The sequence below is a fragment of the Ascidia mentula genome, chromosome 8 (genome assembly GCF_947561715.1).
Source record: "Ascidia mentula chromosome 8, kaAscMent1.1, whole genome shotgun sequence".
Classification (NCBI taxonomy): Eukaryota; Metazoa; Chordata; class Ascidiacea; order Phlebobranchia; family Ascidiidae; genus Ascidia; species Ascidia mentula.
Window position 1 is genome coordinate 10,808,769 of NC_138573.1, and position 72,089 is coordinate 10,880,857.

The following is a 72,089-nucleotide window of genomic DNA, read 5'->3' on the forward strand; positions in this document are numbered from 1 at the left end:
TGACTTTGGTTTAAAGCGAGTCTTGCGCTGGACGTTTTTGGTTTGCGATATTGAGAAGACAATTCTTGGAGCTGATTTTCTTGATCACTTTGATATACTTGTTGACACGTCCCAAGTTTGCGTTGTCCAAAGCAAACAAATGCTTGATCTAATTTTCAATGCCATTGTTCCCGGTGATAAAATATCAACGGACGAGTCATGCGGTAATAACGCTAGCAATGATTGTAATCAACAAACAACAAATTTGAAGTTGTTTTGAAGGAATTTCCTCTTGTCACGGCTTCGATGTCTCCGGAGGTTGCAACGAAACACGACGAAACGCGGAATCGGAATTACAAGTCCAGACGAACGGGTGGTTTTACCAACCGACCGGAACACGTACCTAGTTCACGTTGTTCTGGAATCGGTCGTTTGTGTCGACGTTCCGTCGCAATGACCGGTTTGGGGTATCGACAATGTAAGAGCGTGGAAGTGAGGTTTGAGAACGTACAATGCCTTCCTCTCCACCGATCCAAGCATACGTTTCTGGGGAAAGTTCAGGTAGAGGCCGTACCCGATGTCGCTTGTCGTAATTTTGCTTTCGATTTTCTTAATTTCGAGATCTTTAGCTCCGAAACTCGATAAATAAGACCAATTAGGGACAAGGGACGACGACCAACACGGATTTGTCGTCTTCAACCGTCTTCCCATTAACAATTCCGCTGGGCTGTATCCGGAAGCCAACTTTGTAGCACGGTAAGAAAGTAACGCCAAATAAGGGTCTTCGGCTTTGTTTAGTAGACTTTTTACCGTCTTTACAGCCCTCTCCGCTTCTCTATTGCTTTGTGGATACCGTGGGTTGTTGGTCTGGTGAATGAAGCCATATTCGTTGGCGAAACACTGAAAAACATAGGAATTGTATTACAGGCCATTATCCGACATCACTATGTCTGGAATCCCATGGCGGGAAAAATAGACTTCAAGTGACTGATAATGTCCGATGAGCGAGTAGGGACATCTCAATGAACCTCGAGAAGTAATCTACGACCAATAGATACATTTTACCTTGGAAATACAGCAAATCTGTTCCTACTTTTTCCCATGGTCTACTGGGCAGAAGAGAAGGAATTATTGGTTCTGCTGGCATATTTCTATTCCGCTGAAACTTCATGCAGCTGGAAACAAATTGATTAATGTCGTTGGTAATACCTGGTCACCAGACGGAATCTTGGGCTCTCCGTCTACACTTTTCCATCCCCTGACGTCCAACATGGATACTGCGCAAAATTTTATTTCGCAAAAGCCTTTGAGAAGCAATCCGTCAACAACAGTTATATCGTGGCGCACTTGAAAATATGGCTGCAGCGAATCGATATACACTCGTTTAGGCCAACCGCCTTTAGTAAGTTGAATAAATTTTTGACTTAATACGTCACACTTCGTTGCGTCACGGATTTGCTGTAGCCGTGTTTGAGATGCGGGAATGTTAGCAATTACCGCAACAACGTTTTCTTCAATCTCATGTTGCAAACTAACTTCAATTACAGAGAGCGACTTTAGAGAAGACGATCTAGAGAGTGCATCAGCTGCATGCAAAGATTTACCAGGTACATGAACTATATCAAAGTGATACCACAACAAACGCAGTCTTAACCTTTGCAATCGAGGGGACAACTCATCAATATTCTTTTTTCCTAAGAGACTAATAAGTGGCTTATGATCAGTCTCCATAATAAACTTTAGCCCAATCAAATATTTACGAAACTTTTCGCACGACCAAGCTATACTGCCAAATCTTCTTTCATAATTTGAGCGTACCTTTGTTCTGTTTTCGTTAGCGCTCGTGATGCGTTGGCTACTGGACGAAAGTTACCGTTTCTTCGCTGTAATAAAACAGCCCCGAGTCCATACGATGATGAATCAGCAGATACGACAGTTTCAGCCTGAGGATCATAATGTTGAAGTACGTTAGCGCTCGTGAGAAGTTTTGCTGCCTTAAAAGATTCTTCCTGTGGACGAAGTCATTGTCATGGTTCATCCTTCTGTAACAGTCCACACAACGGTTTAGATATGTCTGCCAAACGGGGAACAAATTTGAGTTGATTTGCTTAACGCAAAAACCTGCGCAATCCCGTTGTATCGTTTGGAGGTTTCATGGACACTAGTCCTTCTATTTTCAAAGGATCTGGATAAATACCATTTTCATCAATGGTATGACCTAAGAAACCGATTCGTTTTGCAGAAAAAAATATACACTTATCTGCATTTAACGTTACTCCAGCCTGCTGTAGGCGCGACAAGACTTCCATCAAACGCTCTTTGTGCTGTGTCTGAGTGTTTCCAAAAACGAGAATGTCGTCTGTAACGTTTATGCTATGATGTAATGAGAATGACTTGCAGTTTTGTACCGCCCAGGTGAATACCACAGTTCTTGGAACTACCCAGAGAGAATTGACCGTAACATGTAATTATCGCATCGTGGTCTCACGCGATCGCATAATTCAAGTGTGTATAAGTTCTGTGTTCGTGTGGTCAGAATTCATTCCACATCGTGGAATCGCCTATTCTACACTGGGCTTTGGCTTAGTGTGGGATCATCAAATCTGTTCTACATTTGGCGTGGCTTGTGTGGAATATGAACGTCTGTATTCCCGCATATCTTCGTTCGTGTCTTAGTGAATTCTGAATAAACAAACTAACCCAAGTTTGGTTTATCTGGAGTCTGGAGTCAGGAGTCAGGAAACAATTCACTCGCAGCTGAACACGTAATCAACAAACAAACAAACAACCCCAATTTTTACACGTCCATGTGGCACAAAACTCCCTGAAATGAGTCCAATATTTGTGACATTTGTCTTTGAAAATGTTCTGAAGCAGATGTTATACCGAAAGGAAATCTATTAAAACAGAACCTCCCCACAGGTGTTATAAAAGTGGTGAGCAATCGAGATTTTTTTGAGAGTAAAATTTGCCAAAACCCCGAATTAGAATCCAGTTTAAAAAAATATTTAGAACCGGATAGGCGAGCAAGTGTTGCATCTACAGTAGGTAGCATCAGTCGTTCACGGCAAACATGCAAGTGAGTGTAGTCCACATATATTCTAACAGTTTTGTTTTTCTTTGGGACCACAACCATGCCGGCGCACCAATCAGTTGGTTGACAGGAAGTTAACTGAAAGGTAAACCGAGCAACGTGACGCTGAAAACGGTCTGTGGAACTCCGGAAGTGTTTGCCGTTGATTGTTTGCCTATTTTCGCCAATAAGTTTCTAACAAAGATAGAATTGAACGGACTGCCTCATATCAAGGATCTGTCATTCCCGCGTTTAGCGTTTTATGTTTTGATTAAAAAGTCGCAAAGGTAGTTCTTGTTAGATGATTTTAATAGTCTTAGGAGTCAGATACACGGCGTGTTTTTTCTCTACAAACGGTCCCTGCATCTGCAACAACGCGAAATTGCATGGAGCTTTAATCCCCCCCACTGCCAGCCATATGGGTGGGGTATGGGAGCGCATGATACGCTCTGTGCGCAAAATTCTCAACGCCCAGCTCTCGGAGCAGACGTTGTCTGATGAGCGGTTGTTCACTCTGATGGTAGAGGTCGAGGCAATCCTAAACTCCCGTCCCTTGGTCCCAGCGACGTTCGATCCGAAGGATGTGGAGCCCCTTACTCCCAATCATTTACTGCCTTAACGTGCAGCGCCGAATATGCCCCCAGGACTGTTCATGGGGAAGGACTGTTACCATCGGAACCGGTGGCGTCAGGTACAATACCTGGCCGATCAGTTTTGGAGGCGATGGTCTTGCGAGTACCTGCCTACGCTCATGCCCAGATCAAAGTGGGCAAGTGGACATTCGAATTTTATGGTCAATGACGTGGTTCTTGTGGCGGATGACAACCAGCCCCGGAGCAAGTGGCTCCTGGGTTGAGTGATTTAGGTACTTCCTGATCGGAAAGGAGTTGTGCGTCAGGTGATCGTTAAGACTCACACTGGTGCGTTAAGACGCCCAAACGCAAAATTGCGCTTATTGTGCCGCGACGACGCGATGCGTGATTAGTTGCGGGTGAACTGTGTTCGCAATTACTGTCCGATGTTTGTGTGTTGTATTGAAATGTACTCCTTGGATTCGTACATTGTGGGGGGGGTATGTTACATCTTGTTTGCCAGTAATTGCCGGTTTCTATGAATGCACATTTTTCTCTACACTAATGTGTGTTGCAATCTCATGCGGTCTGTGACGTAATAATAAGTAATAACCAAGTTTGAGGTAATAACGTAACGTGGTTCTGTCCTTTTTGTGCCCGACAACTGTGCAGCACAGTGCTACGTCATTTTTATTCTGCAAAAGGTTTTTTGTGTTTCGTACATATGTGTGTAACGACTCAAGAATCAAATAACCGAAATGTGTAAATTGTAACTTTGGCAAAGTTAACGGCGATGACTTAGAAGTCAGTTCGCTGAACAGTATAGCTGCCTTTGTTTATGTGATTAAGTTTACACACGGTGTTGACGCTGTCTTTGTACTCACAGTGTCTCTCTTGCATTTGTACACACGTGAAGCGTGGTGTATTCAATCTTCTGTCACCGTCGTCATTTCGGCGAAATAAAAAAAAAATTCTACGAAAATTATTTTACGCATGAGTGAATACAGCTCAATTCAATATTCTATGAATTCAAAACATGTTTTATACGTGATTCAGAAATGCAACCAATCAAAAATCCGCAAAAAAAACAATACAATCAGAGGAAATAAACAAAAAATTGATAAAATATTGAAAAATTTTACAAATGAAAGCAACATGGACCAGATCCATACCAATTTTACATGCAAAAAGCAACTGTTAATGTAAGCCATAAATCAATCACTTTCCGGGACATAGAATTTCCCATGAATTTGCACAGGGCTTGCCTAGAGCATGCTGGTGAAGGTGATCTAAGTTAAAATACCAACCGGCTCCACAATTCCCAGCGAAATGGACTCAAACAAAGGTCATTGTGTGTGACGGCATACAGGCTGTTTGTAACCGTAATGGCGTAAGAGACATCTTGACATATAAGCGAAAATTCAAACACTTTCCGGGACATAGGAATTCCTATAATTTTGCACCGGGCTTGCCTAGAGCATGCAGGTGAAGGTGATATAAGTTAAAATATCAACCGGCTCCACAATTCCCAGCGAAATGGACTCGAACAGAGGTCATTGTGTGTGACGACATAGAGGCTTCTTGTGAGCGCAATGGCGTCGGAGACATCTTGACATATAAGCGAAAATTCAAACACTTTCCGGGCCATAGGATTTCCTATAATTTTGCACAGGGCTTGCCTAGAGCATACAGGTGAAGGTGATATAAGTTAAAATACCAACCGGCTCCACAATTCCCAGCGAAATGGACTCAAACAAAGGTCACTGTGTGTAAAGGCATAGAGGCTTCTTGTGAGCACAATGGCGGCAGAGACATCTTGACATATAAGCGAAAATTCAAACACTTTCCGGGCCATAGGATTTCCTATAATTTTGCACAGGGCTTGCCTAGAGCATACAGGTGAAGGTGATATAAGTTAAAATACCAACCGGCTCCACAATTCCCAGCGAAATGGACTCAAACAAAGGTCACTGTGTGTAAAGGCATAGAGGCTTCTTGTGAGCGGTATGGCGTCAGAGACATCTTGACAAAAAGCGAAAATTCAAACACTTTCCGGGCCATAGGATTTCCTATAATTTTGCACAGGGCTTGCCTAGAGCATACAGGTGAAGGTGATATAAGTTAAAATACCAACCGGCTCCACAATTCCCAGCGAAATAGATTCAATAACAGGTTATTGTGTGTGACGGCATACAGGCTGTTTGTAACCGTAATGGCGTAAGAGACATCTTGACATATAAGCGAAAATTCAAACACTTTCCGGGACATAGGATTTCCTATAATTTTGCACCGGGCTTGCCTAGAGCATGCAGGTGAAGGTGATATAAGTTAAAATACCAACCGGCTCCACAATTCCCAGCGAAATGGACTCAAACAAAGGTCATTGTGTGTAAAGGCATAGAGGCTTCTTGCGAGCACAATGGCGTCAGAGACATCTTGACAAAACGCGAAAATTCAAACACTTTCCGGGACATAGGATTTCCTATAATTTTGCACAGGGCTTGCCTAGAGCATACAGGTGAAGGTGACATAAGTTAAAATACCAACCGGCTCCACAATTCCCAGCGAAATGGACTCAAACAAAGGTCACTGTGTGTAAAGGCATAGAGGCTTCTTGTGAGCGCAATGGCGTCAGAGACATCTTGACAAAAAGCGAAAATTCAAACACTTTCCGGGCCATAGGATTTCCTATAATTTTGCACAGGCCTTGCCTAGAGCATACAGGTGAAGGTGATATAAGTTAAAATACCAACCGGCTCCACAATTCCCAGCGAAATAGATTCAATAACAGGTTATTGTGTGTGACGGCATACAGGCTGTTTGTAACCGTAATGGCGTAAGAGACATCTTGACATATAAGCGAAAATTCAAACACTTTCCGGGACATAGGATTTCCTATAATTTTGCACCGGGCTTGCCTAGAGCATGCAGGTGAAGGTGATATAAGTTAAAATACCAACCGGCTCCACAATTCCCAGCGAAATGGACTCAAACAGAGGTCATTGTGTGTAACGACATAGAGGCTTCTTGTGAGAGCAATGGCGTCGGAGACATCTTGACAAAAAGCGAAAATTCAAACACTTTCCGGGACATAGGATATCCTATAATTTTGCACAGGGCTTGCCTAGAGCATGCAGGTGAAGGTGATATAAGTTAAAATACCAACCGGCTCTACAATTCCCAGCGAAATGGACTCAAACAAAGGTCATTGTGTGTGAAGGCATACAGGCTGCTTGTGAGCGCAATGGCGGCAGAGGCATCTTGACAAAACGCGAAAATTCAAACACTTTCCGGGCCATAGGATATCCTATAATTTTGCACAGGGCTTGCCTAGAGCATACAGGTGAAGGTGATATAAGTTAAAATACCAACCGGCTCCACAATTCCCAGCAAAATAGATTCAATGACAGGTTATTGTGTGTGACGGCATACAGGCTGTTTGTAACCGTAATGGCGGCAGAGACATCTTGACAAAAAGCGAAAATTCAAACACTTTCCGGGCCATAGGATTTCCTATAATTTTGCACAGGGCTTGCCTAAAGCATGCAGGTGAATGTGATATAAGTTAAAATACCAACCGGCTCCACAATTCCCAGCGAAATGGACTCAAACAGAGGTCATTGTGTGTGACGACATAGAGGCTTCTTGTGAGCGCAATGGCGGCAGAGACATCTTGACAAAAAGCGAAAATTCAAACACTTTCCGGGCCATAGGATTTCATATAATTTTGCACAGGGCTTGCCTAGAGCATACAGGTGAAGGTGATATAAGTTAAAATACCAACCGGCTCCACAATTCCCAGCGAAATGGCGATTTGTTGTGATATGTAATAAATTAGCCTATTTTGTGTCAGTATGCCGGTATTGGTATAAAGCCACTACACCACGTCAAGGTTCCGGCAATCGTAGTGGTTTTATTTTGCAGATAAAACTACATTTGGATGCAATCACATCCAAATGAAAAAAAGAACTGATCTGAAATTTAAACATATTGTTTTATTCTGAAATTTATAACAAAAACATAAGTGATAAGTTAGTTCACATGCATTGATATGTTCCTATACACTGGTTTAGAACCATATGGTAGTCAGGCATCCCCTTCTGAAAAACTCTTGTTTATCTAAAATGTATTTCAAATGAACGTGGAAACAACAAGTATACACAATAAGATGGCTGGCAAATTTAACAGTGTCCTTTTAAAGAAAAATCGTTGGTTTAGAACCGACCCTTCTACACGTTTCCTCGTATGTACAGCTACTCGTACTCATTAAATAACAAATGATGGCCTCAAAGTACAAAACGTTGTTTAGGAAAAAATTTACATCCAGTATTTTGTCCATCACCATTTCACTCAACATGCTTCCTTCCACAATCAAACCTGGTTTCAAATCTCGGCCGCAAAATGATTCACGGAAAACCTGACTACCAACAAGTCGTTGACGCACGAGACGACGACAAAACGAATATTCCACGAATCGCATTATATTGTTCATTTCATCCTGGGAAATTGTAAGGGGAGAAAAATTTTTGTTGTAGTTTATCAACATATTTTTTTTACCATGGTAACATTCTGGTAAATTTTTTGCTTGTTGAAATGTTATTAATAAAGCCGCCTTTATTTTGTTAAAAATAAGGTCATATGATTGTTTTCTAGCAGAGTTCAATTCAGTAACATTCGAAATTACAATATTTCTTCCATCTATGTATTGCTCCAAAACAATATTTGTTTGAATAATGCGATCCGTGGAGTTCGCTGCCGACGCGTTGAAACATCGTGGCTTGCGACGGACAAAAATCTTGGGTTGGGCTGGGGTGCTGGATGAATCAACACCCGTCTTAACTTTCTTGTAAAATAAAATGCAACAACCCGTAAGTATCCTTTCTTTAACACTATTCCATGCGACATGTTTTACAGTGTCGTCATTAAATTCTGTCAAATGAAATTTATTGAATTTGTACGTTAAATAATGGCCTGAGTTAACACCGGATCCAATATGTACAACAACAGACATAAGCCTAAACAAAACTCCTTGTTCAAAACGCAACAATTCATCTGGGACTACACGTTTATTGCTTTTCTTGCCACTTATATTCCTAAAAACAACGATGCATAATACGTCTGTTGGACTCTTCTTCTCTGTATCCGAATTACAATGGGAACAATGGCTGATGGCAACGTTGTGAAATTCAGTTTCACAATATGTACTGAGATTACTGTTGTCCGGGATGTGATCGAACAATGGCAACGTAAGTACAGATTGCTCATTCTGAAATTTCTCTTCGTTGCCACATGTCTTGCATGTTTTTGATGAATGATACTTAAACGACCAGTTTAAACCACAACTCTTTATTACGGAAGCAAAATTAAAAAAGCATTAAAAATTCAGTAGGGTCCTAAATTAAAATTAAGGTGACTACAGACGTCTTCGACCAATTTCAAGTATGATGAGGAATCAACGTAGTTCAGTGTAAGATGACAAACTATGTGACCAATCCTACTTTCTATCGTGGCTTTACTGGGAAAAACACAAGGGCGATCTAATAAACATTGAAGAGCTTGTAACACAGAATTTAACCAACAGTTATTGTATAAATTTGGAAGACCGGGCAAAACTAGCTTTTTTTAACAATCCAAGTATTTAATTTATCACTGCAACTGATCGATTCCTGGACAAGCGCAAACACAATCCAAATACGATATCGCGCAACGTCGAACTCAATCTCATCAATCCCAATTATGTTGTTTGCAATTTTTTCTACGGTGAAACATACACACAAACCGCAACTAGACAGATCACTCTGATATACAAGTGAGTCGAATTTAAAAGTAAGGTTACGACCGGTTATTGAAACAAAAATCGGAATTAAATATTTTCTTACTAAAGGCGTGAGTTCTTTTCGCGGACTTTCAGCAGAATCATAAAGAACCATTTCGTTCTCAAAATGTTTAAACCACAAAATCACAAAATGCCCTTCAAAAAGAACTGGAATGAAAATATACTCACACAAACGTTCGTTACGAAACATGCCATGAAGTGCTTTGCGAATATTTTTGAATTGTTTGCCCTGCAAAATTTCTCCCGCTGTAATAGTTGACACAAACCCAAAGGCGCCAGTCATACGTAAATTACAATAACGGAGTGTTCTGGAAATATAACAGTCTACAACGTTGTCCGTTAACCAACCAATTGTTAAGTCACTGTGTGTATTCGCCGGGTTTTGAGTTAAAGCACAATAAGTTTTCCCACGAGGTCTACTGCAAAGGGAACACAAATCTAACCACGAAACTGACTGACGACAGGGCATGACGAGGGCGGTGTCAAAAATTGAAGTTGGGGTAAAAGGTATATAATTCCAAATGAAATCTGCAATTTTTTTACAGTCAATACAACTATCATGGAATTTTGGACAGACAGAGAAAAATGGCATTGTCGGGGTGCACTTAAGTGTTAACATTGGTTGTGGGGAAAGTGATACTTTGTTTTCAAATTTTACACGTTTACACATAATTTCCGATGAGTAAAAACTGGTTTGTTTCTTTTCCTCTTTTTGAACTTTGACTCCACAACCAATGTACGTTTGGCGGTTTTAATATTATTTGCTTTTGAAGGGGATTTGTTCGGTTGTTCACGAAAGCTCAACATAGAATCTGCAAAAAGTTTTTGTAAAACTTTAATAGCATCATAATATTTTGAGACAAAATCGTCTATACGAGCTATTCTTTTTCCATTGAATATATTTGTTTTCAAATCACCGAAATGCTCCTCAATTATTCCTTGGGTTTGTTATTGCGTAAAACTGTTTGGTGTACACAACTTTTCATGACGTTACAGTCTGTGGAATAAGTGTAAAACATTTTTGCCTGCTCGTTACTAGTTTTGCCGTCGTGAACATGACGTGACAATCCCCCAAGCATAATCTTTGATGTTGCACATATTCTACTTAAAACCACTTCAATTACACGTTCACAAAAACTGGGATTGCAATAAAGATTGTTTTTTATTTTTGTTTCGTTTTGTTTGTACACATGTGAATTTAAAAATTCATCTAATTTGCGTTTGTATCGGCAACAAAATGGAGATGTTTTTCCTGTAATTTGTCAGTATCTTTATTACAAAAAGTGTAGTCCGTATCCTCTTTCACACCATTGTCGTCGTCAGTCATATTGATACTGAATTTACCAGAAATTACCATTGATGTTAGCCGATTAAAATGTGTCTGAAGTAATGAGGATGATGTTTCGCAGTTAGTCAACACAATGAAACTTTCCACAGCAATGTCTAAGTCTGCAATCGTCTCACAATTAAAAAAAACATTGAGCCAAAACAAGTAAGTTTTTGACAGTTTGGAACTTTTGCAATGTTTGCTGCACAACGACTTAGCTGCTTTCATTGCATGGCTATAACAATTGTGAACAACAGTTTTTTTAGGTCGCCGTAATTTGGAACTCCTGTCGCAATGCGGTAACAACGGTTATAATATTCCAAACGAGATTCTCTACAAAACGCTTTCAAAACTGCGTTCCACATTGCCATTAAGCCATCAATGATAAGCAGTTTTGGCTGGCGGGACACACTACAGACTTTGATACAATCAAAAAGAAACGTTTCCAAAAAGTGACTTATCGAAATTGCGTCATGGTTCGTTGTCACGCAAGTTGCAACTGGAAGCGGTGTGCAACCTTTGCTTGGGTTTCTAATTAACAAAGTATAAACTTGAAAGTCTTTGTAATTTTCCATCCGGCGCAACACGCTTCCAGTGGCATCAAAATACACAACGTCCACAGCGCAAATTCGGTTAAACGTTTTCAATTGTGCGTTCGTGTACATCGTTACCAAAGGAGGATGTAAACGAATGCAACGTACAAACTTTATATTATCCTTTTCCATTTCTAAAAGCTTTACATACAAATTTACAAACCATAATCTACTGTGCTTGTTTCCGAGGCTGTTTTCGCTTTTGATGTTATTTAAAACTGATTTCGATGGAAAATAAGTATGGGCGCCTAACCAACGTTCCTCGGGACAAAGTTTGTCAAACAATTTTCTGTGCTGATTTACGGCAGTTTGATTTTTCAACTCTTGGCGAATTTTGTCCCTCAGCAAGCCACTTATGCGTCTACTTTTTCTACATCCAGGTTTATGATTACGCTTACCAGATATTTCAACCCGTCCTTCGACCTTGTCTACAAATGACCAAAATGTTACAACAAACTTAACGCCACACATGCAATCTTCACATCTTTTATGGGCGCTATACAAATTTATCCAACCTTCCTTGTTACAGTTTTTATCCTTAGCAATCGCCTCAAAGTTTAAAAAATAATTGTTTGATACATTCGGGACACAACCGGCATACATCTTTCGAATTTGTTCAACTGCAATATCAACATACAACTCACTACCAAAATGGTGATCGGATCTATTTTCGACCATGGATTGCCACTCCTGCAAGGACAACATAAACATGCCACTAACATTAACATTCGCACTGTGATGAAATTTTCTCTGAATTTCCAAACTTACTCCACCAAGTTCATTAATTACATCACAAGTTTCTTTGTTGGGAGAATAAACACATGCATTATCGTTTTCGGCTGCAATTTCTCCAAATAACATCGTCGTAATATCATCTCCGAAACTGTTGTTATCCAAACCATCAACACCACTCTGGTGGAGTTCTATGTTTTCCTCAAAAGCAACGCATGATGCTGCCTTTTCCTCTACAGATCTAGAAGCAACCGGTGTACTAGTTTTAACGGGGAACTCAACGTCAACAGCGAAAGTCTCGAAATCAAAACTATGACAGGTTGTGTCACCGGAAGACGCATTCGGAATTTTATCGTTAGGCGAAAGTTTATTGTCGCCAGTTAGTGAAACTTCACACTGTTGTATTCTATGTGCAAAGCAAGATTCAGATTCAAGATGAACGCCAGAACATACCAAATTCGAGCACTTCCACTGGTCTTTCGTTAAAGTTACTGCGACAGACGATTTGTCAAACACGCATTTGGGATGAAACCACTGCAGACACGTTTCACACTCCACCATTAATGTACCATCGTAGGGCATATTGCAAACACAGAATAAAGTTTCATCAGGTGCAGGCGTACTAGCTGGTGACAAATTTTGGGATATTTCCAAGTGATGCGTTTTTTTGAAACACGTTTGAACTTTTTTGCGAAATTCACTGTTTGAAGCCCAAAACTTTTTTACTTTTAACCTGTTTTTTTCGCTCAAACCAAGTTTACAACATTTCAAAACCTCCTTAACGGCCTTGTTTGGCAGCCTTGACGTCCTTGGATATTCATGCAAACATTTAACTAGAGCTTGAACAGCTCCAAAAAAATTGATTTACTCGTTTCGTGGTGTGGTTAAGGAGGTGGAACCGCGGCGTAATGCCAACGACTTCTTAATTTCTTTTTCATTAGCCTTACAAAACTGGAACAGCTTTTTCAATCGCTTGTTAATTTCAACTCCCTCCCATAAATTGCAAGAGCACAGAAAATTAAAGCCAAGAGTTTTTGTGAATTGTTTACGTCCATAAAAGTCCAAGTATTTCGCTGGGAATTGTGGAGCCGGTTGGTATTTTAACTTATATCACATTCACCTGCATGCTCTAGGCAAGCCCTGTGCAAAATTATAGGAAATCCTATGTCCCGGAAAGTGTTTGAATTTTCGCTTTTTGTCAAGATGTCTCTGCCGCCATTGCGCTCACAAGAAGCCTGTATGCCGTCACACACAATGACCTTTGTTTGAGTCCATTTCGCTGGGAATTGTGGAGCCGGTTGGTATTTTAACTTATATCACCTTCACCTGTATGCTCTAGGCAAGCCCTGCGCAAAATTATAGGAAATCCTATGTCCCGGAAAGTGTTTGAATTTTCGCGTTTTGTCAAGATGTCTCTGCCGCCATTGCGCTCACAAGCAGCCTGTATGCCTTCACACACAATGACCTTTGTTTGAGTCCATTTCGCTGGGAATTGTGGAGCCGGTTGGTATTTTAACTTATATCACCTTCACCTGTATGCTCTAGGCAAGCCCTGTGCAAAATTATAGGATATCCTATGGCCCGGAAAGTGTTTGAATTTTCGCTTTTTGTCAAGATGTCTCTGACGCCATTGCGCTCACTAGCGGCCTCTATGCCGTCACACACAATGACCTTTGTTTGAGTCCATTTCGCTGGGAATTGTGGAGCTAGTTGGTATTTTAACTTATATCACCTTCACCTGTATGCTCTAGGCAAGCCCTGTGCAAAATTATAGGAAATCCTATGGCCCGGAAAGTGTTTGAATTTTCGCTTTTTGTCAAGATGTCTCTGCCGCCATTGCGCTCACAAGCAGCATGTATGCCGTCACACACAATGACCTTTATTTGAGTCCATTTCGCTGGGAATTGTGGAGCCGGTTGGTATTTTAACTTATATCACTTTCACCTGTATGCTCTAGGCAAGCCCAGTGCAAAATTATAGGAAATCCTATGGCCCGGAAAGTGTTTGAATTTTCGCTTTTTGTCAAGATGTCTCTGCCGCCATTGCGCTCACAAGCAGCCTGTATGCCGTCACACATAGACCTGCCTTTGAGTCCATTTCGCTGGGAATTGTGGAGCCGGTTGGTATTTTAAATTATATCACCTTCACCTGCATGCTCTAGGCAAGCCCTGTGCAAATTGATAGGAAGTTCTATGCCCCGGAAAGTGATTGATTTTTGGCTTACATTAACAGTTGCTTTTTGTATGTAAAATTGGTATAGATCTGGTCCATGTTGCTTTCGTTTGTAAAAATTTTCGTTATTTTGTCAATTTGTTGTGTTTTTCTTCGGATTGTATTGTTTTTTTTGCAGATGATAAGTTGGTCACATTTCTGAATCACGTATGAAACATGTTATTATTTCATAGAAATTTGATTTAAGCTGTGTTTATTGGTGCGTAAATTAATTTTCGTGAATTTTTTTTTTATTTCGCCGAAATGACGACGGTTGTGCGACAGCAACTGCTTGGACCGTCTTTGTGGTCCAGAGTTCCCGGTTCCCAAATAGTTGGTGAGCCTTATGCTGTAATTAACTACGTGTGAAGTGTATTTGTTTGACACATTGCCTTCTGTGTATAAACCGTGTTCTAAGGGTCCACGTGTCCTACGTGTCTTTTCGTCTCCTCCCGACGTCTGTTTCGTCTACACTTCGAATACATTCTATCTTGCGTACGAGTGCGTACTGCACATTCGATAACAAGAATAACATCAACTGAGTGAGCGGGTTTGAGGCCCATTAAAGATACGCGTTTTAACTGCGGGAATTCCGCCGCGTGTGATGTTCCGCGCCAAGAACCGGGGCGCGTTCAACGGACGTTACATAAAGGAAGTGGCACCCTGCGAGGTGAAGATAGACAGAATGGTTTTGCTGAATTCATGTGTTTTATATCATAAGTGGGTGTAAATTTTCCAAGACCCGAAAAAATCTTGGGATATGAATCAGTAATCTTACTTTCAGACTGTACTGCACAAAGAGACTTGAGAATATTGATAGACTCTATAGCCGGCCAACCAAGTATTGATTGCCGTAATCCTTTGGCAACGTAGATATCTTGTACCGACGAAATACCTTCATGTTTCAATTTGGCTAAGAATTTTCCTTTCAGCGAAAGTCGAACACCTTGAGGACCCCGCAACACTTCATTGCAAGGTAGCAATTCCGGGGCATCTAAAAAGTTATGTAGTTAAACGGAAATGGCAGCTACATCCGCCTGTGTCTATACGGAAGTTGATTGTTTTGCCATTAACAGAAACAGAAAAGTTATTTTTATGTCTATCTGACATAGCGGTACAAATTTTCACCTGTCCCAAATACAAAGGCAACTTAGCCTATTTTCTTCTATTAAATGAAGTTATTTGCTTTTACATACCGACTGGAAATGACCGTGCTTGTTGCACGTGTGACATGTAGCATTGCGCGCTCGACAGAATTGCCTTGGGTGAGCCTTCGCGTTTCCACACCAATGGCGTCTTCCCTCTGGCTTCATTCCAGTGTTTGATTGGGGCTTGCGTTGAACTCGCACAACGTCGGCATAAGAATGAGATGTGCGACGCAGTTCCTCCTGCTGTTTTTTTCACAATCTCAGTGTTTCTGGCCATATTCACTGCTTTATTCAAAGTTAGATTAGGATCTAGTTGCAATCGCTCAGACAAACTTTTATCAAGCAACCCAACCACAATACGATCTCTTGTCATTTCTTCTTTTAGTTCGCCATAATTGCAGCTTTCAGCTTGTGAAAATAGTGAAGTTATAAATTCATCAGTAGATTCTTCAGGTCTTTGCACACGTGAATTAAACTGGAATGGTTCATAAATTACATTCTTACGAACATCAAAGTATTCGTGTATAAGCTGCAGACAGATGGCCACTGTTTCGACCTAAAAGGTTTCATCATGACTGTATAGTCACCACAAAGTGGAAGTCTTTGCTTGGCCGTTTGGTCTGCAAAGTTCGTCTTATAGTCACACCAGCTGCACTGATGAGACCTTTTAGGTCGAAACAGTGGCCATCTGTCTGCAGCTTATACACAAATTCATATTATTGGCTCCACATTGCTTATCATATGATTATTGTGACACGGGGCCTGACGGCACTATTGGTTAAGCTTGCTTGGCCGTAGTGTTTCCACCTTGTTTGCTCCGTAAGGTTGCACCTAGTTTGGTGCCCAACGGATGACGGTGACTGTATAGTCACCACAAAGTGGAAGTCTTTGCTTGGCCGTTTGGTCTGCAAAGTTCGTCTTATAGTCACACCAGCTGCACTGATGAGACCTTTTAGGTCGAAACAGTGGCCATCTGTCTGCAGCTTATACACAAATTCATATTATTGGCTCCACATTGCTTATCAAAGTATTCATCTTTCTTTTTACAATGTCGCACGTTTTAACTTCATCAGATAAATCAAAAGAGTTAAGAATATCATCGGCCTTATCGCCGAGAAGGTATATTAGTGTATCAGTTTGCTTTTTCTTTGATTCGTCAGACAATTTAGACGCCGATCTGTAGCGTTCAAATCTGCGAATACATGTCCTCCAGCTTTCCGGCTTGTTGAAATCAAAGCATTACGGCGGTGATATCTGGAAAGCGATACTCTTCTTTCTCTTAAATAGTGGACGAGGCAAATATGTTGGGGTCCATCTTCTGACACCATGTATTGTTGTAGTTTATTACACAACATAAACGGAACGGAACAGCGCACATGAAATAGTTTTTGCTGTGTTTAAATTTACGCTTATTTTCAGTTAGCGGGCGTTTGCGAGACTCGTCCAGCAAAGTCAAAAAGTTGTGTTTGTGTACATTTAGGTCCCTTTCTTCAATTTTATTATTTACTTTTGTGCCAAAATCCTAATATTGATCTCAAAGAAGAGCCTCTGTCCTGCTTTAACAAAAAACCTTGAGAAGTGATTTATTAAGTATAGGACATCAGGACAGATCGACAAAGTTGAGGCAAAAGGCTAACTACAGTAGTGCATAACTTTTTCACTGCTAAAACTGTTGTATGAAGACACATATATAGACACACTTATTTAAGTTGTTTTTGTTGATAAAACTGTGAATGGTAAAACATTGTTTAATACACATAAATTTTGCAATTATAGTATATTGCTTTCCACCTCAAAGACACAATGAAGTCATACAGGACATGAAAAAAAAGGATTTACAAAATTTGAGATTTTCCAATCGCACCCATGAGGTAATCTCTTTGCGATCATTAGGTTTTTCGACTAAGCAGGACCTTTCGCCAGGAGCTCTATTATACCTGCTTGATAGTAAATTTGTCAATTAGACAGGCAATAAAAGTGTATTACATATTACAAATATTTCAGTATTACATATGAGAAATATTTGTGTTACAGGTGACAAATATTTCAGTATTACAAATTTCAATGAAATGCTGTTGAAATCCCAAAAGGGCATATGTTGATCCAAAACACTAAAGTCAATTTAAAGGATGTTGCTGAGTATGTCACAGTGAGCTGCTTTCATTTTGAATACGTAGTAGTCTAGTCACTGACAATTTCAAAAATACTGCTAAGTGATTTTCTGCAGACTTTTGGGTTAACTTGTGAAAACATCAAATAACAAAATATAGACCATTGACATGCCATATCATTGGGTATTTCGAGGCCACCTCTGTTTAAATGCTGTGTATATGAACCATATTTTTCATAATACCTGTAGGTATCATCCAGATTGAAGTCATCGTTTCGAATGCTTGGATTTCATAAAATGATACAACTTTTTATGCCAAACTATTCAATATCTGAATCAGACCATTTGTAGCTGCACAAAGTATCTGTGTCCAATGGAAAGAGCCCCAATTGATGACATATTAACATTGCGCTGCAATGTTTAGCTTTTTTTTCTAGTGGGTCAATAGAAAATTGTCCAATCATGACAAAGTCATGCGTTGATTGCCAAAGAAATTTTGCAATAGAAATAAGACCTTGACATGTATGATAAAAAGCAGACGAAGTATAACCAGATATTTGCTTTACCCTGATTTTACTAAAAGAACTCCTGCTTCGCGCACATTCCGTAAGCTTGGCCAATTCATGCAACCTATTGTCATCACATGAACTCATCACTGCTCTTCTTGGATCTTTGAACCGGATGTTAATACCATGCTTTCTCACATTGACTACATTCCAGAATTTGACAAACATGTTAGGAAACTTAATGGTGTCTGCATTATCTCAACCAGCGACTGCACTGAGATAAAAGGTGTTCGGCGATGAAAGGTGTGATCTCCTTGACAATGAATGATGGAGTTGATTGATTGAAGGTCTGTCTTCAGATACCGCCTTCAGCGGTATAGTAACGTATATGACGTGTGGATAGAGTTGTGTTCAGTGCACCCTGGAAGACGTCATAGCTTGCGTTGTTGCCTTGAGTTCAGCGTAATGATGTCGTTGTGTTATTGTTTTGAAGTGAGCATTATGACGTAGCGTTGCGATGATGTCTTGTAGTGTTTTGTGCCGTCATTTCTTGGCTTTGCTGATATTGTTTGTTGTTTGTGGAGCTCATGCTCAACGTCATCGTTGTTCGTTCTCGGTGCTGTGTCGTTGCTTGCCGAGGCGCGGACCGAGGTGTGTCGTTGTTTCCTGGGGCGGTGTGTAGAATCCTTGGTGATGTTTAGATGCGTTTCGTGATGACGTAATCGTTGTTGAAGACGATGCGTAGAATCGTATGGATGGTGAGAGTGTCACCTTTGAAGTTGAGGTCACCTCTCATTGACGTAATTGCGCAATCAACGTTGTCGGTGGCTCGTGTGTACGCGTTACACAAAGTTTGAATGTTGTACATCTAATGAGGAACTTGCTTCAGGAACGTCATTTCCATCTTCAGCTTTCAATCCCTCGACGCGGCCAAACGGGGTGAATGTTGCTGACGTCATATCTGTACAAAAACTTACAAAGCGGTACCAGTACAAAACAAAGGCGGACGAGAGCACAAATCGCATTCCTTTTCGGTTAATTAGGATAAACAAAAAGTTAACAACACTCTTATGACAATTGCATATAAGCTAAAAAGAAGATTACGCGCCAACAGTAAACACTAATTTCTTCGCATGGGACTGTGCGTAAGAAATGTTGACATTTTCTCTTGGGTCGGTAAAATAATATATCGGAGCAGCATATATGTGTATCATCAGACAAAACGACCCGCATCATGCGACTAGAGCGAGTAAAAAAGTAAGGGCTGAACTGTATGGCCTTCAAAAAGTAATTGGCTCATAATTCTCGGGTAAGCAGTTATCAGAAAAAAAAATCTCATAAACAGTATGCAAACAGCAGGTGGTTTACGCACGAGGCGTATCCACTCGTAAAAAATGCATACTCTACAAGAAAACGTCTTAAAGAGTAGACGGGGATGTGATTTTGTGGCACTGAGAGCAAAAAAAAATGTTTCGTTATCCTACAGCAACAAACGTCATAAAAAACATAAATGGTTAGTATTACGTAACCACTGTAGTAGATAATGCAAATTGTGTTTTATCGCTTTTGTTTGCTTAACCAACATTCGTTCATTAACGCACGTCACTCTTTAATTCGCCTAGTCACGATACTCGTGCGTTATGAATCTGATAAGCCCGCTCTCGCACGTGAGAGAAATTCATCTTGATCAGCTTCGTAACACCGGAATTTTCCGCTGACCAAAGCCTTATGATTTTTTTATAATCTACGTTTGTTTTATGACATTTTTACTCGGTCAACACGCCTGAAAGTTGATATAATTGACCGCTTGGGCTGTAAAGCCAGACAGTTTCTGAAACGTAACATTGAACATTTGTACTGGCTCAACGCCACCATTGGATTTACTCGAACTGCATCATTGAAATTGCATCTTTTATTGTGAGTACTCGAATGCCTTGCTAATTTTAATACAACCCAGTAATTACTAATTGCACAGTGTGATTTGAATACTCAAAGTAAATACCTTCTGATCTGCAATCGTAATTATCGCCTTTTTATACTTTTAAAAGTCATTGTATCTCTTAATTTAGCGCCTAAACTTTCGTAATTTTTTGTGTAGTATTGTGAAAGTCCCTGTTGCAAGAACTGTGCACAAACTGCATGTTTTAATAGCCATTGTACGTTGCATGCACGGTGAAATTGCTATTGACGTATTGTTGTTGTATAATGGCGAGTAAGAAAACATCTTTTTTTCCTAGCATCATCAAATTTAGTATAGTAAAGGTAAGACTGTAACGTGCGAAAGTGAACCACTTATTACATTAGCGGATAGTGCATTGTCTACGCCAATTGTTGTTTATAAACCCATGTCGCAATGGGAGTCGGCGTGTGATTCGCCCGTAGAGGGACGACAGGATATGGGGGCCGTAAATAGTGACAACCACCAAACCCAGCAGAAATTCAATCAACCCCTCGCTCTAACGAATACACTTTTAACCAAAGAGGAACAAGCAGAACTCGTTCAGGAAGTGATTTTGAGCGTGGAAAGGCTCCCTATTCTGAATTAAAGGCGGCACATTTAAAAAGCTACGACACCAACCCTATTTCTGAAATTCACAAACTGTTTCTTGACAACAAACGACCCAGCACCTTGCTTAGCAAAATGAAAGGCCTTATCAGTAGCTCATCGTATAAACTGAGCCCCGATGCACAACGCTTGTTGAAGCAAATGTTCCATGATAAGTTGCCTGACTATGTCAGGTTGACTCTTGCCCCTGACTATGAATTGCCCATAGAAGCACTAGCAGAAAAGGCTGATTATGTCATGATGATGGAAAAACCAGGGAGATATACACAAGGTTCACAGGAAGTCAAAGCCCCGGACCCCAAACCGTTGATAGCATCAACACCACACAGGCCATTACAAATGATAATTTGGAGAGACGCCTAAGAGCGCTTTCCCAACAAATTAAATCTCTTGAGATTTCGGCGCAGAAAACTACGGCCAATTCAACCAATTACAGAGATTCTGCCCACGGCCAAAGATACAACTGCCCACGGCAACAGCGATATTCTGACGGAAGACAGGACTTCGAGCGGTGGCCATACAGACAAGAATTTTCCCGGGCCACACCGGCAACGGAGAGGAATCGATTTTACAGCGGGTATAGGTCAGGGTCCAGCATAGAACAACCAAGAGGTATGAATTTATGTTATCACCACAAAAAGTATGGATCACGAGCGTATAGCTGTGAAAAGCCGTGTGACTTCTACAATAAGCCAAAAAACGCATAATAGCCTCTCTTGTCAGTGAGAGAGGCAGGAATTGTACTTTATTACCGTTTACTATATATGACAAAACTAACGATTTAAACCTGCTTGTAGATACAGGGAGCTCAGTAAGTTTAATTCCCAGGAGAATGACGTCAAGATATTATCAATCCTGTAAAAATGAAATGTGCTATAGGAACCGAATTCTGTTCCCACGGTTCTATAACATTGAATTTGTGTTTAAATATTGGTTGTTTTAAATGGAAATTTCTTGTTTGTGACGTAAATCAATGTATTTTGGGAGCAGATTTTTTAGAGGCTTACGATATACTCGTGGATGTCAAAAGACACAGATTGTGCCAAATACAAACAACTGCTATTGCAATGCAAAAGGATTTACCGGTGGGATCTCTCGTGGATCGGACCGATCACGACGAATCTGTCAAAATTAATCCTATCCATTATAAACAGAACATGAAATTGAGATCGCAGAAACAGGTAAGAAATTCTTTTGACGATATTGAAACCAAGACGATACAAACGTCGCGTAACGTCGAAGTCAAAGCTGATCAACCGGAAATTTCGACATCAACGAATCAAATAGTCATGGAAAAGGAAAAAGGAGATCCGTCCTCGACCCACGTGACCACGACTGAAAAAAAAGGAAGTTCAGTCACCAACACGTGACCATCAACCACGCCCAAACTTGACCGGACCGTCCAAGAAGAGAATCGCGAAAAAGGTACTGACGTTTCGAAATGTACTGGAAATGTTTGCAACGTACAGAGAGAATCGGGGAAAAAGGACGAAACTCAGTCTGACGACAGCGATCTTGACTGTTCGATGGAGGTGAACGCTACGAATACATCAGTTAGGAGAAATGGCAGTAAAACAACACGGTTTGAAATTATACTATTAGAGTTTCCTGAATTAACCCAACCTGTATCAAACAATAGAAGAGTAAAAATGACCTCGAACATGTAATAGAAACTACAGGTCGCCCAGTCTCTTGTCGCTTGAGGCGTTTGTCGCCGGAGAACTTACACAAAGTACGCGAGCACTTTAATGAATTGGAGGCTGCGGGTATAGTTCGCTCCAGCACTAGTCCTTGGGCATCGCCAATACACATAGTGTCTCATAAGGATTCAGAAGAAATACGCATTGTCGGCGATTACAGGATGCTTAACATGCAAACTGTTGACGACACTTATCCCTTACTGTTTTTACGTAATTTTGTTTACAATTTGCATGGAAAAGTTGTATATTCCAAGGTGGATCTGAAATCAGCATATTTTCAAATAAGAATGGAAAAGGAAAGTATTAGCAAAACAGCATTGACAATGCCTTTTGGGAAATGTGAATTCCTTTCCTTACCTTTTGGATTGAAGACAGCAGCACAAACTTTTCAACGATTTATGGATAACGTCATGAGAGGTTTGGAGAATTTTGTATCCGTGTATTTGGATGATATTTTAATAGCTTCTGAGGATCTGGACGCACACGAAAAACATCTGAGGGCAGGTTTTTTTCACGGTTGAGTGAGCACGGCCTTGTCCTGAACACGAAGAAATCGCAGCTGGTACGATCGCAAATCGAATTTCTCGGCCATCTGATTACTGCCGACGGGCTTAAACCGTTACGAGATCGCATACAAGCGATCAGGGAATTCCCCAGACCTGCTAGCATAACTCAATAACGGTCATTTCTTGGGGCTGTAAATTTTTACAGAAGGTTTTTGAAAAATGTCGCCACTAAACTTCGACATTTGGACAAAATGCTCGGAGGACAACCGAAAAACAGCAAACAACCGCTAATTTGGACGACTGAAGCGGACAACGCTTTCAACGAGGTTAAGGAGAAATTCGCAAACAAGGTGACGCTACATTATCCTAAACATGATGCCAAGTTTTTTTAGTATGTGACGCAAGCGCATTTGCTGTTGGCGCATGTCTCAATCAACTGCATAGCGGTGTTTGGGAGCCGATAGGGTTCTATTCCAAGTCCTTGAATACCGCTGAGAAGAATTATAGTACTTTTGATCGAGAGCCACTGGCAATTTATCTTGCCATTAAGAACTTTAAATATATTCTTCTTGGGAGAATTTTTAACGTGGTCACGGATCACTTACCGCTTGTAAAAGCATTTCGTTCAGCAAGGACAGATTTCTCACCAAGACAAACCCGACATGTGGAATACATATCACAATTCACAAATGATATTAAATACATAAGTGGATTCCAGAATGTTGTCGCTGATTGCATGTCAAGGATACCTCAGGTAAACAGTGTACAATTGTTACCAGAAACTTTGACTGTTACAGACCTAGCCGAGGAACAACAATCACAAAATTTCCAAGAAAATTTGGGAGAATTGTATCGTTCATTACAAATTGTCGCCAGACTGGATGAACGATCTGAGGAATTTCTAATTGGCGATGTATTGTAACATACGTCACAGAAACCAGTGCTTGAATTGCGTAATGTTTTGCGTGCAGCTTTGCACATGTACTGCATAATCCCATAATGTGACCCAAATGATTTAGCCATCGAATATTCTCGAGTAAAGTGATTCATTCAACATCCTGTTTGCCACATAAAATGTTCTCCTATGCTTAGGTCACATCACACCTATGTTCTTGTATTATATTACTTAGAGCGGTTCGTGACATCACGTGACATTATTGACCAATCAGCTCTCAGTATGGAGAGCTTTAAAAAGCCCAGTTTAGACCGGTAAATTCATTCTATTTGATTGCATTCGATTCTACTTGTTCTATCGTATTACTGTTACACTGCTATTATTACTGAGACTCTACAAGCAATTCGCCGGCTTGGGATTTATTCCCATAGCCTAATAATAAACTGTGTAATCGGGGTGCGGTTCAAACCTTACAGTATCAACTGCAAATTTCCGACCGATTGTTCCCGAAGCACTAACGAGAAAGGCCTTTGACACTTTGCACGGTTTGTCTCACCCAGGTACTAAGGTATCTTTCTATACAGTGAATTTCATAGCGCCCTCTATGATAGAGGGCGCTCTATAATATTCTTTTGACCGCCCTCTATGTAGAGGGCGCTATGGTTAATTTGGTCACGCTTTGTATGGCACGGCATGAAAAAGGATATAGCCGACTGGTGTTTGACGTGTATGACTGGTCAAAAGAATAAAGTGAGACGTCATATAAAAGCGCCTTGGGGCAAATTCGTCGAGCAGACCGCAAGGTTCACTGACATTCATGCGGACCTGGTCGGTAGACTCGTGCGTTATGAATCTGATAAGCCCGCTCTCGCACGTGAGAGAATTTCATCTTGATCAGCTTCGTAACACCGGAATTTTCCGCTGACCAAAGCCTTGTGATTTTTTTATAATCTACGTTTGTTTTATGACATTTTTACCCGGTCAACACGCCTCTAAGTTAGTTGATATAATTGACCGCTTGGGCTGTAAAGCCAGACAGTTTCTGAAACGTAACATTGAACATTTGTACTGTCTCAATTATATCAACTAACTGCGAGAGCGGGCTTATCAGATTAATAATGCACGAAAATCGAGACAAGGCGAATTAAAGAGTGACGTGCGTTAATGAACGAATGTGGGATACACAAACAAAAGCGATAAAATACGATTTTCATTATCTTCTACAGCAGTTTTACTATGGTTTACAGGGCTATTAGTCAGGCAGTAAATTGACACAGGTTGCTGTTAAACATGTAGCTGAAAAACTACCCAAATATTGAGGTAGATTTTGTGGAAAAATGAATCACAGAAAGTATGTTCAATTTGTGATTTTCTGTTAGTCCCGACCCTTGTCCAGGAATTCTGGTCAAAATTATATTCGAGATAACTACTTTAACTGCTCCCCCGGGGGCATTTTGACCCTCTGTTGGCCATCATTTTGGCCAAAAAAGCAGAAAAAGTGTAGGTTTGTTTTTGTGAAAAATGAATCACAGAAAGTACCCTCCATTTGCCATTAAGTGAAGCCACCAACCCTCATCTACACAATTCATTAAGAATTAGATGTTTTGTAACTGTTTTTGTTTTCTGTTTAGCAATAGTAGTCCCCCTTCATGAGTTATCAGACCCGGCAATTGTTCTTGGCAAACAAGAGAAACTGTAACATGTATACGATGACAAATGACTTCTAAAACTCAATTATTAGGATTTAATTACCCCCCAGTCCCGGGTCAGAAAAGGCTGGATGTGTAGGGCGTTCTTTAAACGTCTACACAAAATACTAACACTGCCGTATATCTGACTCCTGATAAAAAGGCTACTATCTAAACCAAAGTTAATCTGTCAGTTTAATGCATAAATAACAGTCGCACGAATATTACAATAAAACGTTACAAACCACGCGTACTAAAATGTATGTCTGTTTGGCTTGAAAATTATCGACTTAATGTCTTGACTTAAATGACTCTATGCGACTCTCCGTGACTCTATATTTCTCCATATTTCTATATGACTCCATGTGACTCTATCTGACTCTATATTTCTCTATATTTTTCCATATGACTCCCTGTTTTACCCAAAGATGTGTGGCTTATATAGAAAACGCATACAGGGTCGTTTGGGTTCGGACTGATACGTGACTCATTTGAAATGACAGCTGTGTTGATGGAAGGGTCACGTAATTTGAATAGCCGGATAATTAGCTGTCTTCCGTGCATACAATAAACATCGCGTTATCCGCCGTATGTTGAAATGGGTTCGTGGCGTATGACTCGACGTTAATAAAAATACAGATGCCACGTAAACACAACATAACATACGAGAAATGTGACGTCAGATACAGATGAAATGTTTCATAGCAGCCCAATATTGAATAATTTGAAACAAATATACATAAGATGTGATAGTTACATAACATAAACTTGTGTCATGTTGTTCCTGTCATATTTGTTTAATTTTGAGTTTGTTCAGTTTTTAAATACATCACATAAATAAGCCAGAGAGTATATCCATTCTTCATCGTCCAGCCAAGAGTAATACTCCATCTTGTTTCTAAGTTTACAAAATTTCTTTAATTCCCTTCTAAGTTCAAAGAATCTTAGAAGCACTTGTGAAGCGAGACGCTACACTTGGTCCATATCTGCACAGAATGTCTTAAAAAGCCGGGAATTCAAAGCTCTTGCTTTGATGAAATTAACTATTTGAATCATCTGATCTAGAACCTTTCAAAGTGATCCCGGTAATGTTTTGGAAACTAGGGCTTGCCTATGCAGCATGCAGTGAAGACCTTTGCTTCTTTATAGCAGCTTGAAAGCCTGAATAGCACCCCAACATTGCTGGCTCACCATCAGTACAGCAGCCAGCAAGATTTTTACATTCCAAATTCTCAGACACAAAAAAAGTTGAAACTCTCTCCAGAACGTCTGCTGCTTTTGTAGTCGTTTCAAGCAAAAAAGAAACTCTTCCTGAAGGCCGCATCTCTGTATTTCTATGGAAAAGACTTTCTTGGTTGGGAAATGCCCTTCTCGAACTCTGTCCTGCGTAACAGAGTAATTATGTGTAACAGTGCAATGGGTCATGCATGGGCGCCAGTGTTTTGGTTGAATGAGCGCAGATGAACAGGCTGTTGCCAGGGCAATTTTCAGCGTGTTTGGGGCAGTTTTACCATGGTTTTCAGGGTTATTAGTCAGGCAGTAAATTGGTAGAGGGTGCTGTTGAACATGTAGCTGAAAAACTGCCCAAATATTGAGGTAGATTTTGTGGAAAAATGAATCACAGAAAGTATGTTCAATTTGTGATTTTCTGTTAGTCCCGACCCTTGACTAGGGATTCTGGCCAAATTTATAATCGAGATAACTACTTTAACTGCTCCCCTGGGGGCATTTTGACCCTCTGTTGGCCATTGTTTTGGCCAAAAAAGTGTAGGTTTGTTTTGTGAAAAAATGAATCACAGAAAGTAGCCTCCATTTGCGATTAAGTGAAGCCACCAACCCTCCTCTACACATTTCATTAAGAATTAGATGTCTTGCAACTGTTTTGCCCCCCCCCCCCCACAAATAGCTTTTCCTTTTTTGTCTATGTGCTTCTAATTTTGTCTACTTCGCTTATGTTTAAAAAAAAACAGTATGCAATAAAACGTCGCACATATACAAGAAAATCTTATATTTAAGCAAATTCTAGGTAGCAAGTGTGCCGACAACAATGATATAGAAATGCAATTTGTTGGTATATTTAGATACTACTAAGTTAAAGTTTGCTCACAGTTTTCAGCAAAATCAAGTTATTTCAACAAAAAGGCATTTCTACGATCAGAAAAGGCTATGTTGTGGTAAATCAAAAAATAGAAATAACCGTTACAAACATCTTCATACCTTTAGGCATGTGGCAGATGCTATTACAGTTTGTGTTGTGTAAATCAGTGGCGAAACAATGATTAAGGACATTATAACATCATAAAACACTGTTATCCGATGTTGCACTGGAATATGTAGTGTTTGCACAAAAATCAAATGCCAATGTTGATCCAAAAACAAATGTATTTGCATCAAGTCGCGAAACAAGCCTTATTTCCATGCCAAAACAATTTCCAAGGTCCCCACAGTCTTTTTTTTCTGATGGCATGCACATTAGAACTGTCACAAGGGACAAAGATGGGTGTGAGCAGTATTCTCTGCACAAAGCAGCTCCTCTATTGTTTGTAATTTGGACAGTAACATTATCCAACTGTAAAGAAAATAAGTTATTTGTATTGATTAACAACCGAGAAAAACACTATTAGCAGATTTGCTCATAATTCTGAGAATAAAAAGACTGGCCCATACTGTTGTATGAAACATCATCCTGTTTCATACGAAAAACGTTTCGGCAAGAACTTAATGCCATTATCAGTTTGAAAGACGCGGTTGGTGTAGCTCCATCATTATATGGAGCTGACCTGACTGACGTCACAGATAAGGTTTAAACCTCGTCATTCAAACTGATGATGGCTTGCCGAAATGTGTTTCGTTTGAAACATGACAATGTTAACAACAGTATGGGCCAGTCTTTTTATTCTCAGATAAAAACACATAACAAAGTTTGGCTGGACAAAAGATGTGACATTAATTTAATTTTTTAAAACACAGCAAGGTAGGTACCAAAGTGGTTTCCAACCGAAGTGCTGATGAAATTCATTCTTATGGCAAGTGTACAGTCTTATTAGAAAAGGGGGTATATCATTTGCTGAAGAACTTGATCAACTGCTAAAAAATGCAGTGAGAAAAACAATCACTTTAGAAGTCTATAAATTACATCAAAGCGAAAATATGAGGACACAAGCAGCTTGCAAATGACATTGGAAATAGTGTGCCAAGATTTTACAATATTTTTTTTTAATAGACAAATAACATTTAAAATTCTTACATATCACCTACTTGTAATGGTATCTCCACAAAATTAAATTACTACAGAAACACAAATATAAACAAATACTTGCCAACAACTCATTGCAAACAAAGTTTACTCCTGCAAATGGCCGTGCTGCCATTTGTTTAAGTTCCACAGCTCTTGTTTCTCTTAGTTGATAAGCATCATACATAAGTTTAAGTTTCCATACCAATGCAGCAATAAACAATACCACCAAAAAAGATGAGAACAGGATCAGTAAAATATGCAATAGACGGTTACTTTTTTGCAGCAATGAAACCTAAAAAATGTGTTTATCATTACAAACACAACAACAAGACTACCATACCCACCTTGATCCAACATGGGGTTGTTATATTAGTTACATATATGAATATGGTTGATTTGAAATTAGTTCCAATATGCAAGTTGTTTGCATCAATAGTTTCATGCAAACTTGAAACTTTTTCTTCTGCTAATATTACAGTGCGATGTCTACTATCAATTGACACAAAAATTGAAATTGTAACTGGTTTCTGAGATTCAAAGGCCAGCTGTATATCATCTTGTGCTGAAGGGGAGTTTTTAAAATTTATGCCAGATATGTGTTGATCTTCCAGGGGTTTTAAAGTAAATTTAAACTGGTAATTTTCAGTTAAATTGTAAAAGCATGTTCCATTTCCTGTTGCATTCCCAACATAACCATAATCACAATGTTCACATGAAGGTCCAATTACACCTTTTGTAAAGCAAAAACATTTTCCAGAGGAAATATCACATGCTAAAGCTTTTTGGTTACATGCACATTTGTAGCAAAGACCACGATTTCTGGCATCTCCAAAATAACCTTCCACACAATTCTGACATGAAATTCCACTTGTGTTGTTTGCACAATGAACACACCGACCATCCGTAGAACATTTGCTGTGGCCATTGCACTGACATTTGGGACAGGTTGCAAAATGCCATCTGTTAACTGGGCATATAATCATATTGCTCAAGTTAGCAGATTGATTCAAGTTCAATGGTCCTTTTCCACCCCCATCCACGCAATATCCACTTCCTGTTTCAGAACCATCGTCGCACCAACCACACTTACTATTACTTTGACACTTTTTACAAGAACTTAGTGATGAGCAGTTGTACACTTTGCAAACACTTTCAATGTTAGTCCATTGAAAACATTGTCCATAAGAAAACTGAATAACATAGGAATTTGTAGGTATACACTTCTGCATATTAAGGCACCACATACAACTTGATATTTTGGAGCATTTAGAACATGACATCTGGTTAAAACATGTAGAGTTTATGTTGCAAACTGATCTTGTCCTTTGACCCTGTATACAGGTGTTTTTTTTCCATGTACACATAGAACTTGCCATTTCACATTGAAAGCAATTTTTAAAAAATGGACAATATATGTTGTATGGCACATTGCATGATTTTGAACAGGGTGGTGAACTAGTATATGAATGACAGGTTTGAGTTTCTTCACAAAACACACATCCATGAACACTTGACAAACAAGCTTTGCATCCATTGTTTGATAAAGCTATGCAGTCCTTTTCAAGATTATCTCTTGACTGCTTATCCAGGACAAAAGCATTGCTGGTTGACATTAGCGGAACACAACTTTCATTGCTCCAAACACATTGCATGCCACCAGCAACCGAACCTATAAAAATGTAACAACTCTATTAACAATGAATTCAAATGCTATATTCTTCACGCTTGTACAACTATAATACAAATCTACAATAAAATTACCATTGCATGCATTTTTCGTGTACATTTGCTGGCATGGGTTGGGATCATATATCAGCAAGTCAGAAATCATCTTTCCATTGTAACCACTGAAAATATACATTTTCTCCATAGTTTTATTGACAGTCAAAACAACTGCTTTGTGGCCAAATCTTTCAATAAAATGCAAATTGGGTATTTTCATATGCCTCCACCTAAAAACAAATGAACTTTTGTATTCCGGTAAACATTAAGTAAGTTTTAATCAATAAACATCACAGTTAAACACCTATAACATCTAACTGTGTTAAAGTAACAGGATAACCTAAAGCAGTGGTTTTCAATCCCTTTGAACATGATCCACAATGGCAATTCAATCTAATCAAGAATGCTGTTTTTTTAATTACGATAAACAGAAAATTTTCAACAATTGCAGGTCAATGTATAGAGAGAAGTGCAAAGCTCTACACTCTTCAATAACAAAAATCAATTACGTAATACCGAAACCAAATGAATCCCCTTGCATGTAACCAAACAGCATAAAGTCACTTTGGATTTACACAAACATCATAAACTTATCTTTCCCAAAACATATTTTAATATGCAGTGATGTTTCATGCAATGGCATGATTTTAATAGTTATTATTTTTTTAACGTTTAAAACTTTATTACTACAACTTTTTCTTGTGCAAATAGAACCACAACTTGGGACCCCCACAAAAAAGGCCAGTGACAGTTGAAAACCAGAACCCTGATCATTTCTATAAAATTTTCAATAAAAAAGGATTACCACGATATTTTTGTAAGTGCATATTGGGATTATGCCAAAGCCTTGGGATTTTGGGATTGTTCAATTAGGTATTTTCAATTGGATTTAATTAACATTTTTTCAACAGAAATGCATAACAATGTATTTGTCCAAATAAAATAAGTCTGATAAATATAATAAAAAAAATAGAAAACATGGCTATTTTGTTGTTTTAAGTATGTAATCTCAGTAAGTCAGATGATCATGTTTAAATACACAGTCGAACATACTTACACATAAATAACTGGACAGAAACACATAATTTCACCTATTTGTACAAATATATACACAACCCACACTTAAAGTTGATATCAGAAATTATGGCATTATCAGTCATACAAAATTACCTGTTGTATGACACATCCAATGACATAAACTGTGAAGAAAAGCACAAAGCTCCTGTACTTTTGCTTGTGTCATTGTGTGTATTTCCCCCAAAAACATACATAGATTTGCCCAGTAACACTGCTGAATGTAAATATCTAGGAATACCACTGCAACTTAGTTTTACAACTAAATTGATATCTGGTGTATAAACAAATGTTTCAGCAGAAAGGCCTGTTGCTTGATATCCACCGTGAATAAAGATTTGACCACCATGGGGATCATAAACAGAAGAATGGCCATACCGGCCAGGTACTTCTGCACCAAATAAATTAGGTCTTGTCCAAGTTTCCTTCTCAAGACTGTAATGGAACACAAATGGGCTATATTCCAAAATAGGGTGATATCCAAACAGGACAACCATTACATTGGATTGAATAAAATGTGCAGAATGTCCAGACAATAACAAACTTGAATAGTAATATGAAGGTAGAAAACTTGTATTGTAAAATACAAGCTTCCAGGTATGTTGTTTGGTGTCAAACTCCCATAAATCCTGAACAGTTGTTTGATTTTCGCATAACTTTCCACCAAAAACTAGCAATTTCCCTTCAGCAAACACCATTGTATGGCCATATCTAGCATCAGGATATTTTTGAGCACTATTCATCACAACCCAACTTTCAGTACTAGCATTGTACAAAACCAAATCATTGGGTGATCCATTACCCAGTGACATTCCGCTATATATCCACATGGCATCAACATAACTTGCAACAGCATATGAAGCTCTTGGGTTAATTTTAGATGGAACCGACAAAGCAGACCAAACCTGCACATGCATTAGAGAAACTATCGTTGGTTGCTTGATTGTTTTGTCAAGAAATAAACATATTAATTTTCCAAAAGTTGACTCGTCATAAATGCCCTTGAACACATTAAATGTAAGATGGATGTAAAAATATTTGACCACATACCATTTTGACATTGTTACAAGATGGTGCAATGCAACTTGACGAACTCACTTCATAATTGCATGCTTCTCCAGTCCAACTCTCATAACATGAACACAATCCATCTGATTTTTAAAACAAGTTTGTAAAAATAAACCCACAGTCCAGTAAACATTATAGCCTGTATATGTAGCTAATTAAAGTATAAAGTAGTTGATTAAAAGCAAATTTGTTTTGGAATGTCGAAAATATTTAAAATCTTCTACATGTCAAATCTTTCATTGCCATGGACAGTAAAAGTTAATTTGTTTTGGAATTTTGACAACATTTAAAATCCTCCACATATCAAATCTTTCATTGCCATGGACAGTTTCATGGGTATCCAAAATCGCAAATGGTTATACTCTGCACACTGACATGACCAGTAAACTTACTTGGGGATGCTTGTCAAGCATTACAAAATATAATTTAAGTGACAGCAGTTTTTTGAGGTTTGAGGCATTGCGAATAAAATTTGATAATAGGAGTTTCCAACTATCATAAACTGGTGATGCACTTTTGTAACTAACCAATAATTTTATGTCTTACCTGGACTCCTGTATAATACTGACATTATTTTTATGTTCGTGGGTGCATTGGTGCCCAACTAAAGTAAGCAGTAAAACTTATTTTGTGCCAAAATTTTCAAAGTTGCTAGTTACCAAACTGTTTTCCACAAATAAAATACTTGACAGTTTCCAAACCATGTTCATAAAAACTGTGTAATCGGATCCAAAATAAATTCATGTCCATTTTCTAACCTGCGCAATAACCATGATTGGAGCAATTGAACAAACACTCATCAACTGAATAAGAGATGTTGAAACCAGACAAAGTATAAGCAACATCACTGAAGAACTGTAAAAAAGCTGTTCCAGACTTGGCTATTATTTCTGGATGATAAACTTTTCCCAAACCTGAAAAACATAGCAACATTTGTTTTCCTTGCAATAAAACACTTCTTGGCAACACTTGTATCACAAACAAGACAAGTGTGCTCAAAAAAAGAAAAATAAATGCAAACAAAAGTTGCAATCAATTTTGAAACCATTATCCACAGGTTGAAAATAAATGCACAAGTGCAGCCAGCTGTCAACGAGGTTTAATAGGTGATGATGGAACCAGTTGGTCGTGGAAAATTATAAAATTAATTAGCTACCTATGTGTTAAATCGCAATGATGGAAAAGTTCTTTCACTCATGTTCTGTCCGTAACCATTCTTGACTCTTGTTTCCCATGTTTGGCCGATTGACCCATGATTGATGCACTCGTATTGATTTATGTCCCATTGTGTTTTAACTGTTGCGCCCCTTTGTACTTTTTAATTGCTTAATTTCCTTGCTTTTGGGTTCGCTACTGCGTTTGTTTTTTGTTCTCTGAAGAAGCCTAGTCGTTCCTACACGGAAAACATCACAAAAATACAATCTTTTTAACAAAAGGTGTATATTTGTTGTTTTTCGCCGGAAGAATGTAAGATTAGTAATTCATTAAGATACTTGGTAGTCAAAACCTATTTTCAGTTAATAAAACATGTCAATGTTTTCAACAGTATGAGCCAGCCTCTTTATTTTCAGAAACTTTGTGTTTTATAATTATCAGAAATGTTTTCTGTGTTCTTATAAATATTCAAAATACAAAACATTTTTCTAGCATGAAGCACTTTTGAAACTTGGCACTCACATTTAAATTAGATTTTGTTATTTTCTGTGGTTGACCAAGTTAATATTTTGTCCAAAGGAAGTAGTATTGTTAATATCAAAAAAGTTTATTTTTGTCAAGAAGAAATGTACTCATTTAAGGTAAAAAAAACCTGCCTGCAGATCATTTGTTATATTGTTTGGGTAGAATATCTTTTTGTTTGTATATATTTTGTATTTATTGTTTTGTAGCTCTTGGGAAATTCTTGAATGACTCCATCGAAAAGAGTGCATCAAGGACATTTTTACAAGCTTTTGGGACCAAATTTCATTGAGTTCACTCATTTATTACTATTGCATGACAGGAAACCAATCATGCAAATGCAAAAAGAACATTTGTATAGTTGCAGAAGATGATGTTTCTGTGTTTGTCACACAGAACAAGCCAAAGAAATTTCTTACCATTAGAAGTAATGATTAATCCATTGTATGCTGCCAACAATGGACTAAATGCTGAATCACCATCATAGACATACAGATGGTCCCAACCACATTCAGATCCAAACTCCAAAAGAGTCAATTTTAGAGAAGAGTGTCTTGAAATACATGCAGTTATGAAGTGCAGCTGGAACACACATACTGGTAAAGCAAATACGATAAGCGATAAAATACAGAACAGCCCTTGTCAGTTTTTAATACATTAATCTGCAAATAAGTGTATTGGACATATCTTGAATTTACAGAAGCTCTGGTAGGACATTTTTTACAAATACTGACATACACAACAGCACAGAAATCAATTCTAGTAAGGATTAAATCTGGGATTATAAACTCATGTTTTTATTAAACTGCATTGTTTGCAGAAATTTACCAAAGTATAACCTGAAAAATTTCATTCCACATTGACAAAAGTAGATTTATTAACTATTACAGGACTTACATTTTGATGCTTTTAATGGCGGAATTTGTCATTGAAAAACCAACCAACTCTATTCAAACTAGTGATGTACCGATTCGTCTAACCGTAACAGAACATTCGGCAGTTATGTCAACTGAGATCAGCCAAATCAAGCGAATCATTTGTGCTATATAAAGGCTATATGCTTTTGATAGAAGAGTTTTACTGCAAGACATACAGTCGTGCTACAACAGGATAGTTGTTCAATTATTATCAAAGTTCTTTAGGTTTTAATGTTGTCTTGGCCGTCGTTGGAAGTTTCCAAGTGTTTCACCTATCTTGTAGCGGGCGTGGGAAAAATGATAATACTTCAATGAATACTATTATCTTTCATAATATTAAAAATTATATATCAGGTCCACACACTATTGTTGGCATTCCAGAACATTTTTCTAGAGCATAAAATTTCGGTTTTGGCCGAATCCACACAAATCATTCGGCCAAACCAAATCTTCGTCAAAATCGCTGAATAAATTTAGCAAACCGAAGCTTCGGTACATCACTAATTCAAACCAACAATAAAGACATCAACATAAATGTGCAACAAAGGTATTTATCCTGCACCCAGGTATATAGGAAATATGTCAGCAGTTACAGTTCACTTTTCCAAAGTAATGAGTTTTTGGACAACAGGTAGCAATGAGATGTTTTTTGCTTACTTCACCAAAAATAATACCACGGGCGCAATTTGCCACCACACCACAGGTCACTGCCTTGTGTGATGTCCACCACATTGTGTGCAATAAGAACCATTATGCTTGAAGCACTCACATTAAGCGTAAGCAGTAAACACAACAATAATTTTGTCAATATCCCCCTACTAGGATAAATCTTAAATTTATCAAAACATGAACAGAATCAAATACACAAGAACAAAATCCACTCTATCAAGTCGACTCATTAAATCGGCCACAACATTATTATCGCCCTTTAAGCTTTCATACCTTATACGACAACTTTGCAAAAGCAACGCAAAGCGCATAACACTGCCATTGGTAAACTTGGCTGATGACAAGTATGTGAGTGGCTTATGATCGGTTTGCAGGGTAAATTCAGGGCCATACAAATAAATCTTCTATTTACTCGAAGTAAGTACTCATGTTAAATGCAAAAGCAGAAAACACAACAGTAATCTATTACACAGCACAAACAGACAACCCATGTTGGTGCCTGATAAGGCAAGCTCTCGGATTGTGGAATTAATTGTGGGGTAAAAACTTATCTGCATAATCAATTGTTGCTTGATACTACACAACACCATCAGTTGCAATGTTTCTACCTTATCAAGTATTTTAGCATATATCTGTGTGACAGCTTGTACCGCATTCCACATTTTTAATGCAAGAATGTGGATCCAGATTTGGATAGTTCTGACAATATACAAAAGTCTGCATTAACAAAGTAACATATTTCAAATCAAAGAAATGATATTTCTATTAGGTGATTCCAGGAATCACTCCCTATTCTAGCCCAATGATCATTACGATTTCCACCCTTTGATTTTCCACCAGATTCTATTTGAATAAGGCACTGACGATGCTTTTTACAAAATGTATTTGTCTTACATAAAAGATTTTAATCTAGGAAACATATTTTTCATAAATATGGTCAAGAAAATGATAAAACAAATAGTTTTAGAAGAGCAGTGAACAAACTGCACTGTACCTTCAACAACATCTCAAAAAATTTTAATGGTGCAATTAATACTACATAACTTTAAAGTACACACTCTCAGACAATAAACCACTTATTAGGTGAGATAGTTAAATGCTCGCTTTTTGTTCCACTGTTTAAATTTGTGGGGTGCATTCTTCTAATCGTCACGGATTGGAACGGTTTATCAGTAAACTGATGTATAGAAAATTCGGATTCCGGAATTTATTTGCCGAATCGGCAATAATTTTCAAGATCGTTAATACAATTGGAAACTACCAACGACGGCCAAGAGAACCTTAAAACCAAAACACGAATAGGTCTTTGACGATAACGTAAAACGACTTTTAGCCGAACCGAATTTAGATGACTCGGTTCATCACTAAAAAGCACTAAGCCCGAAAATTGACTCGGCACTCGCAGGACCAGTCCAATACAAAGACGTCTCAGAACATATGGGTCGAGTAATGATTTTACTTGGCCTAACCTGGAAACTTAAAAAATCGACGCCTATGCTTGAAGGTATTTCTTTACCTGATCTTTGGCTGAATAAGCCATGAACATGAGTTTGAATTCTTGTAATTAAATGGCCCGTCAGATACAAAACCTGAAAAAGAAAAGAAATGTTAAATGATTACATGCAGTACAGACCTTTGAACATTGTTCCAAAAAATAGTAATATAGTTTGAAAACGTAGTGATAACACATTATATTTTCAAACATTTAACAACTATGAACAGTTTATTCCATTCTATGGTTTGTGCAATTATGATTTCAAAGGATGGGCAATATAGAATAATATGTCTTTCTTGTTTCTGAGGAATTCTACATTTTTTTATTTCATTTGGTTGCCCTTCACTCTGTTGGACACTTATGACACAAAAAATGTTGGATTGGAAGTGTGTGGAAGTTTTTTGATTGGTTATTCTGTATTGCCCATCCCTACTATTTGCACCAATAAAGTGTAATGCCATTCAGCAAGCACATTAATTTTAGAAAGAGACATATACTAGTTTTTTGCTCACACACATACATATTTTAAAAATTAATGGACTTCCCTTTCAGGGGCGTATCCAGGAATTTTTAAAGGGGGGGTCCAATTTTTGTAGGGAATTCCCCGATTTTCAGGTATAAACTAAGTGTAAACTATTGTGGGCGAGAATCGCAAAATACGAGCGCCGGTGTTCGCGCCAATCGTCACATAAACGGTGGCTTTCTGGCTTGCGCAATTGTGGAACGCTATGGAAAGTTTAACAACTAAACTAATTGACTTTCACGCAAACAAACCGCTTGTCATTACAACATGGCCACTGAAAAACGACGTTTCGTCCGTGAACTGACGAAAAATGACATTTGTTTCGTAACAATGCAACATGTTTGGTAACAATGCCAAGTGTTCGGTAACAATGCTCCCTGTTTGGAAACAATGGCGAATGCAACACGATGCGGTTTTTAGGTCAACGTCAAAGAAAATTTCTGGTTTTCACGCGGATTTTGACAAAAAAATACAGTGGCGTTTGTTTAGTTATCAAAAAAGACCAAAATATTTCACAAAAGAGGGGGGTCCGGACCCCTCGGACCCCCCCCCTGGATACGCCCATGTTCCCTTTATGTTAGCGTTTAAATGGTATTATATAAATATTATGTACCAAGCATAAAATCAAGCTGAACAATTTTATTTCACAAAAGTGGTAAAAGACCATCACAATTTGAGATTTCAATATAGATTTTCAAGAAACATCTAAAGATAGTATAGCATTGTTGACAAAACAAAAAAAAACTACTACAAGGGTGAGGCGCAAAGAGGAACAAATATAATAGCTTTATATGTGTTTTTGACAGACAATGACAATCAACGATTTTTTGCCTACAGACAGATTAAATTATTTGTTTCAAGTACTCATTCATAATAACTGCTAGATTCAGTTGTAAAAATGTTCTCAATTTTGTGCTGTGACAATGGGGAGAAAGTCTTACATCCGCACAAGTTGATGGTTAACAGTGAAAATTAAAGCTGTAAAAAAACTGTGAAGTGGAAATGTGAACTGCATAACATGAAATCTGTCTGTCAAGTTTGTTAGATTTTTTGTTAGTCTGTATAATAACACTACAAAATGCCTCTAAATTTGTTGTTGTTACCAAACACGTTGCATTGTTAAGAAACAAGTGCCATTTTTATTTGTTTTGTCACAACGTTAAGAGGCCTATTTATCCTTTTTTCTATTGGCACAGACGTTCATATTATCTACAGCTCGATATCCATTTACCTTAATTTAAAAAAAAAATATAGAAAATTTTCCCCGAAATATTGACCCCCATACTACAGCCAACATTAGTTATAATGGGATTGTTACTCCGGTGAATCTAAAAACTCGCGCCTATGATAGTAATACAAATCTTTAACTAAAAGTTAAAAAAATCATTCAATTTTCAATTACGCAAATTAAACTGCACGAGGCTCACAACAACTTTCTGCAAATTATGTTATAACTGGAATCTCAAAAACAAGTTGTTTACAGTCAGTTTTAGTAAGAAAACACAACTATAATTATTTTGTACAAATTTTATTTGAAAACCCAAAACTTTCTTGAACAAAAAGGATTTCACCAAAAAAAAACAGCAGAAATAAATGCCATTTATCATAGTAATAACCTGATTTCTTTACATTAAAACTTTACATCAAAATAACATCAAGCCTTATATATCAATATTTTATTTTAGTTCTGCTCTCTATTTTTCATTCATATTATAGTATTTGGTACACTTTGCAGATTGTTCAAGATTTGTAGGTGGCACAAAATGTGATATGTTTTCTGCAATATTAAAAAAAAACAATTTCCGGGTACCCAACGGATAGACATTGACCAAAAGATATCACAAGGTGGAAATGGTGCACAGACTAAACCATTCATTGCATATAAATTATATCTTTGTTTATCTCCTGCACAGATTGCTGATAATAATTACAAACACAGATTTAGAGAAGAATTCTATTACATGTTCTGACAATTCCTTTTTTGTCACTGCAGCAGGTTTAAAAGTAGCTTTGCAGTATGACATATGCCAAACATCCTGTAACTTTCCCATTTTTTCTATACACCAATCTATTATGTTCATCATCAAAGCCATCCATTAACCCAAAAGAATTCAATGTAAACATAAAAACTAGGCGCCTACAACTGTGCACACCATTTCTCCAAAATGACTGATTGCTCATTGTACGTGTTTGTAAACTGTCATTTTAAGAAGCACTTAACTAGTTGGTAAGTTTGGGCCTAATAATTGTTAAAAATCACATGATGCTATCTCAAACTATGGTAAAGCTATATTTACTAAATATGGTTAACTATGATTTTGGTTTAGATTCTATTGCTGTAGTCCTACATATTTTTCCTTTCATCATTGCACTTATACTTTTTTATGTAGACACAAAAGTACCATGAACACCATAGGCGTCGATTTAGTGGTGACTGGGGTGACATGTCATCCCCACAAACCAACAATACATGCATTGTCACCCCTGGATTTCGTTTAAATTAAAAATTATTGTTAAAAAAACCACATACATTATACTATGCGTTAAGCTGGTTTTAAACAACCTGTATTATCACCGACACAATCAGGATAAACGCAAGTGTCTTGTTGATTGTTACCCAACGCAGCAGTTGTTTTGTATATCACTTCATAATTACTAAATCTGCAATACACTGAGTGAAACAAAAATGCGCCGTATTCAGTAAAGGTGGTCCGTAATTAAAGTGTTTAAAACTTAGTGCTACAAAAACATGATTCGATGTAAAAATAAAGTGATACGAAACGGAATTCGCGTCTTTTGCCTATGTTTAGGGAGATACGAATGACAAAATGTTTTTTGCGTACTTCTAAAACCTAGAAAAGTCACCCTCAATATTTTACAAAACGTTAAAAAATCGACGCCTATGATGAACACTGAATGTAATTGCACCTGAAGACAGGTTTACCATCACCCTGCCATGGCATTGATCACACAACTGTCCTATCCAACCATAAAAACAATCACAAGTTGAATTGTTGCAGGTCCCCATGTAACAAGTCATTTGCTGGTGCTTGTTGGATGTTATATTTGACGGGTTTTTCATGCACTGCGAGAATGATTTTTCGCCACAACTGCACAGGGCCACACACCAAAGAAAGAATTGCACTAAACGCATTATGCTTACACTATAGCTGACCTCAACCAGCCGGATCATCCCACCATAGAATACTAAGAACTACTGTCATTCTGGCAGAATCCAAAATTATTGTTTCGCAAAATGCGTTCCGCATCAATGAGCAGCATTGCACAAGAAGGTTTAACTTGTACAAAAGAGTTTATTGTTGGTATATAACATACCAGTAAGCATTATTTTGCAAAATATTTCACTTCTTAATCATTTCGCAAATTTGCCATATTCTACAAGGCACAACAGGCGTTTACTTAAAAATTGGTTTCTTTTGGATAAGAATCAAATTACAGGGATCAGCAAGAAATTCAAACCAAGAATCACATCAAACAAAATTTTTCGCAGCTGTATCAATCAAAAACATCGCGAATTAAAAAATCGTCTGGTTTTGCGATTTAGCATAAGCGGCATGCAAAAAAACTTCCCTAATTCAAACAATTCTGCTTAGCGTTGTGGTAATAGGTGCCAATATTGACCAATACGAAAAGAACGGAAATTCAATGCTCTACAACATGCAATTAACAAATTTGTAATTAAGATGGCGGATGACCTTCCCATCTCGCCCATTGAACACAAACCATTTTTCGCGAATCAGCATAATGGCGTAATGTCGGCATGCGAAAAACTTCCCTAATACAAATAATTCTGCTCAGCGTTGTGGTAACAGGTGCCAATACTGACCAATATCAAGAGAACAGAAATTTAATGTTCTACAACATGCAATTAACAAATTTGAAATTAAGATGGCGGATGACGTCCAAATCATTCATTAAACATGACCCGCTTTTCGCCATTTATTATAATGTCGGCATGCGAAAAACTTCCCTTATTCAAACAATTCTGCTCGGCGTTGTGGTAATAGGTGCCAATATTGACCAATATCAAGAGAACGAAAATTTAATGCTTTGCAACATGCAATTAGCAAATTTGAAACTAAGATGGCGGATGACGTCCAAATCGCCCATTAGACACGACCCGCTTTTCGCCATTTATTATAATGTAGGCATGCGAAAAACTTCCCTAATTCAAACATTTCTGCTCAGCGTTGTGGTAATAGGTGCCAATACTGAGCAATATCAAGAGAACGGAAATTTAATGTTCTACAGCATGCAATTAACAAATTTGAAACTAAGATGGCGGATGACGTCCAAATCGCCCATTGAACACGACCCGCTTTTCGCGAATCAGCATAATGGCGCAAAGTCGGCATGCGAAAAACCTCCCTAATGCAAACAATTCTGCTCAGCGTTGTGGTAATTGGTGCCAATATTGACCAATATGAAGAGAACGGAAGTTTAATCTGCTAAACTATCTGCGTCACAATCTGAAGGACTGATCACCCTGTTTCCTAAAAGTGGGAAAGATTTTCTATATCCCCAAAATTATCGACCGATACCTTTGGTAAACGTGGACTACAAGATCTCCTCAAAATTCGTCAACGCAAGAATACATGGTGTTGTATCGATGGAGCGACACGACTTCCAACCGCACCGATATATAGGGTCGAATATCCGGTTGCTGTTCGACATGATTGACAGGACCATTACCATGTTTCCACATATATGTAAATTTTCGACACCATATATTTTAGAATCGTTTGACATAGAACGTGGCGTCAGACAAGGTGACCCACTCTCCCCGTTTGCAAACGATACCATTGTTTTTACAAAAGGTTTGGACACTGATTTCTCAAAAATATTTTTAAATTTTATAGGACTTTGGTGAAATGACTGATTGCAAAGTGAACATGAAAAAGTTCTCTGCCTTTTTCGTATGCCCGAATCGCTATTTGAACCCTTTCAACAGACTGGACTTCATTGGGCTTCGGACTTATGGTGGTAATAGAAGGATCTGGAAATAATTGCATTGAACTTTCTCCTTTCCCTGAAAAAGCGAACATATAGTATTGTAGGCTACCTTTGGGCGACCCCCCAAAAATGCTTCTGAAATCAATCGAGCTTTATTTAAATTTATGTGGGCCTCATCATGGGAAAGAAATAAAAGCGTTACCATATCCTAAATTTTAGATGAGCGGAGTGGGTATGATAGCTAAGCATATGTTGCCTCTAAATGTAAAGCGCTGTTATCCAAACTTGGAACCGCAGGTAACAGAACCAATCTCCAAACACGATTAATGCACCAAAACAGATTTCAGGTACTATTAAATTCGTCGGTTGGTCCATAGCAAAATATTGAAAACACTCATTTCTTTGAGAACCTTACATTGTGTCAGAAGTATTGCGATATCAATTCTCAGCCAAAACCCGAACCACCATGCGCTCAGCCCCCCCATGGCTTGACAAAATTATAAAAATGCGCAAACCATTTTTTTAGAAAATTTTACCGAAGCGGGAGAAATTGCTCTTGTTGTCCTTTTGGTATATTCGTTACAAAGTTTGGTTTTGAGCCAAATACAAAAAAAAAAAAAAGTTTTTGAAGCTTGTAGCAAGTCTACATGAGGAGTGGGACGCAGTTCCTTCGCAAACAAAAATAGCCAACATACGTCTCAAAAAATATCTTACAACACTGTGGGTACACAATTAAAAGACCTTGTATACTTGGTTACAGAATGATAACACAAAACCACCCAAAGCACAAGGTTTAGGGGACTTCTTATTAGCGGATAGGTTACCCTGGAGGCTATTAATCTACGAAAAAAAGCTGCAATGGAGAGGAAATTAATAAGCTTTCAAATTAAACTGAACCCCATGGCTATTATCATGACCGACAAACAATTGAAGGAATTTAAGCTGGCGAAACTGGATCGTGCGTCTTTTGTCTAGGAAACGGTTTTAATTCTTACTATAGTCATGTTGTGATATTGTAAAACAATACTGAAAATTTATACTATTTTTGAATGTTTTTTAAACTGTGCACTTCGTTGTTGTCGATATGTAATGTACAGATGCAATACGCTAATAGGCGACCAACAATTACTCGTATTTCAATCGACAAGAACTACTTAATTTTGAACATCGGTGGTCAAAACAAAACAACAGAAAAACAATGTAATTTTTTTTTTGCGTCATTGTGTTTGTTTTTTGCCACTATCCCATGGGGATCATGTTCAATGGTCGATTTGGACGTCATCCGCCATCTTAATTTCAAATTTGTTAATTGCATGTTGTGGAGCATAAAATTTCCGTTCTCTTGATATTGGTCAATATTGGCACCTATTACCACAACGCCGAGCAGAACTGTTTGAATTAGAGAAGTTTTTCGCATGCCGCCAATTATGCTGAATCGCAAAACCTGGCGTTTTTTTTAATTCGCGATTTTTATGCAGCTGCAAAAAAATTTGTTTAATGTGATTCGAGGTTTAAACTGCTTGCTGATCCTTGTAATTTGATTCTATTCAAAAGAAACCAATTTTTTAAGTAAATGCTTGTTGTAACTTGGAAAATATGGTAAATTTATGGTGGTATACTAACTAAAACATGGAACGGAAACTCTTTTCGTCACGCATGAGTAGCACTTTACGCAAAATAAAAAATACGTTCATGAAATCATAAGATCATAGTATACTCCTATGGTAGTGCAACGACTCCTCTTTTCTTTGTTTCTTTTATTCTCTTGGAGAAACTCCGTCACGCATGATTTCCAGGAAATCAAATGCTACTTTTTGCATGCGAAGAGATAGGAAACGCGCAAACAATTTCGAATTACTTAAAACGTGGGTAGAGTTTTAAAACGAATTTTCAGTATGTTAAAATTAGTATAATAATGATTCGAATAGGTAAAAAAAATATTAAATAAATCATTTCCTTTTTTGAAATAACACATCGTTTTTCCGAAGAATTTTTTGAAGTCGTGTACAAAAGGAATTAAAAAGCGTAAGTTTGCCACTTTACATTTGTTTTTGTTGTTAAGTGTGCTTCAACATGCCTGTGCTAACGTAATCTAACTGTGACGTAATCATGACGTAATTTGTGAGTAGGCTACTGATATGGCTAAAACCGCTTTGTTTGTTGTAGAAGGACATTTCAAGGCAAAATAACGTAGTCTGCCATAAGTAGACTATATTTTGAAGTTATTCTGGGTCTTCAGACATTTACAAATGTGCTGCTAATCTATTTTTGCATATATCTAACATCTTGATGTAATACTTTAATAGGGTTTGATTATTTTTATGTGTTGGATATGTATCTGACGTCACATTTCTCGTATGTTATGTTGTGTATGTTATGTTGTGCCACGAACCCATTTCAACCCATACGGCGGGCAAGTTATTCAATCGTTGCACGGAAGAAAACTAAATATCCGGTTAATCATATTCCGTGACACTTCCAGCAACACAGCTGTCTTTTCAAATGAGTCATGGATTAATCCGAAACCAAACGACCCTGTATGCATTTATTATAAAAGGCCACACATCTTTGGGTAAAAAACAGAGAGTAATAATGCACATAGAGTCATTAAGAGTCATTCAGAGTTATTAAGTCAGTGATTAAGTCATACCTTTATGCATTCGAGTCTGGTTTTTCTAACAGTCTATAATTCAACTTGGGGTTTCAAACAGACATAAACTTTAGTACGCGTGGTTTGTACCGTTTTGTTGTAATACTCGTGCGATTGTTATTTATGTATTAAACTGACAGATTGACTTTGGGTTAGAGAGTAGCCTTTTTATCAGGAGTCAGATATACGGCAGTGTTAATATTTTGTGTAGACGTTTTGACGTCTTCGTCAGGACTTGTGTGATTCTGCCATACATGAACGGGCATTTAAACCTTCTGATCAATAATCTGCGCAAATTATAGAACTAACTGCAAATATGGGTAATTTTTTGTTTCTAAAAATTAACATTTGTACGAACCAAAGATTTTTAACCATGTCAAACAAGTTTTTCAGACATTTCTCGCTGTTCTCCAACAAAGACAAAGACCGGAACAAGCATTTCGAACAATAGTAATGTTACGGACAATTAAAGCTCCCCAGTACAAATAATTTTCCCGCCACTTAGTGATTTTGTTGTTGTCGACGCCTTGTGACGCAATAAGCACGTACAATCATACGATCCCCACGTTTTGGCCGGTGTAATTTTGAGGCTGGTGTAATGTTGAGGCTGCAGCCATGGTGTAATGAACCTGTATTTGTCTTAAAAATTCTTTTTGAATAGGTGTGGCAAGAAAATCTTTTAAGATCACGACTTAAGAAATGATTTCAAAACTGCTGGAATAAATGTGCATATTAAAACTTGGCCGACCTTATACTACCAGTTAGAGAACTGCAAGGTGGAATTAAGAATGGGCTTGAATTCTACATTATCTTAAAAGATTTTATTTGCCCTGGTGATATCCCAGTTACCATCACAAATTGAAGATCTATTCTGAAGACACAGGAGAAGTCCCGCCTACATCACAAGAGCCAACTTAAGCGACGTTGTGCTTTAAAATCAAGAAGGTTGGATCTTGAGCTCGACCTCTCTAAAGCCCAGGACGATGTGGAATTGGCTGAATTTGCTGCGGACACAGTAAGTGAATTCGACTCATGCGAATCTACGCAAGGATGGGACCTCACCCCAGTTACGAAGCCGAAGCCCATACAACTGTTTGAACACGCCAAAACTCCTGAACCACACAAACTGGGCAAAACATCCACGAAGGAAATCGACTTTTTGGGTCAACCAAACTCCAGAGTACATGAACATGATTTGACACCATCTGATAGGCCGTCATTTGTGGACAGTAGTAAAATGATGAATGTGAACTCGACAGACAAGCCACTTGCGACATGCAAGTTACAGGCTCCAGTCGAGCCTTCCAGTGTCCTCCCAGCGAAGACAGAAGGGTTTGGTCCAGCGGTTGCCACCAGCGCAGATGCCACTGGGGCCGGCACATTTGAGACGAGTCCTCTCAACCGAGCGTTGGGACCTCATAAAATACGTCCACAGGCGACTACCTCAGATTTGTACGTATTTGCTGAAACCGTGAAGCAAGGTTTTAACTTACCCAAACTAACGTCAGAGAAATATGACGGGGATCCTCTTAATTATCACAAGTTCATGAACGATTTTGATAGACAGATAAACAAGGCTCATCTATCTGACGCCGAGAAGTTGGGATACCTCTGTGAATTTTGCGTTGAAGACGCCCTGACTAACATTTTGGAATGCAAAAGCATGCCTCCCGAATTAGGATACAGGGAGGCATTGGATATACTCCACAGGAGACATGGGAGATTAGACCTTGTTGCTAGAGCACATATGGATAGATTGACCTGTCGGCCGCCACTTAAAGACAACGACTTCAGAGGTTTGCGTTCTTTTCGAGCACAGGCTTCTGAGAGTTATGAGCTGTTCAGTCAGTGGAACTGTCAGTACACACTTGATTTGCCACAAAACATTAAGGCCGTTGTACAACGTTTGCCACAAAACGCGATCAGACGATTTATCACAAAGTCATCCGAACTCCGTTTGCGAAATCGGCATGTGACTTTTCAAACCTTGTTGGATCTTCTTGAGCTGTTGGCAGAGGATAGTCTTTCGCCTATGATGAGGTTTGTTTCCGTCGACGAACATAAGTCAAAGGGTCAAGCGAGCATGAAAGGAAAGCCGCCGGAGCTGGTTGCAGATACTTACTCAACGGTAACCAAAACGGTGTCTCAGCGGAGACCTTTGTGAATCACGACTCCCTCCGACCCACTCAAACCTGCCCCGATTGCGAAGCCTTTCATTTCTTGTGGAAATGCGAGGCCTTTAAGAAACGGTCGCTTAAAGAACGCCACGCATTGGTACGTCGTAACAAGCTGTGTTACAATTGCTTTCGTCCCGACCATTTCGCGTCCGAGTGCACATTGAATCAGGTGTGTCGAGTAGAGGATTGTGGAAAAAGGCACCACACACTGCTACATTGGACACATCCTACTGGTCCATCGGGTCAACGCACGATTTCACTGGTGGAAGGTCATGGGGCCGGCGTGTCAGGAACGTCTGCTGCCACGCTACGAGCCAGCTCTGTGCGTCTGAAAGTGGTGCCAGTGACTGTATTTGGTACGAATTCAGAGCCTTGCCTTACCCATGCATTTCTAGATGACGGATCGGATACTTCACTTTGCTCTGAGGTCTTAGCAAAAAGGCTGGGATTGCGTGGTGTGGTGGACAACTTAACGATAACCACCGTGAATGGATCGCAGACATTGCGCAGTAGTAAAGTTTCGCTAACAGTACAGGGCTTAAAGGAGAACGAACGATTTTTTATGGAAAATGTCATGGTCGTGCCCAAGTTGCCGAACTTACAGGGTAGCATCCCTACAGTAAAAGATGTTAAGCGGTATCAGCACATCCGCGACCTTGAATTTCCTGTAATTGACTGTCCAGACATTGGCTTGCTTGTTGCAGCCGATGTGTATGAGGCGCACGAACAACGCGATGTTGTGCGTGGCACACGAGGCGACCCCGTTGCTATACGCACTGGGTTAGGTTGGTGCTTGTTTGGCCCAAGAAAAGAACATCGCAGCCAAAAAGCCTGTGTCAACTTCATGCATTCAGACACAAAACTACATCGCCAGTTGGATCAACTATACAGTAATGAGTTTCAGGAAAAAGCCCATCAGGGCCAGGGACTTTCACTTGATGACAAACGCGCTATTTCAATTATGGAGGATAGTGTCATCAAAGTGGATGGACATTACCAGATTGGGTTACCTTGGAAGTCGTCCGAACCGAAGCTGCCATACAATAGAATTTTGGCAGAGCGACGCTTGCTACATCTGAAGCGGCGTTTTGAGAAAGATACCCAGTTTTTTGAGAAGTACAAAGAAAAAATGGAGGATTACTTAAAACAAGGGTTTGCGCGGAGAATACCCACGGACTGTTTGCCATGTACAGAGCAAACATGGTACATACCACACCATGCAACGGGTGGCAAATTTCGAATTGTTTTTGACTGTGCTGCTTCCCACAAGGGATCCTCTTTGAACGACAAGCTGTTGCAAGGGCCAGACCTTACCAATAGTCTTGTGGGTGTGCTGCTACGTTTTCGCCAGGAGGTTGTTGCCTTTGCGGCCGACATCAAGGGCATGTTTCATCAGGTGAAGGTTGTTCCAAAGGACTGTGATTCGCTACGATTTCAATGGTGTCCCGATAGCGATTTAAAACGTCCCCCTGTGGACTACCAAATGCTTGTGCATTTGTTTGGTGCCACCTCTTCGCCGAGTTCTGCAAGCTTTGCGCTAAGAAAAGCAGCGTTGGATAAGAAGGACTTGTTTTCGGCACCTGTTGTTGAGACTGTTTTAAAGAACTTTTATGTAGACGACTGTCTTAAGTCAGTGCCAACAGTTGACCTGGCCACTGAGCTTATCAAAGATGTAAGTGCCATTTTGCGCGAGGGAGGATTTCATCTAACGAAATTTCTCAGCAACTCATCTGTTGTGCTTGAATCTGTAGACAAGGACGACCGCTCAAGAGCGGTGTTGAACTTGGATTTATCGTACTTGCCGATGGAAAGAGCGCTGGGTGTTCAGTAGGACATGGCCAACGACTGTTTTGGAATTCGTGTGAATATAAAGGAAAAACCATATACACGCCGTGGTATGTTGTCAATGATCAGTCAGGTCTATGACCCGCTTCACTGCTTTGGTGATGCCTGCGAGGCCGGGTATGGCGCCGTTTGTTATCTACGTTTTGAGGACTCAAGCGGGAATATACACTGCTCATTGGTGGTAGGAAAATCACGAGTGACCCCTCTGAAGCCAGTCACGATACCTCGGCTGGAATTAGTGGCCGCAGTAACTGCTGTCAGATTGGGGACAATGGTGATTTGAATTGGACTATGACGTAGACAATGTGTGGTTTTGGTCTGATTCCACCACGGTGTTGCACTACATTCACAATTCTTCACGCTGCTTTCAGACCTTTGTTGCGAATCGACTCGCTGTTATTCCACTGATCTCTATAAACACTAGATAGCGCAACTCCGCTCAAAATTGAGGCAATTTGATTGGCGCAGCCGCCATCTTGGAAGGTCCAACTTTCTGGTTTGCTGGCATTGGTGTGCGGTCAATTTGAAGGGGTAAATGACATTGTGGTTGTTTAACATGAAAATAATAGGGTGAAAAATTAACAACACTGCGTTGTTCATGCGTCAAGTACTCGTTGCATATAAAATTGTTTGCAAACGTGAATTTATATCCGCAAAGCTGTGGGCTGCACTGCGGTGCAATGCCGGTACCGGCTAGAACAAGTTATTGTTTGTATGTAAGGGAGTAGCTAATAGTAGTTAAAATTACATCAGTATACAGGAAAATAAACTTTGGAGACCATTTGGGATTGATCCAATTCCTATTGAACAACCCGAATACTGCCAAGTGTAGAGGACAGAAGTTACAACAAACAAGGTAAAGTTTGTTAGCCCTGACAGAACCACAACAACTGTAAGGAATTCTTTTTAAAACCTAATTAATACCTCTACTGGCACTGTGCCAAAAGACAATTTATGATTTGTAAGTAATCGCCTTATTTTTGAATTTTACTTGGCTGTAGATTAGTTCTATTGCAAAAGAATAGCAACAAGAATAGTTGTTTTTCTTCTGAAAAGATAATGTGTTTCACAACTTGCATCTTACACCTCTGACTAAACTACTGTTTTTGGTTCTCTTCAGTGAGTTCAAATATATTAATTTGTACTCACAAATATATATTTAATTTATAACAACAACAATAAACAACAAATTAGTGACAATTTACAGATATACATACGGAAATGTTAATGGGTTAACACAGATACGTTACAATAACAACCAATATTAATATATCATTGATGGCTAAAAAGAATAAGTTTACTTAATTTCTTTCTAATTTTAACAGATGCTACTTCGGATGACATGGTATTTGCAAGATGGTGCAGCCTAATTTTGCTGTAGCATTTTGATACAGTTTTTATCAAAATGAATTTGTGGTTATCAAAAACTGAGCAGTCAAAAACATGATTGTCCAATTCTTGAAAAACTGCAGTACAACCTAAACTACCCAACACAGCATTGGCTATGGTAAGGTTTATGTTTGAACATTGTGGTAGTTTCCCATTGGTTGAAATCAGCAACCTTTGGAAATGCTGTTCTGTTTCTTGGCACACTTTAATAACACTAGGAGTGGGTTTGAACAGTCCTCCTCTATCCTTCATTGCTAGGAAATTGCTTTTAGTTGGTACTTTTGTAGATCCAAGTGATTTGCTGCAGATTAGACATTTTATAATTTTATTCACCATCTTTGAAACATAGCCAGCAATGTAAGATATTGCAGCCTTTTTGAATTCTGACAAGTTTGATATGTTTGGGGTGTCGCTATAGTCATGATCAATCGCAGCTGGCTGCCTCTCTTTCAAATCGTACTTTCTGATAGTAGCCGCTTCTGAAATTGTGACTTCTTCTTGTTGAACGAGACATGTGTCACTCATGAAATGTAGAATATTTGTTGCCCACTCGCAGAGCAGACTTATATCCTTTTGCTAAAGGATTGCGGGAGTTTAGGACATCAAATAGGTGGTCAAATATCCTTAGAAATTGCACTGTTGCTTCACAGCCTTTAAATTGTGGAAGATGCAAATTACTGCAACAATATTCCAAGGCATCTGCTACACTAGAACTAAGACACTGTGCAGCAAGATTCACTTTCATTTTTTGTTGTTTCCACTTAATATGTGCAGCCTTAAGTCGATTTCCCAACCTTAAACCCTGTTCGCTTTGCAACTTTTCTAATTCTACAATGTAGTTCCAGCTCACTTTTTTTCCATTAACATCCACCAAAATTCCCCAATCTGACAAAGTATTTCTGACAAGCTTTAGCATGTGACAGACATCGAGAAAAACATATATTTTTTCGTTTTCGTTGCATGGATTAGTAAAGCATGGGGTAATTGATGTTGGATCTAGGCAAGCCCCTAATTCATTGAGCATTGCCAGGTGACATGATGGGCCATCACAAGTTAAAGACACTATCTTTGCCCCTGTCTGCGCAATTCTTTGAATGCAAACCTTCACTATGTTTGCCCTCTCAATAGCATCTAACCCGTCGATAAAAAAATATGCACACGGGAGTTTCCATGCGTCATTAATGCAGACAACCATTAACACCAAAGCTTCTTTTGCGTATGGCAGTGAATCGTCATCATCTATGCCATTACCTAAATCCACAAAACCTCGAAACTTTTTTCCATCCCATGTCACATGTTTTTTAATTGCCATCTCATCCAACATAAGAGAACATACTATTTTCCTATCACTTTCTAAAGATCTCTTCACCTTTTGCTCAATGGCAACAAACGCCACTTCTGTGAACCCTGGTTCAGCAGGAACTTTGGCATACCACCTCCTTATTTGTGACTGATGTGGTAAAGCTAATTTAAAAGTTTTTCGGACAAATTCATATGCTTTTGCGGAGTAGAATTGTAGGGTGAGGGCAAATGATTTTATCGCAGGTGAATATTGTAAACCTTTTCCGGACTTTTTATCTGTCAATTTAGCTCTTCTTAAAATTTCAAAAGGAACGCCCGAAAAACTGCTTTTCAGCATCTCTTCGCAATGAGAAGATATCATGTTTTTTTCTTTTAGTGATGTTATTAATGCTTTTAGAGTTGTTACTTGCCCTTTCAGTCGCTTTTCTCTTTGCTTCACCTGTTTTACGCGTTTTGATAATTTCTTCAATTTTGCGACGCTTTCTTTTTTAATCTTTCCTGGTGAATCGTGGATACAATAAGTATGATCTCCAAAGTTATTAATTTGTAATTTCTTTGGTGAACGTTTTGTTAACTCCGTCCGTTCATCTTCCACTTGCTTTTTAATTACCGTGCTGAAGTTTTTTTTCAATAAAGCTCGTCTTTCCTTAGCTTTCTACAATACAATTGTAAATAATTGCAATAAAAGGTTCGTGTAAATAAAAGGATTTGGTTTAAAACTTTCTTGCAAGCTTTATCATATTAGTTAGTCACGTATTTTGATTTCGTAAAGATGACGACAATGTATATAACACCAGTGCGGACATTCTTTTCGATTAGCTGGAGGTAAATTTTATTCCCAGTCGCTTCATTAACGTTACGCGCTTGTGTTAAGTCCACTGGAATGCAAGACGTAAGTTCTTATAGACGTTTTAAGTGGCAAATACATAGGCCTAAAACAATTAATGCCAACCCACACACCAAAATACAATAGGATTCTGTTTTCAATTCAACTATTCTGGAGTAAGTTATTATTTTATATTGACGATTCCCAGATTTATATGGGGCCTGTTGTGGAGCGTCCCCTCTTGTGAGACCTGGCATCAAGGTGGCCACAGTAGGGACATTCAAGAATCAGTACACTGGGATACATTGTTTTATTGTTCGCTTTGTACCTTGGCTTTTTTCCAAAGTTCTTTTCCAAAAAAACTCTTTATTTCATTTATTTGAATTAACCGAGTTCTATACTGTATTATTACTTTTTTTAGATGTTTTGGAAAGCATTTGAATCGTGTTGGGACGGCATTTTCTTTTAATCTGATAATCTGGCCCGTACGATCGATGTGGTCTTCCAAAAAGTGGTCAGAACATAAAAGAGAAAACTTGGTTGGCACCCAGTCTTCACGGTGCATTTTCTGGGTCCATACTCTTCTTCGTTTTTCGTTTGACGAAAATCTGTTTAGAATAAAAAAAATAAATTTGGCTTAGGCTTGCAACAGTTTAAGTAAATATGGCACAGTTTTTAGTACTTGTGAAACGTTCTTGGAAACTGCCTTTTCTTGACTGTTTCTTCATCATCGCTTCCGTCGCTATTGCTCCTCTCTCCTTTTTTTAATTTTCTTTTGTTGCATCCGAACGCACAGCATTGTGCACCAATTTTACCACTCATTTGTCTTGCTCTTTCCTGCTTACTCCTCATTACTAAAAAATGGATAATAACCGTTTAGTTCAATGAATTTTTTTTTATCACCCCAAAAACTTATTTTTACAATGCCTACCGCACAGCAAGTTGGACCTTCCAAGATGGCGGCCGTGTCTTTCAATTTGCCTCAAAAACCATTGATACGTCACAGTGAGATGCGCAATCCAGTGTTTATAGAGATCAGTGTGTTATTCACGAGCACTCGAAACCGTCGCAGTGGCGACATGTGGGAAGTAAGGATAATCCCGCCGACATTGCTTCGCGCGGGTTGATGCCCAGCGAATTTGAAAATGCCAGAACGTGGTTTAGGGGCCCAGAATTCCTGTGGAAAGGTCGGAAATTTTGGCCGAATCAACCGCATGTCCTTCCCGTGCCGGATGCAGATCTCGAATTAAAAGCACACACTGTTTGTGCTGTGAATGTAACCGTTAACCAAATGCCTTTACAAAGCCTGTTGCAACGTTTCTCCTTGTGGGTTACCTTGCAAAATCAGTTGCTTGGTTAACCCGCTTCTGGAATTGCCTGCTGTGGAAATACGGACGAAGGGAAGCTGCAGTTTTCACTGAAACCCCGAAATTTTGTTCGGTTGGTCTAACAGTTCAAGAGTTGGATCTGGCCACAAAAAATATCCTGCAATTGGTGCAACGAGAAGCTTTTCCTGCTGATCTAGCGAATCTGGTGAACTGTAAAAGTTTTGAAGAAGGAATTAAACACCATTGTGCAACGAGCTACACGTCGTCGCTGTGCAAGCTCTACCCTTTTGTCGTCAACGGAATAATTCATGTTGGAGGAAGGTTACGTAAATCAGACTTGGATTTCCAACAGAAACATCAGGTAATTCTACCCCATCGCCACCATGTAACGGATTTAATCATAGATTACTATCACCGCTCCGAAGGACATAGCGGAACTCTACATGTGCTCGCGTCAGTGCGCGAGAAGTATTGGGTAGTTAAGGGACATTCAGCTGTACGGCGCGTCGTGCGTCAGTGTACGAGCTGCAAGCTGCGGCACGCCAAGACAGGGTCGCAAATCATGGGTGCCTTACCAAAAAAACGGATTACCCCAGGAAATCCGCCATTTACTAACGTGGGGGTTGACTACATGGGGCCTTTTCTGGTAAAGGTGGGAAGGAGCCAAGTAAAACGTTATGGTTGTGTTTTCACTTGTACGTGCACGAGGGCTGTACATATAGAGGTCGCTCACTCGCTTGACACTTCCTCGTTCATTAACACTTTCCGAAGGTTTTCCAGTCGAAGAGGTTCGCCTTCTGACGTGTTCTTTGTAGGGGCGGACCGTGAGCTTGGTAATGGTATTGCCAAATGGAATCAGAATCACATACACAATCATCTGAGCCAGCAAAGAACCAATTGGCATTTCAATCCTCCGCTTGCAAGTCACCAGTGTGGAGTATGGGAGCGTGTCATTCGTTCCATACGCCGCGTTCTTCAAGCGATTGCGGGCAATACTTCGTTGTCCGACGAGTCTTTGTGTACCTTTCTTGCAGAAGTTGAACGAATACTGAATAACCGACCAATCGCCGCCGTTGGGGACGATGTTCGGGACCTGCGTGCTCTCACTCCCAACATGTTGTTACTTGGTAAGATGGACTGTTCGCTGCCCCCAGACGAATTTGCGACGACCGACGGCTACCGGAAATCATGGCGTACAGTCCAGTGGTTGGCCGACATGTTTTGGAAGAGATGGTTACGGGACTACCTTCCAACGTTGCAACTGCGCCACAAATGGGTCCGACACTCCGCAAACTTTGGAGTAGGCGACCTGGTTTTGGTCGTGGACGAGATGAACCCCCGGGGCGCTTGGCCAAAGGGCCTTATTGAAGAGGTGTACCCTGACGGTGAAGGAGCTGTCAGACGTGTTCGCGTACGCACTGCAAGAGCTGTTTACACGCGAGATGTTCGCAAGCTGTGCCTACTCGAGGCCGCTTGATAATTGTGTATATACATGTGTTTCATTATTGTCCATTGTTGTGTGAAATAACTTCGTTTCCACGTTCGTTATTTGGGGCCGGTATGCTACGGACAATAAGCTCCCCAGTACAAATAATTTTCCCGCCACTTAGTGATTTTGTTGTTGTCGACGCCTTGTGACGCAATAAGCACGTACAATCATACGATCCCCACGTTTTGGCCGGTGTAATTTTGAGGCTGGTGTGATGTTGAGGCTGCAGCCATGGTGTAATGAACCTGTATGTGTCTTAAAATTCTTTTTGAATAGGTGTGGCCAGAAAATCTTTTAAGATCACGACTTAAGAAATGATTTCAAAACTGCTGGAATAAATGTGCATATTAAAACTTGGCCGACCTTATACTACCAGTTAGAGAACTGCAAGGTGGAATTAAGAAAGGGCTTGAATTCTACAAGTAAGGTATGTCGTTTGTTTTTCCCTTTGATTTTATGCGCCTGATTGTGCAAGAAAATGCCAAACTGCTTTTAAGTATGTTTTGTCAAATGTCAAATCGTTTTTATAGTTATAAGCATCAGCCTGACCGTAGTGGTTATGTCAATCTCATTTTCGTTGATATTATAATGTTGTAATAACGCTTGCATCTCAATACGTTTACGTCACACGCGATTTCACTTTGAGAAGTGTTTTTTTTATTTAGATTTAATTAAATCATGTCCGAAACGTTAGATTAGTTTCTTTAACATACGTGACTGCTGGCAACTTAGGGTTAATTGTGGAAAAATGGTCATAACACTGTCTGTTAGAAAGTCCTCACGGAGGCATGACGTCAGCTAAGGGACCTGACACGTTATTTCTTACATTGCGCAAACGAGGTCGCCCAGCCTGCATGCATTTTTTACTCACTTTATTTTGTCCCTCATTAGGAGAAACCCTCGTGCTAGTTTAGGGGTTGTTATGGCTATTCGAAGCAAGAGATCACTGATTAACAGCTTTCATGTATGATTTTTCGGCCCATTTAATAATTGACATGAGCTTAATGCAAATCTAAATTACCACCATTTACGTCTGTAAACATAAACATTTTCTTCATGTGAGGTAGCTGTAACGATATATTGATTTGCAACGAACCGCCTGACTTTACCTTATGTCCCTTGTAAGTAACTGCCAGAATCGTTGAAGGAAATTGTAAAACAGTTATTTTAGATTCGGCATGGCTAAGTGTTCACAAAACGTTAATTTTTATTTAATTTTTGAACATGTTGAAGGAAAATAGCAGGAGAAATGCACAAAATGACGCGAAATTGGTGTTACAATGCAAAAGCATTTGGGCAAGCGCGACATCTCGCGACCGTGTCCCCTCGACACAGACTGAATTCTTTTTATTCACCGAGCAAAGACTCGAAGAGCATATAACTGCTAGTCGCAAGGCACATTAACACGCCACATTTTTCGCAAGTGATCAGACGTTACAAACTTGATTACTGAGCACTGAAGCCGGGCTTGGGAGCCGTAGGTAAAAAATAATTCGCTGAGATTAACCTACGAAGTTCCAAATGCACTGGTAAAATTAAAAAGCGACTTATTTTACAGACCGCAGAAGGCATTCATCACTCTCTAAATACTGCGTCTATACAATGCAATGTGGGAGATTTGTGCATACGGCCAAGGCGCAAGTTACATTTCTGATTTGCAAATCCTTTTTAGCCCACACTGACCGTCAAACTTTGCCAACTCTGCTCAGTACAAAAGCTTGTTCGTTTAACTAATTGGGATTTTTGAACACACGCCTCATGTCGAACCTATGTGTATTGGTATGCACGACCTTAACGGACAGTATAGTTACTCACAAGTTATGATAATCGTATTGATTAATTTTCGCTGTGAAGATATTAGCGCTATAGTGACCTCACATGGCAGCAAAAAAAGTCCATTATATGTACGATTTGATCTCCGACGGTTTCGGGAGTTCGATTGAAACATTTTTGAAAAACGTACGCTCTTCAATTTCAACGATCACCTCCGCTTACACTCGTGCGGAAGTCACAACTGCGATCCATATACGAGTACAACGCGGAATTGAACAGGGAAATCACCTCAAAAGATATGGACAATTCAAAACAAGAACAAATATACAATCTTTCAATGGACAAGATTAATCTTGCGGAACCATGAAACACTTGTTCGGAAAACATTTACGAGGACCGGGAGTTATATGTATCTGACGTCACATTTCTCGTATGTTGTGTATGTTATATTGTGCCACGAACCCATTTCAACCCATACGGCGAGCACGCTATTCATTCGTTGCACGGAAGACAACTAAATATCCAGCTAATCATATTCCGTGACACTTCCAGCAACACAGCTGTCTTTTCAAATGAGTCATGGATTAATCCGAACCCAAACGACCCTGTATGCATTTATTATATAAGGCCACACATCTTTGCGTAAAAAAACAGAGTAATTTAGAGTAATAATGCACATAGAGTCATTAAGAGTCATTCAGAGTGATTAAGTCATACCTTTATGCATTTGAGTCTGGTTTTTCTAACAATCTATAATTCAACTCGGGGTTTCAAACAGACATAAACTTTAGTACGCGTAGTTTGTAACGTTTTGTTGTAATACTCGGGCGATTGTTATTTATGTATTAAACTGACAGATTGACTTTGGGTTAGAGAGTAGCCTTTTTATCAGGAGTCAGATATACGGCAGTGTTAATATTTTGTGTAGACGTTTTAAATAACGCCCTACAGATATGTAATTCAAAAACTAAGTGACCAAACAAAATTAGTAGATTGTGGTATTATGTCACAAGTTCGCATGTTGCAGTTTAAAGTAAAACTCTACTTATTCTGTCTTTCTTGCATAAATTTGTATGTCCAAATTATCACATACTATTTTGCCAGAACATGATGGAAGTAAAAAATTTCTGACAATCTTCAGGATTCTCAGATGAAGAAACAAGATTTTTGTACCAATCTGCAGAAATTTTTATCATTTGAATACTGTCTCTGATGAAAACATTTAATGTGTTCAAATATAAAAATTATTATAGTAAGTTTTATGGTGTATGATAATAAATTCTTAACCAAATGTATGACTATAACTCCTGTCTAGTAAAACCTGTAGGGCGTTATTTAAAACGTCTACACAAAATATTAACACTGCCGTATATCTGACTCCTGATAAAAAGGCTACTATCTAAACCAAAGTTAATCTGTCAGTTTAATGCATAAATAACAGTCGCACGAATATTACAACAAAACGTTACAAACCACGCGTACTAAAGTCTCTGTCTGTGAGTCTATAAAGAAATCATGGAATACACTGTAAATCAAAAACGTGGAGTTTACCAACCCGAGGGGTGGTCCCATAATTCCAAGCTACGATGGATAATTCCACCCCTAGGGTTGGGGTGGAAAACTCCACGCTTGAGTATTAACACCTTCAGCGGTGGTAATTTCCACCACTAACCTGCGTTTACCCACCCACTGCAACCTACATATTTTACGGTTACACCCTTGCGTGGTCTTTTCCACTCCGACAAAACTGCACAAATGTAGCAATGGAAATGTATTACAGAACAAGAAATAAAAGAAACAATCACTGTAAATAAAATATTTATTCAAAATTAGCCTCTTTATTGGTCAAGTTTTATAAAAATGTTTATAGCTAGCATATTTATCAGAAGCAATGTTTCTTACACAAAACAGAAGTGTTATAATAGTGGTTACAAATCTCGAAAAGAAAACAGTGGTAATTAGATTGCATCATACTGTGGCAGCAAGAAGGCAAAGTTTTAGGAAAACAAAGATCAGTGATCAGCACATTCAAAGCATAAGAGAGTTCACAATACATATGTTGTCACCTTTACAAAACATTTCTATTTTGAAGGAGGTGTTTGCATTACATGATGACTTCACAACAGTCTGATAAGGTGTTGTTGTTTCGCTTCAACCTGCAAAATTAAACATGATTTATACATAAACTAACAATATTTGGAACGAACCTGCTAAAAATATACTTCTAAAGCCTTTACTTTGACGAAAAATCACAACTATATAGTTAAAAGTTGGGTGCAGTGCATTATTTTAGGAAATTAGTAGGAGTTGCAAATATTTTCTATAAGCAGGCACTTTATGTCTAATATGTCAAGCAAGTGCATGACAATATTTTCTAAGGAAGCAGATTATAACAATGCTGGGAAACAACAAAATCAAAATGGCAAATGACTACACTCTAGTTTGATGGTAGTAATTTTTGCTGTTTTTTGAAAAAGCTTTCCGGACCAATTTGGGTTGCTTAAGGAAAGAATAAGAAACATAATTTTAATGTACAACAGATTAAAATAACACAAAAAATATGCTTTAACTAACCTCACTGTTAATATGCATGAAGGAAGTTTTTCATCCAACAAAACTGACAATTGCTTTATTATTCCATACAGCTCCTACAAAATACAGACAAATAAGTTGAACAAACGTTACGTAGAGTATCCAAATTGGCATGAAGAAGAATAAATTTTTGGTCGAGCAACTTTTTCAGCCTGTCATCAACGATTTATCGATATTTGTAATAAAATTGACAATAACACACCCAATAACATTTTTGCTCGGGCATATACAACATTTTTATAAATGCTATGATCATCCATGGACCCAAAGTAAAAGGATTAGGATCTGAAACCTGAAGAAAATCAAACAACCATAGCATGAAACAAAATCAGACTAAAAAATGTTGTCAAATCAAAGGCAATCACCTGTTAAGAGGTTGTCTGGTTTTCTCAAAAGAGTGCACAATTTTTTTTCATTGCCATGACTTTAATTGTTTGCATGTCCGTCACACCAGACTGTGGCCTGGTGAGGTATGTTTGTGCAAAGAATAAGCTGAAGACAAGAGATGAAGGTTAACTTAAAAACAAAATTATAGGTCAGCACAGTATGTCAGTTGCTGGACGCTGGTTACAGTTGGAAAATATTTCAATATTTTCAAATATTTATACATATATATATATGATTAGACATTGAATTGACTAAGCTTCTTTGAGCACTGTCAACCAATTTAACATTTGTGCTTGCTGCTACCTTTTATTTCATTTTTATATAGAAGTAAAGCTGGTGATTGACATCACAGTTGGTAACTTAATTGCTTGCTGAATCTGGATTGTTTTGTCCGACATGGTCATTTATCTTCATGTTCTGAAACTGTTCAGTTATCACACTTTTACCTCTTTCTTAAGAATGTTTTTTATACCAGTATTTAAAGAATTGTTAGTACATTAAGGAAGCATCAGGATTAGTACTTCAATGTCTGAATCTGTGGAAGTTGTTGTTTAATACACAAACTGGTACTGGTATAACACACAACCGCATAAAAATGGTATAATTTAACGTGGGTTGCAAAACTAAAACATAATTACCAACCTTAAGTTTTAACAAGCAGCTTTCCTTCCAAAACGCATCGTTCACTAAATAAACTCTAACAGCAAGTCAACTTTAGCCAAGTATTTTTCTTCCAAATTAACGAGTTTCGAAAATACGCGGCAAAACATAAAAATGTTATATATATTTTCCTTTTATTTGTACAATCTTCTTTTGGATAACGTAATGCTTGTTAAACAACGATACATCGCTTAATTTATTTTTGTTTTTAATCACTCAATGCAAAACTGAATGTTAATTCAAAATTTTCAATTAATCTGGTCTAATCGGTCAAATATACATTGATTGCAAAAAAAGCTACATGTGGGCCGTACCTCACAAGTCTCGAAAATTGAGCGTTAGAGGTCATTCGTTCATGCACCTGGTGACAGTTTCTCTTGTTTGCCAAAAACAATTGCCGAGTGTGATGACTTATGAAGGAGAACTATGACTGGTTAACAGAAAATAGTTTTGACCAGAATTCCCAAACAAGGGTCAGGACTAACAGAAAATTACAAATTGAGCATAATTTCTGTGATTCATTTTTCCACAAAATCTACCTCAATATTTTGGTAGTTTTTCAGCTAAATGTTCAACAGCACCAATGTACTGCCTGGAAACCATAATAAAACCGCCCCAAGCTCGCTGAATCGCTCTGGCAACAGCCTATTCATTTGCGCTCATTCAACCAAAACACCAGCACCTATGCATGACCCATTGCATTGTTGCACACAATTAACTCTGTTACGTGGGAGTTCGAGAAGGGCATTTCCCGACCAAGAAACTCTTTTCCACAGAAATACAGAGATACGTCCTCCAGATGGTAAATTTAGTTAGTTCTACCAATAAGTCATTCTCCATCAATGGAAAACACTTTACAATTGCAATGATCACCGAGCCTACAAGGGTGGAACTACAACAAACACATGGGTGTAACTTTCCACCGACACTTTATCAATGCGTGGAAAAGCACACGCCAAAATTTTTGAGGTGGAAAACTACAACAAAGGGGTGGATTTTAACACGTAAAGGTGGTAAAATTCCACTTCGGGGTGGAAAAGTCAAACATAGGTTGGAAAATTCCAAGCTATGTTCGTAATTAACACCTTTTTTCCACCCTAAAAATTTACAGTGTAGAGTTATAGACTAAAAAATCGTCCTCTTCAAAGACTGAATTATATATCTATGACTCTTCTTTTACCCAAAGATGTGTGGCTTATATAGAAAATGCATACAGGGTCGTTTGGGTTCGGCCCGATCCGTGACTCATTTGAAAAGACAGCTGTGTTGATGGAAGGGTCACGGAATTTGAATAGCCGGATATTTAGCTGTCTTCCGTGCATACAATAAACAGCGCGTTATCCGCCGTATGTTGAAATGGGTTCGTGACGTATTACTCGACGTTAATAAAAATACAGATGCCACGTAAACACAACATAACATACGAGAAATGTGACGTCAGATACAAACCAATCACCACACAAAAAGTAAACAGGACACTTTGTTTATGCACAATTGCAAAGGAAATACTCATGTCATGCTAGCATCAGAATATATTTCAACAAAATGAAACCCAAAGCTTCTTTAAAAAAGACATTTTTGAATCTTTAAGTTAACAGGCACATTTGTATTGCTTATTTTTTATCTAGTTTTGTTTCTCCACACTGTGAATTTTGTAAACAACAACCTAAAAGAATGCATAAATATGTTTATGTATGACAAACACACACAAAATTACATCTACATAACAAACTGACTTACATAGAAAAAATTGTAGGTGATTATGAAACATATCATAATACATAAATTTGTATGTATATTCTTCAAGTTTTTCAAAATATTTTTGCCTGTGGTAGGCTACTTGACTTCACCCAATGATTTCAAAAGTAATGATGAGAAACTACACCAAAACAACCATTGTTACGTCAATCTCCTGTAGAAATGGTTTCGGTCACGGTCGTGCTTTAATGCATGACAAGAAAGGTCGTCTACTTGTATTTGTCTGACAGGTATACAGGAAGAAAAAACGAATTAGTAGCCGTGCTTATGTTTCAGCTTGCCTGGGTATGTGCAGATGTGTGACATAATTCTTGTCACGGATTCAATTGACGTAAAATAGCGTCTTACTCATTGTTGCGCGCAGGTTTTAAAGATAAAACTTAGGTTTTGCGAAATGTACAGTATATCCCGACATAGCCTATGCTTCTTTAACATAACGTATTAGCCTCCAATTAATGATGTATCAATTGTTGTCAAATTAGTCGTCTTTTTATCCGGTAAGCCTGATTTGTTCTTATTGAGTAACCTAATGTGATTAGTAAATCAAAACTGGATCAAAAAACCAAAGGCCCCTGGCAGGCTGTCGATCGCACACCGTATCAATAATAATGTATTAAAATCCCAACACAGCGATCTTTAGACAGCTCAGATCGATTTATTTAGAGAAAAATATATTTCGCCTAAAACGGCATCATCAGTTTCTCCATTTACCAAAACTGCCAAAAAGGAAAAACAGAAAGGAAAAAGTCAAGAATCTAACGCAAAAAGGTTACGCAAGCTAAAAATAAATAAAAATTAATAAAAACTATAAAAATATTCAGGTTTCAAGCATTAACTAAAAAATAATAAAAGTATGAATTAACTGCATGTGGTTAGACCTGTCTGTACTACTTTGCTTTCAAAAAACCACTGGCGCTGACACCGAGTGAGCACACAAACATACAGAAGCAACTGAATGTAAAAACAGAACAAAAGTGGAAGGGGAATGGACGTCACGAACTGCAGACAGGTAGGCCTGTGGGCGAACAGGTGTGACCGATAAGACTCGGTGACTGATAAGACGATAAAAACAGGTTAACAATACAGGTAAAGTCATCGGTCTTGGTCAAGACCCATATTGCCAAGTTGCTATGACGTCACGTTCGTGCAAAAACCACCTGCAGGGAGTTTGGATCTATATGAGGACTTATGGTTGCACAGAATACGGGCACAAATCAATGTGCAAACCATGGTAACACCATCATGCAAATAGTTTGTTTTGCTATTCCCCGCTCGTAGGACTATGTTTTTGTTTGCGCTTTTTTTCGCTGTAACGGGTTGATGACTTTACCTGTATTGTTAACCTGTTTTTATCGTCTTATCAGTCACCGAGTCTTATCGGTCACACCTGTTCGCCCACAGGCCTACCTGTCTGCAGTTCGTGACGTCCATTCCCCTTCCACTTTTGTTCTGTTTTTACATTCAGTTGCTTCTGTATGTTTGTGTGCTCACTCGGTGTCAGCGCCAGTGGTTTTTTGAAAGCAAAGTAGTACAGACAGGTCTAACCACATGCAGTTAATTCATACTTTTATTATTTTTTAGTTAATGCTTGAAACCTGAATATTTTTATAGTTTTTATTAATTTTTATTTATTTTTAGCTTGCGTAACCTTTTTGCGTTAGATTCTTGACTTTTTCCTTTCTGTTTTTCCTTTTTGGCAGTTTTGGTAAATGGAGAAACTGATGATGCCGTTTTAGGCGAAATATATTTTTCTCTAAATAAATCGATCTGAGCTGTCTAAAGATCGCTGTGTTGGGATTTTAATACATTATTGAGTAACCTATGTAGAATTAAGAAAAATGGCAAGAATGTGCTGCATACCATTTTGCGACAAAAGGGCACCCGATGTTAGCCTTTTTCGTGTGAAATTGAAATCGATCTGCAGAACAATGGAAAAAAATCAAGAGTAAATTGAGTTGTAATGGTTATTGCGAAGATTTTCTGTAGAACAAAAAACATAGGAAAGGTAAATTACCAACATTGTGAATGACAAATATTACTTTACAAAATGTCTGAGTAATGCTGACATGACTGCAATATTTCACAAAGTAAATTTTCCAATGCTATGGTAATTTTGCCAAAGATTTTAAGGTTTCCACTTATTTGAACATTTTTATTATAAATGCAGAAGGAAGTCGTAAATAATTAAGACCAGGTGCACTCCCAACCCGCAATCTTCCCAAAAAGTTGTCCTTACAAGCTGTTCGTTCATCTCCAAACTACCGTCAGCATTTACCAACCATTTACAAGAGTTTTTCAAGTTTATCGAAAATTGACCCTCCTCATGCCTGGGTTTGGATGTGTAGGGCGTTATTTAAAACGTCTACACAGAATATTAACACTGCCGTATATCTGACTCCTGATAAAAAGGCTACTCTCTAACCCAAAGTCAATCTGTCAGTTTAATACATCAATAACAATCGCCCGAGTATTACAACAAAACTTTACAAACCACGCGAACTAAAGTTTATGTCTGTTTGAAACCCCGAGTTGAATTATAGACTGTTAGAAAAACCAGATTCGAATGCCTAGAGGAATGACTTAATCACTGACTTAATAACTCTGAATAACTCTATATTTTACCCAAAGATGTGTGGCTTATATAATAAATGCATACAGGGTCGTTTGGGTTCGGCCTGATCCGTGACTCATTTGAAAAAGACAACTTGTTGCTCGAAGTGTCACGAAATAGGCCGGCCGGATATTTAGCTGTCTTCCGTGCATACAAATGAACAGCGCGCTCGCCGTATGGGTTGAAATGGGTTCGTGGCGTATTATTCGACGTTAATAAAAATACAATTGATGCCACGAAAACACAACATAACATACGAGAAATGTGACGTCAGATACATATAACTCCCGGTCATCGTAAATGTTTTCCGAACAAGTGTTTCATGGTTCCGCAAGATTAATCCTGTCCATTGAAAGATTGTATATTTGTTCTTGTTTTGAATTGTCCATATCTTTTGACGTGATTTCCTTGTTCAACTCCGCGTTGTACTCGTATATAGATCGCAGGTGTGACCTCGCAAGAGTGTAGACGGTGGTGATCGTTGAAAATTGAAAGATTGCGCACGCCGTCGAAATATGCGTCAATCGATCTCCGGAAACCGTCGGAGATCGTTGAGTTGTCAAATCGTACATATTGAGATGTCCGTGCTGTGAACACTCGAACATAACAATCCATGTAGAAGGATCGGTACGTATCTGTAAAAAAAAATCCTGCCGTTACATCTCAAAACATCCTGCCGTTACATCTAGGCCTTATGTTATTTCAAAACATAACACATGAAAGTTATAACACACAAACAAGGATATAATAAAGTACATCAAGATTCGCTGTTGTTTTGACGCGCAAGGGACATGGATGAGTGATATTGAATTGCTCGCGTTTACGAGTCATATAATGGACTTTTTTTATGCCATGTGAGGTCACTATAGCGCTAATATCTTCACAGCGACAATTAATCAATACGATTATCATAACTTTGTGAGTAACTATACTGTCCGTTAAGGTCGTGCATACCAATACAGATAGGTTCGACATGAGGCGTGTGTTCAAAAATTCCAATTAGTTAAATGAACAAGCTTTTGTACTGAGCAGAGTTGGCAAAGTTTGACGGTCAGTGTGGGCTAAAAAGGATTTGCAAATGTAAAATGTAACTTGCGCCTTGGCCGTATGCACAAATCTCCCACATTGCATTGTATCGACATATACGCAGTATTTAGAGAGTGATGAATGCCTTCTGCGGCCTGTAAAATAAGTCGCTTTTTAATTTTACTAGTGCATTTGGAACTTCGTAGGTTAATCACAGCGAATTATTTTTTACCTACGGCTCCCAAGCCTGGCTTCAGTGCTCAGCAATCAAGTTTGTAACGTCTGATCACTTGCGAAAAATGTGGCGTGGTAATGTGCCTTGCGACTAGCAGTTATATGCTCTTCGAGTCTTAGCTCAGTGAATAAAAAAGGATTTGCAGGGACCTAAGGTTTGCAGAAGGAAACACTACCGTTTATCTGACTCTGCCAAAGAAAACCTTTGCGACTTTTAATCCAAACATGAAACGTTAAACAAACATACCTTGTTTCAATACAAACAACATAAAACGCAGCGTCCAGAGCGTAGTTCTATCGCTTCCCCAGTGTTCTCTCTCCTCGGTCTCTCTGGCTTAAGGCCGTGCGACGGTATTTATAATATTTTCGAAAATGAGAAACATGCGATTATTAAAGAACATCTATTAAGAAATTAAAACTAAAACCGATTAACACATCTGTGCGAGATTAACCCAACTGGCGAATGGAAACGAAGCGATTGACCCACATAAAATCACAGACGCGTAGACGACTAATTGAATTGCACAATTAAACACTAAAATTGACGTTTAAATAAAACAGTTTCTCTGCAGAAAGTCCCCCGCTTCGAAAGTGTTTGTTGGGTGAATGTCAGGTGTTGAACGTGCGTCATGGATTAGCACGCTGAGGTTTTATCGTGCCGAACATCGTCATGAACCGGAATAGCGTCGTACCGTAGCATTCGAACGTATACGGAAGTTCGATGAAGAATGTCGTCGCGATCTGTAGAGATACTCGAACAAACAATAGTTAAAAGTCCTAGGCCTAAATTACTACATTAATTTCGCGAAATGATATAACTTGACAAGTATATTTTTCTTCTTTTTTTTTTCTTTTTTTTTTGTTGTTTTTGATATTTGCGTGACAAACAGCTTCGGTTTTATGCGATGAAGCAAGTGACATTTAATTCAAGCGCGGGAATAACAACAAGGACAGAGAACTTGAGGATAATATACAAATAATAATAGCTTTGAGTATTGTCATGTGTCAAAAGTTCGAATTAACAGTGAAAAAATCAAACATGTCTTTAGTAATTTCCAGGATTGGCATTTAATACAGTGCACTAGGTGACGGGCTTTATGGGAAAAGGTGTTGCAATGTGAAATGTAACTCGTGTTTTGGCCGTAATCACGAATCTCCCACAAGGCAATTTGTTGACACGCAGTGCAAATATATGTGTGTGATGCATCAAGCTGCGGTCTGAGAAAAATAAAAAAAATAGTCGCATTGAAAGATACCAGTGCAAAATGAGCTAATGGGTAAATCGCTAAGTGGATTTTTAATTCACCCACTGCACAAAGCATGGCTTCAGGCTCAGCAACCAAGCGTGTATGGCTTCTGGTCACTTGCGAAGTTGAGGCGTCATCAGGTGCGCCGTGCGACTAGCAGTCACGTGCTGCTCTTCGGACTAGTTGTCCGGTAATGTGAAGAAAAAAATGTGTGCATTGAGTGAATGCGTCGCGACCAGCGCGATAGCCCTGTGATTGCTCACTGAAAACACCATTCTGTAATTTATGCATTTCTCCTGTTTTTTTCCTATTGACAAGTTGATTAATTAATGTAAAGGTTATGTTTTGGAATTAAACATGACAACCACAAGTCTAAAATCATTGTTATACCGTATCCTACATCACAGGCAACAAATAAGGTTATCCACGACCGATGTTAATTCGATTTCGGGTATTAAGAAGCCGTAAGTCCCGCAATAAAAAGTAATTAATTGACGATTCGGAGTCATGTATTAATCAACGAAATTTGAAAAAGTATTTAATAATATCTGCACAACATTATATAAGGTTGACATATGACGTAACCACTAAAATGCTGGTTAGGCATTACGTAACAATAATTAACATTTACTTACGTTTCAACAAAACATGCTTTTCAAAGCAGTTTGGCATTGAGCTTAATTATACAACGTTTTAACGCAATAAAAAATGCACCAAACCTTTTCGAAATACCCAAGTGCTTGTTTTCTTCGTTGTACCTGTCTGCCAAAATATCTTACAGGGAACAAACCTGAAAAACTTGCTTGACATGGTTATATCTCGTTTCGTAAGTTAATTAAATTCAAAAAATATCAATAAATACAGTTTAGCTGTTTCAATTGCGCAGTTATTATTTCAGAAGGTTTAAGTTTGCGTGTCCAAATATCACGGAGGACAAGTCAACAATTTCTGCAGGGACCTAAGGTTTGCAGAAGGAAACACTACCGTTTATCTGACTCCTAAGACTATTAAAAACTTCTGCCAAAGAAAATCTTTATAATATTTTCGAAAATGAGAAACATGCGATTATTAAAGAACGTCGATTTAGAAATTAAAACTAAAACCGATTAACACATCTGTGCGAGATTAACCCATCTGGCGAATGGAAACGAAGCGATTGACCCACATAAAATCACAGACGCGTAGACGACTAATTGAATTGCACAATTAAACACTTAAAATGACGTTAAAATAAAACAGTTTCTCTGCAGATTCAGTCTGTGTCGAGGGGACACGGTCGCGAGATGTCGCGCTTGCCCAAATGCTTTTGCATTGAACACCAATTTCGCGTCATTTTGTGCATTTCTTCTGCTATTTTTCCTTCAGCAAGTTCAAAAATTACATAAACATTAACGTTTTGTAAACACTTAGCCATGCCGAATCTCAAATAACTGTTATACAATTTCCTTCAACGATTCTGGCAGTTACTTACAAGGGACATAAGGTAAAGTCAGGCGGTTCGTTGCAAATCAATATATCGTTACAGCTACCTCACATGAAGGAAATGTTTATGTTTACAGACGTAAATGGTGGTGATTTAGATTTGCATTAAGCTCATGTCAATTATTAAATGGGCCGAAAAATCATACATGAAAGCTGTAAATCAGTGATCTCTTGCTTCGAATAGCCAAAACAACCCCTAAACTAGCACGAGGGTTTCTCCTAATGAGGGACAAAATGTAGTGAGCAAAAATGCATGCAGGCTGGGCGATCTCGTTTGCGCAATGTAAGAAATAACGTGTCAGGCCCCTTAGCTGACGTCATGCCTCCGTGAGGACTTTCTAACAGACAGTGTTATGACCATTTTTCCACAATTAACCCTAAGTTGCCAGCAGTCACGTATGTTAAAGAAACTAATCTAACGTTTCGGACATGATTTAATTAAATCTAAAAAAAAAACACTTCTCAAAGTGAAATCGCGTGTGACGTAAACGTATTGAGATGCAAGCGTTATTACAACATTATAATATCAACGAAAATGAGATTGACATAACCACTGCGGTCAGGCTTATGCTTATAACGATAAAAACGGTTTGACATTTGACAAAACATACCTAAAATCAGTTTGGCATTTTCTTACACAATCAGGCGCAAAAAATCAAAGGGAAAAACAAACGACATACCTTATTATTGTTCGAAATGCTTGTTCCGGTCTTTTGTCTTTGTTGGAGAAAATCGAGAAATGTCTGAAAAACTTGTTTGACATGGTTAAAAATCTTTGGTTCGAACAAATGTTAATTTTTAGAAACAAGAAATTATTGCTGTCATTATTGGGTAGGTATGTATTGGGTGTACTGTAGACTCTCAACGCCCGGCCTGCGAGGGCCAAGTCTCATAAAGGGTATAGCCTGATTTGTTGAAACACGACGTTTCCTTTTCCCGGTGTATTAACATCACTGTAACGACGGTTTTCTATAAAAATAATCCACGATCAACAATAAACGCTAGCAGGCACTTATTACCAACTGTTTTTAACAGGCCACGTTTCCTTATTACAGCTTAATTTGCAGCAAACAAATAGACATTACTATTTAAGACAAAATTAAAGGGTAAATAAACAATTTATCTGACACAAACTATTTTACCCTTCCAGCATGCTACAAACTAGTGAATTATAATCACTACCATGCGATAACGGCATTCAAAAAGAAGTGTTACGCATAGTGGTCATTGTTTCGTTACTATCAATGACCTGCAATGAACTTGGAGATGAACTCGACGCATTTCCTGGCTGGATGAACAGCGCGTCCGGATTATCCAAACCAATTAAAAGTGTTACAGTACGTCCCTCGATTGATGGAAAATTTATGTTGCGTAAATGTGGTATGCCAAACAAATTTTTGGGAGTAAAAACAGGATTGGGTCGTACTGAAATCTCTTCAACAGAGAAACTCACTGAAACACCGCATTCTCTCTAGCGTCATCGGTGAGGGTTTGCAGAACAATCTCCTTTGCTTCACCTTCCATACCCAAAGTGTCGATCAACCTTTGGCAACAAAAAGTTCCAGTAGATCCGATATCCAAAAACGCGTAAGTCAAAACCTTTCGGCCCTTGTATTTGGACCGGAACTACGCACTGATACACGTCGCAAGAACAATCTTATATTTTATCGGTATGGTAAAAATGTTTGATTGCCAAACAGAATGCTATGTTAAGGTTAGCTTATCATGAGTGGGACAAATAAACGTGGGCATTTATTAATATGGTATAACACGTCATGAAAAACCTCAATAACAAACATCCGAAAAATCGGAAGTCGGCGAGTATCGATTTTTTTTGCTTTTTGGATCGAGCTCACTTCTATACGCGTGACTTCCTGTTTTTTCTGATGATTTGCTGGGAGCACGCAAGGATTTGTTGGGAGTTTGAAAGTATTTTTCTATACTTTTGTCCGTCCCAACCACCTTTGCCTTCTTCCCCCATCTCTCCTCGACTTCCGCTTCCTGTCTAACGCGTTTGCGCTTGTTTTTTGCAGTCCGTTAAGCTTCCTGCCGTTAAACCGAGTGCACAATAATTCCTGCTGACTTTTTTCCATGATTCCCTGCGTGCATATTTAGAATACGCGCGATACGAGTCACTACTTCCGTAACGACCTAGATCTCCCAACAGTAAAGCGCTCCACAGAGGTGTTTTCGGAAGGAAATTTTTGGAAAATATGGTCATAAATTCGGGCAATAAAAATCATTTTTAATTGAGAACGAATGAGTGACATTCAAATTAGCCCGGTTAATCACTTGCCCAAAATGGTCTTTAAATGGATTATCGTTGGTGATTGTCGAAAAAGAATCGTCCATGTCTTCAGTTTCAGTTAAATGAAATGTTGGTTCAACATTTCAACGTGTCGCTTTTTTTACTAATCCGCATAATTGTTTCAAATTTTTCTTTATGTGACTGTTACATAAATGTCGAAACGGCTTCTAATTTAACTGCCTGTCACTTGCTTCACCCGATATGAC

At 38.6% G+C, this 72,089-nt stretch overlaps 3 protein-coding genes, 1 long non-coding RNA gene and 1 pseudogene across 8 annotated transcripts; 2 read left to right on the top strand and 3 right to left on the bottom strand.

The window, feature by feature from the left end:
* Window positions 1–17,593: 17,593 nt before the first annotated feature.
* Window positions 17,594–19,046, bottom strand: LOC145911931 (uncharacterized; annotated as a pseudogene).
* Window positions 19,047–27,446: 8,400 nt separating this feature from the next.
* LOC145910204 (attractin-like protein 1) lies at window positions 27,447–41,032 on the bottom strand. Of its 4 annotated transcripts, XR_014403194.1 has the most exons (11): window positions 40,754–41,032; window positions 37,324–37,396; window positions 34,641–34,774; window positions 33,303–33,458; window positions 32,575–32,627; window positions 31,573–32,477; window positions 30,442–30,632; window positions 29,025–30,349; window positions 28,763–28,972; window positions 28,425–28,529; window positions 27,892–28,011 (listed from the first exon to the last, which is right to left on the bottom strand). XR_014403194.1 is itself a non-coding variant. In XM_082997244.1 (10 exons), the coding sequence occupies exons 1-10, from the start codon at window positions 41,016–41,018 to the stop codon at window positions 27,739–27,741; spliced, it is 3,585 nt and encodes a 1,194-aa protein (XP_082853370.1). In that variant the 5' UTR covers window positions 41,019–41,032; the 3' UTR covers window positions 27,447–27,738. The 4 variants fall into 4 exon arrangements, 3 of the variants coding, with proteins under 3 accessions (XP_082853370.1, XP_082853371.1, XP_082853373.1); XM_082997244.1 differs by lacking the exon at window positions 28,425–28,529 and having other exon boundaries at window positions 27,447–28,011; XM_082997245.1 differs by lacking the exon at window positions 28,425–28,529 and having other exon boundaries at window positions 27,447–28,011; window positions 31,573–32,381; window positions 32,527–32,627.
* Window positions 41,033–45,765: 4,733 nt separating this feature from the next.
* LOC145911932 (uncharacterized) lies at window positions 45,766–49,457 on the top strand. Its single transcript, XM_082999364.1, has 4 exons — window positions 45,766–45,769; window positions 46,111–46,115; window positions 46,327–47,577; window positions 47,796–49,457. Exons 1-4 carry the CDS (start codon window positions 45,766–45,768, stop codon window positions 49,455–49,457), a joined length of 2,922 nt encoding a protein of 973 aa, XP_082855490.1.
* Window positions 49,458–53,911: 4,454 nt separating this feature from the next.
* Window positions 53,912–55,793, top strand: LOC145911933 (uncharacterized). Its single transcript, XM_082999365.1, has 2 exons — window positions 53,912–54,076; window positions 54,294–55,793. Exons 1-2 carry the CDS (start codon window positions 53,912–53,914, stop codon window positions 55,791–55,793), a joined length of 1,665 nt encoding a protein of 554 aa, XP_082855491.1.
* A 3,541-nt stretch (window positions 55,794–59,334) lies between these two features.
* On the bottom strand, window positions 59,335–62,702 carry LOC145911364 (uncharacterized). 2 transcript variants are annotated; one of them, XR_014403235.1, is made up of 5 exons: window positions 61,200–62,702; window positions 60,861–60,980; window positions 60,536–60,662; window positions 60,153–60,226; window positions 59,335–59,734 (listed from the first exon to the last, which is right to left on the bottom strand). It is a non-coding gene; the product is annotated as an uncharacterized LOC145911364 (long non-coding RNA). The 2 variants fall into 2 exon arrangements; XR_014403234.1 differs by having other exon boundaries at window positions 60,861–62,702.
* Between the last annotated feature and the right edge of the window lie 9,387 nt (window positions 62,703–72,089).

What these genes read in the sequence shown, in the direction of transcription:
- LOC145910204 (XM_082997244.1), bottom strand. Translation starts at nt 41,018, where the DNA reads ATGATCCGGCTGGTTGAGGTCAGCTATAGTGTAAGCATAATGCGTTTA. An exon ending in CAATCATGGTTATTGCGCAG is followed by an intron (nt 32,628 to 33,302) that starts GTTAGAAAATGG and finishes TTTAAAAATCAG; the next exon opens with ATGGATTGTGTTCATGTTAT. An exon ending in TTGTTTGCAATGAGTTGTTG is followed by an intron (nt 28,012 to 28,762) that starts GCAAGTATTTGT and finishes TTTTCTTTACAG; the next exon opens with TTGGATAATGTTACTGTCCA.
- LOC145911932 (XM_082999364.1), top strand. An exon ending in TTGCAGATACTTACTCAACG is followed by an intron (nt 47,578 to 47,795) that starts GTAACCAAAACG and finishes ACATTGAATCAG; the next exon opens with GTGTGTCGAGTAGAGGATTG.
- LOC145911933 (XM_082999365.1), top strand. Translation starts at nt 53,912, where the DNA reads ATGCCTACCGCACAGCAAGTTGGACCTTCCAAGATGGCGGCCGTGTCT. An exon ending in GCAGTGGCGACATGTGGGAA is followed by an intron (nt 54,077 to 54,293) that starts GTAAGGATAATC and finishes GCCTTTACAAAG; the next exon opens with CCTGTTGCAACGTTTCTCCT.